At 40.0% G+C, this 72089-nt stretch overlaps 1 protein-coding gene across 1 annotated transcript; it reads left to right on the plus strand.

Annotated features, from left to right (window-relative positions):
- Positions 1-14563: 14563 nt before the first annotated feature.
- Positions 14564-50854, plus strand: tox3 (TOX high mobility group box family member 3). The gene is made up of 7 exons (XM_028402770.1): positions 14564-14665; positions 34467-34529; positions 40643-40894; positions 47256-47519; positions 47626-47856; positions 48012-48092; positions 48252-50854. Exons 1-7 carry the CDS (start codon positions 14564-14566, stop codon positions 49101-49103), a joined length of 1845 nt encoding a protein of 614 aa, XP_028258571.1. The 3' UTR covers positions 49104-50854.
- The last annotated feature ends 21235 nt before the right edge of the window (positions 50855-72089 follow it).

Consider the following 72089-nt stretch of genomic DNA (forward strand, 5'->3'; position numbering starts at 1 on the left):
ATGTGATGACATCCATCATCATTGTCTTTAAAATATTGATCACTGATTATCAAATGTTAAACCTTTACTGGGACAGCATCATTCATTGTTTCTTAAATTAAATAACTCAGATGTTGTTAATTATCAGTAGCTGCAGTCATGTTGCTAATTACAAACAAAATGAATAGATAAATATTGAGTTTTGGCTGGTTGTTATGAGCCCTGTGGCGAGTATCTGAAAACACTAATCAACAGTACTCACTGTAATAGGTGATGCACCTCATATCAGTTCGACCTGGTGTCTAGAGGGTTGCTCAGCACTTGTTGAGTGCAAATGAAAATGATCTTGTTACAAGAATTGAATCTCATAAATTCTTGCATTAAAGGATCAGTTCACACCAACATCAAATATTTCATATTTCCCCATGGCTTGCAGTGCTGTTTATCTATCTAGATTATTTTGTTGTGTTGTTTTAATTTAATGGAACACAATGTCACTTGACAAGTGGAGTACAAGCTGACAAACAGTATAAGTCAATAGCAATGTCCCTGTCTAGAAACTACATTACTAAAGTCACAGTGCGTAGAGTAGAATTCAGCTGCATAATGTAACTCTATCTGTTGAGCCTGAGATTTACATTATAATTAAAATAACATGCAAAGGATACATATGTTAAAGTTAAATATACTTTATGTTATAGACAGTAAAACTGGTGTGATTGTTAATTTTAGGTTTCATTAGTCATTAGTCTAATACATTTCTAAGTATACTCCTTTTTTATTTGCTTGTGAAATAGCTGCTATTACAAAATGTTGTTCATTATTTTGTAACTTATTTATTAGAAAGACAGCAAACAACATTTTGGCAGGCTTCACAATTCTGCTTTTAATTATGTTTCTAGTAAATTACTTTGCTCATTTACACGTCATACATTACATATAAAATTTATACAGTTAATCACCAGGGAAGTGATGTAGGATGGCATGCTTCTACAAGGAAGATGAACAATACACATTTACACCAATCTCAGGTACTTCATTGGATGAGCATCAAGCTTATACTGATTTTGTTCTGTCATCAAGACACAGAGCTTAAAGTCCTCCTCTTAGCTCTGAGCTCTGTGTCATTATATGCCTCTTTTTAGCAGTTTATTGCCATTGTATGTTCTACTTCTGGCTAGTCAACTTAGCTTCTGCATGTTTGGGCATATTTCAAGCAATCAAGCACTATTTATAACCTTATTCATTACAGATGTGCAGTGTGTTTACACAGAGAGAGTGGGAGATAGAATGGAAGGAGAGATGGAGAGAAATATATGGGGAGGGAGAGGAGGAGGAGAGAACACGCCACTGAATGTCCCAAGCCATTAGAACAAGGGATATTTCTGGTTGACTGAGCAATTCATTCTCGACATGTCACATTGAATTTCTTCCATTATAAAACACTGCTGCCTTCTCCACTCCAAAGGCAGATTGCCTGCACCTATTTCACCCAGTGAAATATTGCTTCTCCCCTCAAACAATCTTTTTCATCCCAAAGTTGTGAAAAAAATTCAAACAGTGATTAGTCTATGTTCACAGTGCACAGGCTTTATTTTTTCTGCAGAGTGCACAAACTCATACTTCAACATGTTTTTTTTTTCAAATATGATTCCAGGCTGCACTTATGTATCCAAAGTGTTTATATCATTATCAATTCTGATGTGCCCCCATATGCACCGCTGCATGGCCCTGTCTTTTTCCATTCCATTTTAGACATTACTGATGTGATATCAGACATTGCAGAGACAACAAGGATCAATTTGTTTCTGTCAGTCTATATATGGAGCTTTGGTGCTGAAGTCAGAGTTTTACACTAAATCTATGTGGTGACACATGATGTAAAGAGGAGGATGGAGTCTTTTGGCTGAGCCAGTTGTATGATCTCTCATCCTCAGCTGCATCTGGTGCTTATATAGCTCCAGCACTTCACAAAGCACTGATACGGGAAGCCTGACTTTGCTCTGTGCCTCAGACAGTTCTGACAGACCAGCAACAGAGATTGATGTTGCCCAGATAGAAAATAGAGGAAGAATGGCAATTATGTCAAGCTAGGAGAAACATGTGTCTGTGTGCTGCAATACAAAAGGCTCTTGCCGCATTGTTATCGTTCTCAATAACCCAAGGTGTGTTTGGAAGTAAATGGATTGTCTGTAGAGAGTATTTCATCCTCTACCTCTACCTCTCTTCTCTTCTCTCTTGCAGGCATTTCTTCTCATTCCATTGCTATTTTCATCTTTATTCTTTTCTTTCAGATGTACATGGAATTACATATTTTGATCAAGCATCATGCACTGGAGATGACAAAAACACTAGACTATAAGTTACATAAAATATATTTATATATCTAATGTTTCCAGTGCAGCTCTTGTCAGAATGCATACACTTACTTTTTGAATTGAACTGAGTGAACTGCATATGACAAATATGATGCCAGGCTTGTGTTACGCAAGCCCATTTAGAGCTCTTTCATAAGTCACTGACCACATATGCAGGCTGTATGGTCCACTTATAGAAAATTATCCTAAAGCTATCATTATTGCTAATCCAAATTCCACCACTCATACTGGACCAGCTCCAGGTTGTAGCTCTCTGTTACTCCTGCTTTACATTCTAATAAATAGCACAGCATTAGAAAAAAAACCCTCATAATGTGCCGTTATATATGCTGTACAGTGATTTCATTTACTGGCCCCATGGAGCTATTCATGCTTCAGAAAACACAACCATTTATGAAGAATTTAACAACACAGTCCAGTGCTTGTCCAATCGAATAGAGTTGGAGGGGATGAGAGAGTTTGTCAGGGCCCTGGTGAGTCTACACTAATGGAAATGACAGTTTTGGAGAGAGACAGTAGAAGGGTCATGGCTCAGATCCAGCCACCCCTCTGTTTCACTCCTGTCCAAACTGGCTGCCCTCCTGAGCCTCGTCTCGCACAACTTAATACGCCGCTCTGCTGAAAACACTGCATTTGTCCTGGCATAATTACACAGTGGAAATCAATTACACTGGAAAAATATCACTGGTGGAAATCATTAAATTGGTTGTCACCAGGCACCATCAGCAATTAGTTTTGACTAGTTAACTGGCTGGCTGCTCATGTTGATTTTAATGGAGGTGTGAAGTTGTAAGGGTGTTTGTTTTAGCTTACATTAGCAAAATGCTTACTTTGAAAGGTTGCATGACATGTCATTTATTTGACGCTGTATTCCTTTTTCCTCAGCACGGCAGTCTGAAGGAAGCAAGATGCTGTGAGAAATTACAGCCTGGTGGATTTGGATTGAAATTAACTGCTTGCAACAAATCAAAGATGTGTCACTCAAGCATGGACAGTCCCTAGTTAATTTATGAGCACAGAGATGAGCCTCTTTCTCCTCCAGACTCATCTATATCAGTAAATGGCACATTTATATTCAGCAGAATATGAGGTTACATTTTGTTTTACACCTGTGTTGACATTTAATTCAAAAGACAACGGCCAAGAGGGCAAGGCTATTCTCAGGCCCATTTTAATGTATTTCAACATTCAGCCATCATAAAAATGAGCCCCGATTTTATTGTGATAATGGAAAAGTAGACTGGAGAAGTGGATTTGGAATTGGTTTGCACATAATATCTTGTGCTATAAAAATGAGATTTGCAGCCATAGGGGAAAACAAATCAAGATCCTTTCTTCAGTTATTGGACCATGGAGGAGAAAATGCAGTTATTTTAATGTAGCTGGAAAATGATGCTGCGTTCATGGTGCCCATGCACTGTGTTCGACCTGAAGCTCATAGCTCAGAGCATGATGTGATTGTCAGAACAGACATATATCTATAAACAGATACAGTATGTATATTTTCTCCCCTAACATGTAGTTTACATACCTAATGTGACTCAAAATATGATAAAGAACATCAAAAATATTTCTGAGGTTTACCTTACACTTATACACTTATCATCAAGCTTCAGCATATAGATTATAGCTTGAAGTATCCTCTAGATTCAAGCCAGCAGCGCTATTATTTGTATGCAATGGCCAATATGTAGATTTGGATTTGTGTCTCAGGGCAAACAACCCTCAAGCAGTATTTCATTTCATGCTGAGCATTCAGTTGCAGTGCAGCATAAATATTCATGAGGATTCCTCCAAACCCATGATATAAACATAAGAATATGGCCAGTGACAGGCATTAGAGAGTGGTCACACTGGATCAAATAGAATAACCTGTCTTTGATGCAGTGGAGGTATCTACATTATTACTGTGATTAGAGGACATGTGTGAGACAGAACAGGACTTGGTAAAACATTTCTCTCCCTCTTCTATCAGGATCACTTTTGCCATAAAGCAAATTAGACTTCAAATGTGCCTGGATGATGAGAGTCTGTGGTAACCAAACCAAACCAATAATGATCTGAGCATAATATCAAATGTCTGAGCTCGTAGTTCATACATTTTGCATTAGTTAGCATGGGCAGATTTCAATGGTTGCAACCGGAGACAGGAGAGTACCTCTGATACAGCAGCTATTAATAAGAGTCATTGGCCATGCAGAATTTTGACATTGGTGCTGCTGTGCTTTGATCTAAATGTTAACATGCTAACATTCTTACAATAACAAAAACAGAAATTATGTTTACCAGTAGTTACCATTTATGATATATTAGAATCCTCTTCTTAGTAAAAAGTCAGCCCATCCATCTTTGATTATCCTCGACCTCGAAGCTTCACATCCCATACAATCTATCAGAGCCAGTGCAGCCAGTAATATACCCTGTACTGTAGTAAGGATGAAAAAGTATGTATGGTGGGTAGGGGCTGTTTAGTGGGTGGGCAGCACTTGCACTGACATTTACTCATAAAGCTGCACACTGTCACAGACCTACAATTGTTAGCTCTTCTATTAACAATAAACACAATATTTTCCTAACCCTTAATCGTGCCACATGGGCATTGGCTGTAAAAAAAAAGAAAAAAAAGAAAGTGTGTACACATGTGGTTTGTGTTAACAATATGATGGATTGCAGCTAGTCTCACATAATAACACCGTTGTTATTTTTGATGCCCCAAGTGACAGCTATAATGATCTGTAGCAGAGCTAAGATCGCTGTTTTGAGTAATTCTTATGGTTAAATGCTTAAGGAAGAGAAATATGTGAAGATTTATGAAATAAAGTAATTTCTAATTATGTAAGCAGTTTTCCATTCACAAGGCTTTCTTGTTACTGACTTAATCACATGCATGTTTAAAGAGATGACAGTTTGCAGATAATGTGTGTGTTGTGTCACACATCAGAAGCAAAGATGCAAACACGGCAGTACAATTAAGAAGCTTCATTTGCCAAGGATGTGATCTAACCGTTTATTAGGTAATAATATAATAGAATTGACTTTGTAGCATAGTTTTAAGACTTAAAGGATCAACCTACCCACATCAGGTTTTGATGCCCCCCAGTCAGCTTATTGTCATACCAGCCAAACTCAAGTACAACAACTGTATGACTGGACTGATTTTAAAGTATTTTAGTTCTATTAAAGTGCTTAAGCCAAATTATTCTCACAAATACCCAACTGTGTATTAAGTCACGCTGCATGCATTAACATACCTGTGAGTTTTTCCACTCACTCCCTACACTTACGGTGTTTTGACACTCACACTGCACTGAGAATAGGTTGTAATCTGTGTGGCAGGTGACAGTTTCCCTTTTCACTGTGTGATAAGGTGACAATTACCCCATGAACACTGTAATTTACATGTGATGCAAAACAAAGAGCCGATCCTTCTGTGTTAAGAATATGAGGCAAACAAAAAGCAGTTAGCTTTGACATGTTACAGAATAACAGATTGCATTCTTCAAATAAGAGGCTAGAACTATTCATCATCTCACACTGGACGTTCATTACAAAAAAAAACTCATTACATTGGATCATTTAGAAAATGTGCAACACTGGCGGATGCATTTATAATATTTTTCATGAGCAAACCTTTCTAGGAGTAACAGATGTTCTGTCAAAACATAGGTTAATTAACATTTTTGTGATGAAGGCTTCGCACTGAAGAAAATATTTTAAAAAGGAAAGAACTGCATGACTATATTTTGCAGCATAGCACAAATAAAAACCCACTTAAAGTGCATTCCATGCTGACATAATGATAAACATATAACATTTACCAAGCAAGCAAAACTACACATTTTCTCTCTTTCTATAAACAAAGTAAAGCTGCAGGTGACATCACCCCTACAGCATATTTAAAACGTCTTACGTCTGCATTGCATGAGGAGCCATTTAGCTCACAAATATACAGCTTTGTATTTGTATACAGCTATTTATTTGTATAAAAAGTGTAAATATATCACTGTGTATTTCTGACCGTATTCTTATCAAGTTGTATTTTGTAAGTCAGGTAAAAGCTTTACTCATTCATTGAGTCAGCATGTGTTTGTGTTGTTTTATTCCCCATTTATGCAGTGTTGCTGTGGGTATGTCTCACACAAATTAAATATAAAATAAAACCTGAGGAAATGTGAAATTATTAAAAAAAAACTGAAGCATATAATGTAATTACTTCCTGGGTTTAAGGGAACGTCAATCAAGGGCATATCTTGGAATCGCTTAATAGGATATTGGAATATCCTCTTCCAGCATGTGGCACGGAAGGCAAGTGCTAATTAGTATGAATGACGAGTGCTAAGATGACTAATGCTGCTGAGGACAGGTTTTAATTGAGAATAATATAATGAAGTGTCCTGCAGATTTGTCAGTATGAAGCCCCCCGTTCCTTATTGGTCTACACATTCCTCAGAACTGTAATAAAATGGCCAGTGGTTTGTCCGGTGTTAAAAGGTGTGATTTGTTATGGTTTATTCCAGACAGGGTGCGTATCATTTCATTTTGTGTGCAGCTGATTAAACTGTCTTTTGATTATTTCATGCATGTGTGTTTTAATACAACACACAATACCATATGAATATTAAAGAAAGGGATACTAGCTGTGAGATTACTACACTAAAACCAGAAGGAAATAAGGTATAGATTTATGGTAAGATTATTTTGAATGTCTTTTTCGTATGTGTTGCATCCCTTGGGCTGAAAGGGGGGACAAACTACCACCTAAACAAACCTGATCTGAACTGTTCTGTTATGTCACTTTGTGATATGTACTTGCTACAAAATGTGTTACAGTTCACACCTATGACTAACACTCTCTCTTTCACACAAAGAACACACTATAGTGCTGTTAGAAAGACCTCCATGTTGCTTCTCCTTGTTCCAGAACACACTAAGCCGACATATGCTACATACAATAGGTGTGTGCCAGTATTGTGTAATCAGAGCTCTTATATAAGGTTATAGTTATAGTAGCAGGTTGTGGATCACTAAATCAATATGCTGAAAAGTAGTGTTTACTACAATCACACACAGCGACAGCATAGAAATCAGTCACAAAATCAGTAATGAGCTGCTGGATAATCTCTGTCAGGCCCCATAGACACGTGGTCAGGAAAGGGGGCGGTGGTATGTGAGGACACATGAGTGCTGCAGGGGTCTTTGCTTCGGTCTTGTGAGGCACCATTAAAATCTTCCAGTTTTTTAATTGAATGTCTTTAGATTAAAAAAAGAAAGAAGAAAAGTTCAATAACTTCATTGTCCGTTTTAGTCGATCCTGCTCTTGGAGTAGTCCTTCTCTTGATGATCATGTTGTACTTTTTATCATTACTTACAGACTCTGAGAGGGCAACAGAAGGATGAAGCATATGTGTAATGACTTAAAGCCTAAAAGCCATCATTTATTAAGAGACGTGTTCTCTGACCTACTAAACAGATCATCACCGCTGTAACACCATTGATTAGCTTTTAATGCTTTTTCTCCCCTTTCAGCCTCACAGCCTTTTAAAATGTTTAATAAAATGTAGATAGTAAGTGAGGAGCATAATTATTATCATATTTTATATGGGACATGTATTCAGAGCAGTAATGTAAGTTGTAAGTGAGCTTTATATTGATTTGCTGCAAGGTTTGAAGGGTGTTATCCCCTCATGTTTTCAGTGTCTAGCTGCAGGCCACAGTCTATCTCTGAGAGGGTGTCAGACTTGAATTTGTCTGTGATGACTGTGCGTGTGTGTTTTTTTTAAGTCTTAGTGAAGTGGCTGTTCAGTAACACTCTACAGAAACAACTGAACAGTCTTCCAGCCATTTTACACTTCTAATGGCATGTATGATGTTTGTCTGAGACAAGAGCAGGCTTCATGCTCTGAATTCAATAACATTTTTCTTTTGGCAGTGCCTTGCTTGTTGTGTTGTTCATTCCCTCCCAATAAAAAGAACCATTAATATGGATAAGCATCAAGCATAGATGGTAGCCATACTTTCAATGGACAAAAGCTTTTAAGGCAGAGTTTTTCAAGCTGTCAGTTCTATTCAGATTTTGACAGAAGCAAATATGGAGCATTAAGACCAAGATGCCGAATTAAAGTCATCACAAGATTTTCCTTCATTAGCAACAGCTAGTGTGAAAGCTCCCAGTAGGCACGTAGACATTTTAACTACTTTCACTGCAACATAACTTTACTCTGAAATACTGAAACCGCCGTGCCTGGAACTCTTTTATGTTCTCAACTGCACTTCAGTGACCACTGTAAATATCATCTGGTTCTTCAGCAACTTACAGTATAATTCAGCCAACATTGCAGCTGCTTTCATTGGTCCATGACGGTTCCATTGCTGCGATTACATATTGTATTGTCTGTAAGTGACTGCACTACATAAGTCATTGCACTTCACGGCTCAATTTTTCACACCTGCAAGATTTCAGTACTTCCGAGGGCTTGAAATTTGACTTACTATAAACTATTAGCTCAATTTCTTACACTGTCATACAGGACTGTCATTTCCACCATCAGTTCAGCATTTTTCTATCTTTATTCCAACTGCCGGTTCAACTTCTTTCAGCATTTTCCCCCACTTTAAATGTTATACAGCACATTTTCTGCTAAAAGTAGGTTTATGTGTTTTCTCTAGACTACATCATTCTTTGCTCTGTTCTTACTTTACGTCCTCTTGCTGTGTTGTAAAGGTACAGCAGGATTGGATCTCTCTTGCTGCATGTTCTTTTTTTCTTGTAGTTTCACACTTTCTGATAACTGAACTGTGTTTGCATGTCACTCTCTCAGTAAGCAGCTGCTGGTAAATTAAACACCCTTTTTTAGCTGTAGTGTGCATATTTTCTCGATGAACGATAATGATAATATTCATTATAGCTCTGAGTGTGATGGGTACCTGAGTCTCTTTTTAAACATGATTGAAACTGAGATAACAAATGTGGTTTTTAGAACACCTCAGAGAAACTCCTGTGACAAACATCAGCAGTTATTTGTGAAGGTGTCACACATTATTGGAATCACACACGTAATATGAAGGGGGTTGAGCAATAAATAAAGATTATTAGGTTAATTAATTATTTTGCATTTATTACTCTTTTGTATCTCCATATAATTACTCTGCGCCGCTTTAATTGAATCTGAGCAGAAGCCAGCAGAAGATAATTTGTTTTCACGTTACCAAATGGTTCCAGTGTTGCCAGGCTGAAAGGAAATGACATATAGTAGAAAAGCATAATTCATCTGGCTGAGACACTGATACCCAACCTTCAGAAAGGAAATTAATTCTGCTCCCTGGCTGCTCAGCCAAACAACATTAAAAACAGGAATAAATAACAACAGCAACCAGGCTGAATTGGGGAATGTAGTGGAGCTTGCTTATCTGATATGTGGTGTGTGGGAGACTGCGTGGGGTTTTTGTATGTGTCTGTATGTACTTGAGTGAATGAGATTTGATTGGTGGGCGTATCAGTGTGTGTAGTATATGAAGGCATTGCTTCGTTATGCATGCGGAGCCACTATCAAACGGGGACGTGACGGAAAACGGTTTGCATATGCATCAATGTGTCCATAATTACAAAGTAGATTTCCTGGCGACGATCATGGATTGTTGACCATCTCTAAGCAAGTACTGGAGAGTGTTCAAATGAGGATTATCTCCTCCAGCACAGCACAGCAGAGTGTAGCACTGTATGTCATTGATTAAGCGTACGTATATTACATGCCAACACACATCCCACTTGCACAGTGTTTTCCTGCATCTCAAAACAAGTACTTAAGAGCACCCTATCTGGGAAAGACTAACATGAATTTCTAAGATGTAAAGAAATGGAATATGAAGATACTAGATGTTATTACATATGTATGATACAGCAAGATGCCATAGTTTAAAAAATCAAACATTCAAAACATCTGAGCAATGTATTTTATGGACGTGACCTACATTCTATGTTATGTCTAAAGATTTTGAATAATAATTCTTTTGGTCGAAGAGCAGAGGTAATTTGGCCTTAAAAGCACAGACACCTAAGATTTCGTTAAACAATAAGTTGTCATTTAACCCTTCACTGTGTGACAGTATCATAGAGTATGGAGTAAAACTGAAACACTGAAGATTAGACCAGAGAATGTGTTGAGAAAAAAATACCACTTTGATACTTTAAAAGCACACATTTGATGGTAAATCTGACATTTGCAGACAAGTATAACAGCATAACTTGGCTTATGTGTTCTCACGGCTGGTGGCATTGATTTTCATGTGTATTCTGATCTCTTCTTTTCTCACTCTGGCGAGCTGTGACAGACAAATAACAAGAATTTGTTTATTATTACTCCACAACAAGGGAAGGTGCTGAGCAGTAGATTGCTTATTTGTGTGTTTGTTTGTAAAATGGTTTGCTGCTAACTGACATGTCATTGCAGACAAAATAACAAGTGTAACACCTATGAATTCTATCCATCCTATTCATTTAGTATGTCCTCACCAGAAAAATCACAGTAATGTTACATTTTAATGACCTATGTTCAGGATTTTATGCGAACTTCTTCTGAAAACGTGTAAAATATCTGGACTTATCAGCATGGATCAAATCTTTTGGGATTTTTTTTACTGCACTTTCCAAAGTAGGGGAAAAATCTTGAGTAACCAGTAAGATATTTCCTTCAGCACAACATCAGTATTCCTGCTTCCAGCTTTAGTTAGGTTGCTTTGCTTTCTATTACTTTCTGACTTTATTTTTACACAAACCTTTCAACTACTGCAGTTGTAAACAATAAACAATATTTTACTTGTTTTCACACTTAGATTACAGCTACCTATAAATGAAATCACACAGTAGTTGGGCTTCTCTTCTTTGGTGTACACACATTCTCCCCCAATGCTGTGTGTTTCTTCTACACAAAAATAATGTCTCTGATCTGGTTTTCTGGAAATAACATCTTCCTGCTGAAGCCTGCAAGTAACACGTTTACAATTGTGTTTCTAGTTTAAGAACAGAAACTTCTTGTTGTTGTTGAAATGTACACAGCACATATTAAGCATTTACGGCAAATGTGGACAGGGATGCATTCCTCAGACAACAGTTCATGGCTGGATCCTCAGGAGTAGGGTGGGGATGATCCTGCCTAGTTGAATCATCACTACAATCAGCAGCCTACAAGGAAACATCACTTACATTCATTAAAGTACAGGTCTGTGCAGGAGGGTAATATTATGTTTGTTGTAGTTATAATCTAATATCTATAATAACTGTGATCAGCTGTTGATTGGATATGACATTGATAGGATATTTTTCTTCATGTTGGAAGGTGACATTGAAGGAATGACATCCCCCATTTTAATCCCATGGAAACTGGCTGTGTTGGTAATTGGTAATTATGCTCAGCTGCTGGTCTGTTTATCATTCTCCATTCAGGCCAGTGCTTTTTGTTTTTTTATTCCTAAGAGAATACAGTGGATTTATTTTCTTTTAGGTTGTATGTTCATTGGACCAGTGCTGTGAAACAGTCTCCTTCAGAACTTTAGAGGCAAATGAGAACTTTATTTGGGCACCACGTGTTGGGTCACCTCCCATTGGCAAAAGTTAAGACATTATAAATAATGTAGTTTTCTCTACTCATATAAAAGCTAATTTTAACAGTTAAAACCAATGTGGTTTAAAATGCATGAGGTTTTTAGCTTAGACTAAACAGTAAGCACAACAAGAGCGGAGTGTATTGTTTTCTCAGTAGCCTTTCAGCAGCACCACCTCTGTCCTTTCTAATAATGCCTCTCTTTTTTCCCATAATTACCAGATAGTCTGTTATTATAGCATTTGACCAGTATTTTCATATGGTGTCTGAAGCTCAGTTGTAGCCCGGACAACTGATGGCTGGCCTCTGCAGCTGCAATCTAGAAAAATATTAACTTATAATTAAGAGGGAACTATATTTTGCAAATGAAATGGTGACATAGGTCATGTGAGTGATTACGCAGTGTAGTGCTACTGAAAATGACTGCATGTAAATGAATGACCAAGTAGCTATTCAGGTTAGATGGTAAAACAATTAGCAAATGACCAGTCCTAGCCAAATGATAACAGTACTGTTCCAAAAGGGTCTCAACCACTAGTGTAAGTGAAGTCTCACCCCTTGAATTACATGTGGGATATGATCTTTTAACACAGTCTTAAACCCATGAAATTGTCACATAATATAATCAATTGCTTCATGCACACCAATACAACATTATCCACTTATTTTGATGCACATAAATGTCATGGTATAAAGGTGCAAAAGTCCGCATTAGGAGTTAGAGGGACTGTGGATGGCTCCAACTCACCACAGATATTCACCCAGAAGCTTCTAGTTCACATCCACCCTGTGCTATGAGTGTTGTGTCTCATTACTTGCCAATGGAGTTCAGCATTAAAACACCACTGGTTAAGCATTTAAAAAACAGGGTGAGGTTGTAAGGTCATGAATATGATTTGTGTCAGTCTCCTCAAAACATTACATACAACGCTATTATACATACCTATTAGCATACATTAGTATAGAGTTTATGTGTGCTGTCACAACAAAAGAACAATCCATGCATGAAACAATTGATTCAAAATTGTTTGACTGTGTCACATTATATGATGAGACTGGGGTGGAGGTTCATTAATGTCAAGTTGACTTTAAAGTCAAGGAAGTTGCAAAGTTTATTGCAAAACTGAAGCATTAGACTGTAAAAATGTGTAAGTACAAAAACAGAAAAAACAATCAATCAAGCCAGTGAAAGAAGTGGGAAGTGTGCATCTGCCCATTCATGCAGAACAATCCAAAAAGAAAGCATTACACCAGAGTCTATTATTGATAAATAGAGAGGAAGTGTTCACTCTGACCAACAGTTGGCTGTTTTTAAGTGTCTGCAGTAATAGTCTACAGTGCCATTTTTACTACAACTTACATATGCTATTGATAATGTTATTTGTTTGTGGTTGTACCATGAAATTACTGTTATGTTTGGGACAAGCACAAGCTGTGGGGAAAAAGTGGTTCAGCTACAGTGGTCTGAAACTAAAGATGTAATCACACAAGAGGAAACTGTAGAGAGAATTTGAGTGTCTTTGACAAACACACAGACATACAGTGTGTATGCTAACATGCAGCAAGGCTGCTGTTTGTCGTGAATAAACATTAAATATAGGCTACTAGTGGGAAAACAGTGGATACATTTGCAGAAGAAAAGATAAAAAAACAACCTGTCCACTTAGTGAAGCAGTATATAACATACATGTTTGGCTGAAATGGGGGAAAAGTCTCAGTTACAAAGGACATAAAAAAAGAAACACAGACATGCCAGAGAAAGAGGCATAATTGTGATGGATTATCATATGGCAGCATGTCACACACACTTCCACGCAGTGTTTGCATGGGAGTGGCTTGGTGTGTTTGGGGAGTGGCTGGCGTGTTCGCACATTGCGCCGTGTTGATCGGGAGGACAGGCAGCGCTGCGGGCTGAGCGGGGATCCTCACTGTACTGCATCACACTCACTAATTGCTCCATCTGTGGATTCTGCGTGTTCTACAAACGCGCGCTTCAGCAGATGGGCTCGCGCGGCCCGGCTAGTGACTTCTTCACTACTCACTGCTTCACTAACTAGTTTTCTAAGTTGGAGACATAAAGTTCAGAGGGACGCGGCGGTGGATACGGACCTGTTTCTAAGTCCGCGTACTGTTTTGCCGGCGTGGACTTCACTTTGCGATTCACGTTGCTACTTTGTTGCAGTTTCCATTTTCCCCTGCGCGTGAAAGGAGGAGGAAGAGGAGGAGGAGGAGGAGGACCCACGCTCAGTCGCCGGTCTGGTCTCGTGGCTTCTTTGTATACAGCAGCAGCTGTGTGTAAATGCATGGGCTCACAGCGTCTGCTGCTCTGTGAGGGACAGCTTCTTGGGCACAGGCCAACCTTCCTGTGGGCTTTCTGAGAAATGTTGCGACTGTAGAAGAGGAATATCAAAAGTTTACCTGTTCCGCTGAGCGTCTCGTGTAACCCCCAAACAAAGCTTGGGTCAGTTTCACCGCCTCTCTTTCTCCATCTCTCTCTCTCCCCCCTCTCTCTCTGTGCGCTTGGATTGTAAACGGCAGAAACAAATTGAGCTCCGTGCAGAGCAGGCTATACAGCTACAGCTGCGCGGCTCCCACACACACTCACACACCATGGATGTAAGATTTTATCCGACTGCTGGTGGGAATTCTATTCCGGGAGATCCACCAAACCTGGATTTTGCCCACTGTTTGGGCTACTACAACTTCAACAAGGTGAGAACCCGCTTTCTGTTCTGTAGCTTTGTTTTGTGTGGGGGAGCGCGTCCATCATGAGAGCTGATCGAGCATTAATGGGTCAAACTCTTTTAATCTAGACCCTCTACTTAACTCCTTCTTTCCTTTAACCCCAGCTGCCCCTCTGGAGTCATCAATACTCGCCTTCTTCGCCACTAACTTTGTTGCTGTGTATTAGTAATGGAAATGAGAGCAGAGAACAAGTGTAGTGACAGTGTTACTTTTTGTCCAGCTGCACTGCTAAACTCTCGCCAGAGTGATGTGATCACAGTCATGGGCGCTGTTGCCTTTACGGGTTTCATGTTCCTCAACATCACTGCATCAACACCCTACATTACAGCAACGGTGTGATGAAAATATGATACAAGTATCAAGTGTCAGATGAACTCCTCAGCACTTAAATAACACCCTTATAGAAATAGACGTTTTAATTACAGACTGTTTAACTTATCCTTAACATGAGCAGCAATCTTTTATAATCAGTGTTCATCTGAACTGCTTTAATTAGAAAAGCATGCAGAAAGAGAAATAGACACTCAGTGGGAATGTATTCATTGTCAGCGTTGCACTGTGCACTTATCTTACACATGGTATCATGCTGCAGTTTTATCTGCCCAGTGCCTGGTTAAACAGCATATGACTGCATTGTTTACAAGTTGTTTTTTTGTCACTCCTCTATATCTTGACACAAGCAGCTCTGTCTGATTCACGTTTAAAAGCACTGCTGTGAGGTATGACAAGTTTATTAACTCTTAAACCTGAGGCGCAGGTTGGTGGTTTGTGATACTGTGTCACTTGAACTGTTAGACCTGTGATCCATCTGTAGCCCATGTTTCACAGCTAGAGGGAACATCATTGTGACAGACAATAATCACACAACTCCTGCATGCGGTGTTTATGAAGACTAAACAATGGTACCTCCTACATCCCCCACTTTTCCTCAAACACACACACACACTACCCCCTCTCCAATTATTCACCCTCTGTAGTGCAGCTCTGTTTGCAATCTGATGCTGCTCAAAACAGTTACCAGGTTTGTCTCACTGTTTCATCAGCTCTTTGTCATGTGGCCAAGTTGTCATATGTGCCCAATTTCATCATGTCTTCATCAGCCCCAAGAAACTTTAACTTCATCGCTTTGAATCTATGTAAGAGCCAATGATTTAAAAAAAAAAATAAAAAATTTAAATTCCTTCTCATAAATTCCCCAGGTCAAGTGAAATTTTCCATCTGTAACAGTAATTGGCCACAATGCAAAAGGAGGCAGAGGGCGAGAGGGAGGGTGGTGAGAAGGTGCTCATCCAGTGTCTCTACCAGTTACATTGGAGAGAAAGAGAGAGAGAGAGAGAGGGAGAGTACAAAGCATGCATTTCATACTAATTACAATGCTTTTCCACGGTGAACAAATAGGCTCTTTTGCATGCATCTTTCAAATAAGCCTCCAATTTATTTGAATCAGCTCGCTGAAAGGTAGCACAGTGCAGAGCGGTTAGTCATCCAGAAGATGTGGCATGCTTACAAGTCACACACAACTGAAACATTACTTCTTTAATCTATTTATAAGCTGTCACAGCACCTTTTGCAAACAGCAAAACTTTCACTAGATTCACTTTCACCCGATTTGAAAAAACAGGCAATACCCACTCAAAACGCTGGCACAGGAAATGTTCAATTTTAATGACAACAGAGACAGAAGGACCCACAGGCACTTTGAAACATCAGAGATTCTTTTACATTTACAGAAAAATCCAAACGAGTGGCACAAACTTAATTAGGTGCTGCAGTCATGACTAATGAAGCTGCCTGTTTTTTGGCACTGAGATGAAGGAGGAACAGAGGTGCTGAGGAGAAACATGCCACAACTACACACAGATGAATAATACAAAATCTGTTTAGAATGAAAACATCTCTCGCTGCAAATGTGGTAGATTTAAACACATTTCTTTGTCAAAAGTTGAAATGTAACAGTTTACATGTGTGACTTTTAAACATTAATCGCAGAGCGTTTGGGGTGGTGACAGGGCTGTCACAGCAGGATCCATTTCTCTTAAACTACCTTGACTTTAGGTTGAACACGGATCAGCAACGCTTAAGGACATACTCACCAGGACTCCTGCATATACTGATTGGTTGTTACTTGAGTTTGCGTTGTTTTCAATTATCTGATAATGGCTTGGTTTTCCTTGCTCTTTGGCTTTTGCTCAGAACACCTGGTTGTAGTCAGTTAGATTTATAAATTCTGCCTTTTAAAGTCTGGCAAACTTAGAATGAACATAGTCTTTAATGTATATGTTTATGCTTCTAGTCCTCATTTGTCTCATTTCTTATACTTTAAGATGCCACTGATGCGAGACAGTTGTGTGGTTTTTCTGGGAACACTCTTCAGTCATACACCAGAGACAAGGAGCTGTTTGGGTTTGACTAGTTTTGGTATTTGTTAAAGTCAAATGTGATTGGCTTTAATGGTTTCATGAAAGAAACTCAGTGTTATTCTCGTATTTATGACCATCTGGTCTTTTTTTGTCAAGGTTTAATAATGTTTCAGATACAGTGTCTATTTACTGCAGGCTTTCATTACCTCCAGGCGCCAAGAAATCACCAACAGATGTTAATAGAAACTCTTCACTTGTACTAGAGGTGTATTTGAGTCATCATAATTCTTTGTAGTTTGGAATTGACCATGCATTGGAATAGCCTGTTTGCAGAAGGATAGAGATTAACACATTGACTAATTATGATTCAGCTGAACATAATGTTGATCTAAATCTGTTACACTAAAACCAGCCTACTGCTGTGTCGATGTGCTAAGGAGACATACAACACAAAAAGAAAATTCAAGGGAAGTTTCTTTGGACTAGGAGAAAGTTTAAATCAAAGTTCACTATGTAAGCTTTTTGCCAAGTTCATTTCCTTTTAAAAGTAATGGTTTTCATTCACAGTGTCAGCCCCATTCAGTGTTGGATTCAGAAAACAGACACCAACAATGTGTTTACAACAACAAACAATGGGTTGATTCTCTGTAGACTGACTTCTCCATTAAAACTTGTTGAATAGTTTGGTTGGCTGCATTGTAAACAGATACAGCCTTCTGACAGAGTAGCTGCTCAAGCTGTTTGCAGTAGTATTACAGCCCAGTGTCACAGAAACATGTGTAATAGAATATTACAATATGTTGGCTCCCAGCGACAGACATTATAATTTCACAATAAAGGCTCAGAAAATGTGACATGCTTGCTTTTTCGAGGTGACAACTTAGAAAATTGAGCTGTTGAAGACTAAGATAGTGTCACAACACAAAAGTAAACACTTCTTGAAAACATGATGATGATGCACCACATGGTCACTGAACTCGGGTCTCCTGTGTGATCCTCCACGGTCCACTTTGACCCCTAACCCTTACACTTTTGCCATCCTTTGTCCTGCAAAGAGGCAAGTTAAGAGAAAAGGCCAAGAATCATCTTACAATTGTAGCTGCAATTACAACTTTTATGTACTGCATCATAAATGTTTAAGGACCTGGGAAAAGGGTTTAATGATTTACTGTACATTCACAACTGGAAACTTATACTCTTACTGTGTCCAAACCACAACGTACCAGGCTTCTTCTGTCTCTGCTGTCCCTTGTGCTTCATCTGGTTGGGAAGGGGTTAACACTGCTCAACCAGGGGGCCTTGTGCATCTCTCCAGTGTACACAGCTGGTGCCATTTCATCACACACATTCTAAACATATCCAAACACAACTTTAAATGTGTGTGTGGGTAATGCTGTGTGTGTGTGTGTGTGTTATGGGGAGGGGGATGTAACCTTAGAGCCTGTCTGCTTTGTCAAACCCAGCAGTTGATGGATATGACTCCAAGGTGCATGTTCGATGTTTAAATGTACAAGAAGTGAATAGCTGATGTGTTTTGCTGAGTCTTTTAATTGTGGCTTGTCAAGAGGTGTTGTTCAGCAGATTTATTAAACACCTAATTTTCCCACTGAGACTAGAGAGAGTTATTTTTAGTCTGCCTGCACGAAGACACACACACTGTACTCTGAGTTCCTGCCTCTGAGAATGACTGTGTGTGGTGTGACAGGCCACACTAAATGTGTATCTACAGCAGATGTTCCCATTTTGTTAATGCACAGCTCTTCACTTCCTGTATGGTGTTTCTTCTGGATTGATTGATGATTGCTGCTGTGATCCTACAGGGATGTAGACTAAGACTAAGACAGGATGGCTAAAACAAAGATCTAACTTACTCTTATAAAACCATAAGGTTGATAGTTTCTTATATCTGTGGCACACAGCTGTCGCACTCTTTACTTTGTTGATCATGTTGAGTTGTTGACATATTGCCTAAATACATGCACACACCCTCCGTGAAGCCTCCCTGAATTTGTTTCACTGCATTTCTATTTGCTATACTGGTATAATCTGACAATCAGAACCCCCAGTCTGAACCTGTAGGAAACACTAAACCAGGTTGTCTACTTTGTTTATGAGGTGGATGTGACAAAGGCTCGGAAATCTTAGACAGACATAGACCATTACCCAGATCAGCACTCGTAAAGACCCTCTGTAATCCTGCCATCACTGCTCATAAATCCACTTCATTACAACTTGTCATGCATTACTCAGCGTGGTTCATTTATCCAGACCTCACATTCTAAAGTTGTTTCTCAACTGGTGGGTGGAGGAACCACAGAACACCACGTACCATGATACAGAGGTAGGCAAAGACCATCTTCATGCACTGCAATTATTTAAGCATGTGATGTTATGACTATTAACAAATAAGCACTGTGCTTTGAAACAAGTAAAATAAGCCACCCTTACATGTTGAAAGTAATTATACACTAGGTGTGCCATGTGGACGTTTTGTTACTCTTCTCCTGGAGGATTAACCCAGGCAGTGTTCGTCCCAATAGAACAAAAACAACATTCTCTTTTTGGACTATTTGTAGCTACATGGCTGTTTCAAAAACATCTCTTTCAGTGGTACAAAGAGGACAAAACACACAGGGGAGTCACATTTGTTATCATGTAGACAACATCACTACACCATCCATCAAACTGTGTAAGTACCTGAGGAAAAATAGTTTATGTTGACATCCAAAGTCATGGAAGAGAAGAGGTTTTTTCAGCTGTGCTCTTTTATAACATCAGCTGTAATTCTGATTGTTTTAATAACTTCAGCTGCTAATTCCTTATCATTAGACTTTGATGAAAATTACCTTTTTTCCCTCCTTGGCAAATGCATCATTCAATTGCAAATGGAAAAGCAACACAGTGATAACAATTTCATTTATTAAACACAGAATTATGTTTAGGATAAACATACCATCCACTCTAACATTGTGCAGCAAAACACAGTCATTTAATAGTTTGTATTTTTCTGATCACTTAACCTGAAGTGGTTTTTCTCAGGAGATACACCCAGACATTGAACTCATCTATGTGACAGTTGTTAGTGTTACTGTTGACCTTATCTACAGACTCCCATAAAGGAAGAATCGGTGTCATGGTTCAGGTCGGCGTCGGGGCCGAGTTTGAATTTAGAGTTTTAAGATACTTACACTTGGACTTCTACTTGACTCAAGTACCAAATGTACTTTAACTACAAGAGTGGTGCTAAGCTGTATATAAGTCACCGACACATTAAAAAATAGAGAATATGCTGTTTCTTGTAAAGTCAAAAGTAAATGTTGACCTCCAGAGGTCGTTTTGAAGGAGTACCTATTGAAATCAGAGCAGAGCTCCTGCAAGAGATTTTTTTCCCACTATGATGAACTGTTTTAATCTGTTTTTTTGCTCACTACACCTTTGACAGCCTCAACCTATTTGACTTATTAAAGGTGCCCAGAAAACTGCTTTTACAGTGAATTAAGCAGTTTTCAAAAGGACCAGTCAATAGATTCTGGTTGGCTGATTCAATAAGTGTTGTGTCCCTTTAGTGGTTAGCCTCGCTGTTAAGACACATTCATTTTTAAAGCTTTCCAGAGAGGCAGCCATTCCATGTTTCATAGATCTAATGTCCAATTCTCTTAATGGGCTCACAGACTGTATCAAAACATTCTGCTGTTTCCCTTTTAACTTGACTTGCTTGACTTAAGCCCTTGGCTGTTTTCAAGGAGCGCAAACCATTGAAGAAAGTTCATCTCGCACAGTTATGGGTAATATTTTTTAGCCATGACCAGTTATATTTATTGCTTCTAGCTTTTATGTCAGATATATTTCCTCCAGCTATTCCTGTTAAGTCAGCTTCCATTGAAATGAACACAGAATACTACATTTTTAAAATTGAGATATTGATCTTAAAACATATAAATGAGCTATGTCAACCAAAAAGAAATACTGCATGGGTGGAGGATTTGTTTCAGGTTACAGATTTGCTCTGACCATTCAAAATACAGCAGCTTGGTCTGACTGTACCAACACCTGTGTATCATGTTCTCTGTGAATTTCTTTCTCATTAGATGCTGCAGGTGTGTAGTATTACATGTAACACTGTGTGATTAATCCTCCCCTTTTTCTCCTGCCCCCCTCTCCTGCATCACACATTCCCATAATGCAGTGTGTTACCAGGTTGCACTAAAAGGACTGACAATAGTAGCAGGTGTGCAAATATCCCTCAGACCCGTTGGACAAAGAGCTTAAATAATGCGGGTAAATAAAAGTTTTATTTGAATTGTGAAATAGCTGGCATGTTGGAACAAAGGAACACAGACAAGGAGAGTTTAAACAGAACCTGTTCATCATGCAGCAAAACATGCAAGCAGCATTTTAAAACATATTTTAAACATTAAACTGGTTTTGTCCTCTGTTTGCATGAGTCGCTGTCAGTGATTGACCTCTTCTTAATCAGCTGGATAATGTCTGTGTCTATCTGAACAGCAAAGCTGCAGCCTATAAACCTATGTCCCCGCCCCTAACACAGGTTTTTATAGTCTCCCACAACTGGAAGCCTGCCATCTCACCCTGCAACAGATAGATAGGATCTTTTCTGTATGTGCACTAGTCTGATAAGAATTTTCTATCATGAATACTATATTTTTTGCCATAATAATTCTGATGGAGGATTGTCTTATTGTAACATTAAGCCCCAGAGGGGAATGAAACAGCTCAGTGGCGTCTCTTCTCTCTTGTCACAAATGTCTTTGTATCCATCTTGTATAACAGAATGTAGGTTGACAATAACAATTACTTACATTTTTGGTGTCTAATTTCATTATTGTTATTGATCTTTTTGTTTTTACAACTCTTTGTACCCTTTTGTCGCCATTAAGGACATTTGTGTTTGTGCAGACTGTGCAAACCTGTGCATGGAACTATATTGATCTAAGATCGTAATCTTTGCCTAGCCCCTCCCAGAAGCCTCTTTTATGGTTGCTAAAGCACAGCCATAAAGATTTTGATGTTGCTTTAGTTGTCAGGATTGAATCCTGTAGGGAAGCAAAATAAAAGTGTTTTAAAGAAACACTGTTGACTCATAACTTACATCATTCTATAATTTTCCATCTGTTTTGTCATTTGATTGAGCACATCTCTCAATATATTGCTGAAATAACATTGGTTTAAAAAATCTTCTGAGAGGTTTTCCTTTTGATGAAATCGCAGTATTTATGAATCTGTCTAGTTTTTATTTGGTTACATGATCAAAAAGAACAATGCACATGGCCTCATTAAAAGCCTAGGACACATAATAAAGGTCCATTCCCTAAAACCTCGGCTGGGATTATAAATGGGGTCCGTGAAATTCTTGAGTCGAGTTCTGATATTTTCAGTAGTTGAAGTCGAGGCTCATTCACAGCATGTCCTTGTTTACTGTGGTGTGTGTGTGTGTGTCTGCTGGCTCGTGAACTCTCGCATGTGGTCATAGTGTGGGATGGCAGCAGCAGAAACAAGATCAAGGTCTGTGAGGCCTAGGCATTGGCAGGGTTTCCTTCCCCGGACAGGCACTGACGATTCTTTCAAATGACATTCCTTCCAAGGAAGCTGATCTAGTTTCTCATCTTTGGAGGTTCTGGCTCACGGTGTAACTTTTCAAATACCCACATAACCTTCGAAAGGTATCTGTTTTTAAAAAAGCTACGCTGTTTTTTTTCATCTCCTGTTGATAAACAAGAAGAGAAACTGAATGATTGCACTGTTTCAAAGACATTACAGGCTGCTGATTAAAGTGTTGGGTTGAGTTAGCCAAGGTTAACCGTCCATAATGAAACACTTTGAAAATAATGATACGCTGCATGGTTTTATGAAGGCTTGTGGCTGCTCAGCTCAGCAGTGGTGACCTTCAGCAGTTCTACAAGCTAATCGTAGCGATCCCCCAGCACCCCTGTAGTTTCGAGACTCCATTAGCTTCTGATATGCTTACAGGAGAGCAGAGCTCGCACAAGGTCTCTCTCTAACATTCTTGTGTCACAGGGGCGGCTGACCATCTTTTCTTTCAAATCTCACCGTGAGATATATCTTCAGCTACTGCTTTGATTTGTGGATGTGGCATAGCATGCCATGATGAGGAAAGCGAATGTACATCACAGCAGCTGAAAACTTAAATGCGATAGAGAAAGGAAATATAGCTCTAGGAGCAAGCAATGGCAGGTGCTATTGTATGAATTAAAAACAATAGTTTCAAGGCATGTTACATCACTTGTGAGTTATTGCAGGGAATGGGGCCAGTTACGAAAACAGCTGTACTGAAGTTATACACCTGAGTAGTCTGGATTATACTCTTGCCAGTATGTAGTGAAAACTGGCAGCTCTCCACTCTATACTGTTACTGAAAACCTGTCTACAAAGAGAAACAGCAATATTAGCTTTGGCTAACAAGTCAAATACCTTTGGGATGTTGTAGAACACGGGGAGGCAGCATGGAATATATATGGTTCATCTATCAAATGTGCTGTTCTTCTTATGTCTGCAGGTCAATATTCAGTTTTTTTCAAATTCATGAATGGCAACACTTCAATGCATTTTGAGTGGTGTATTGTTTTGGAATATGCATAATAAATATAACCAGCTGCTGCAATGTTTGCTGTTAATTACTGATTCAACACTCAGTTTGAATACGGCTGCTGTTGAAATAGCATACTGTTCTGCAGATAAGTATTTTTGGTGGTTTGTGCTATTTCTGTGCTGTGTGGGCAGGGTGGGTAGAGGGGGATGCATGTAAATTGCTGTATTATGCGGCTTGACATACAGAGACAAATTCCTATCAGCTTTAGTTGATTTAACATTGAATTTCCACCAAATTTGGCTTAACACACATGGACATGCACTCAGCATACAGTCCCAACACAGGGGTGACACAACTCTGGGTTCATCTTCACCATTGTAGAGGGCTGAATACAACCTTAACAGGAACTAATTAACAAATAAGAGTGATTGCCCAGTTCTTTCATTCGTCACCTCAGTCTCTTATAACAGGCAAGCTTCAAGCAGGAACAACAAAGTAGTACATAAATCAAAGTAGTTTCCTTTGCCAAGCCAGAACCCCCTGGGAGGTACCTTGGTGCTTAATTAAAATCCAGAAGGATCATGTTTTAAGTGTAGGTGAGCGAGCACTGAATAACAATGACAAATCATGCCCCAGAGCATTAGTGGTGTGTTTTTGAAAAGAATAACAGCATCTTTTTTTCTTTCTTGTTGCTGTTCAAAATAACACAGACTTCATCTAAAGTGGGAAAAAAGCTCTTTCAGTGCACTATGGCACCAGGGTTGTTGTAAATATAGCCTTTCCTGGCTCCAAAACCTGCCAAAACCAAGATTGACATATTAATCTCATAATTACCCATACAGGATTAGAATGAAACAGTTCATTATTAGACATTATTTGATGGCTTACCCTCTCAGTGCACTGTTTATCATTCCTTTGTAAGCGTTGCAGTTCCTCACATGTATAAGCCTGCTGTATTCTATAAAGTTACATTTATCAAAATGTCACAGGTCATCACCTATCAATGCATATGTATGGGTTGTGAACAAAAGGCAGCAATTATTATAATTCCAGAGGGATGTGGCAGCAAAAGAGTCAGCAAAAGTAATGGGGTTCAACAATATTGTCTTACTAAAACTTGCTTATATTACCTAACATTTGCCACCACAAGCCAGACAAAGCATGGCTGTTTCAGCAAAACCCCTGAGCGTATTAAATTGTGCAATGATGCATTTAATTGCTTGTGCGTTTAACTTTCATTGGCAAGGGGGCGAAATATGTTATTTCTTATTTCACATATTACACAGTTTCTGCATAAGGTCAAATTAAAGGAGGTTTTAGGCTAATAAACTTAAAGACAGAATTCTCTCCACCAAAGCTACATTCCAAAAGTCTTTATTTATATCAAATGGCACATAGACAATTATACCAACACTGTCTGTAGAGGTTGTATTGAAAGATGGCCACTGTGGCAGTCCTTAGGGCTGTTGTTGTCCCTGATCTTTGAGTTCCCAGATCTGACGTTTGTGCACTGACTGATCTCTGGGCTACAGCCAGTCGTACAGTGGTAAATGATCAGATGAAATATGATGTGGAATCACATTTTCTAGGGATGAAAATCGTAATATAAACTGGCCTACCCACTGCTGTTTCTGCAAGCGTCATAATTCTGATGTGCACTGGCTCTTAGGAAATGCTAAAAAAGGAAAAGTACATTAAAAAGGGAATGTGTGTAGTTATCAACAGGAAAAAAAAACTCTCCCAAGTCAAATCCGCTCAATTACGGAGCTCTGGAGAGCTATCCCCAAGCAACCCTTCCGCTGGCTAATCAGTCACAGCAAATTGCAGTGGTGAATATTTCAGACTCGACAGATTTGAATAAAGACATCATGATTATTTCACTGTTGTACAGTACCCCCCGAATAATTTTATAGTCCTTCAGCCAGAGCCTGCATAAACTGCATAACTCCTGAGTTAAGAGGAGAGGGAGGAAAAAAAGTCGAGGAAGAAAAGCAAACACCAGGGCTGTCAGTCAATGTGGCGAGCTAATTGGGTCGATCTCTTTAGCGAAGATGAATGAAGAGATTAACTCTCCCTATGTGTCCAGTGAATCTCCCCCTCTGGCTCCAGGTAAATTAGCCGATGACAAGTTGACAGTGGGAATTCTGTTCCTTACTCCGACTTAAAGCTGCAGTCACTGTTTTATAGCATGGTGCCCCCTGTTGAAATCATAGGTTTTCTTACCATGGGTTGTGTGCATATATTAATACATTGGACTAATGATGTTTTACTTTTAGGGTTGGTTGACAGGTTTAAGAAACTCTTTAACATGTATTGTGACTTAATTGGTTTAGTTGCAGTGCAAGATGTAAAGAGCAAGAAATGTCTCGTACATACTGACGCCCTGCAGACTGTATAGACAGAGAATAGGGGGCAGGTCACCGAGCATAATGAAGACAAATGAAGAGTGATGGGAGAAGATGTGCACAGGAAGGTGTAAGTGCAGAGCAGGCTTTGCCTTGCTTTCATTTATATTAGTAGAGAAACTCACAGCATGGTCCTAAAATAGAGGTCAAGGCTCAAATACAGAAGATGTCAGTGACCCCCTTTTTTAGCTGCTTGTACTGCAGAAATGAGTTTAAAGTGCTCAGAGGGAGCTGCAGTCAAAGGAGCAAATCAATAAAGCTAAAGGGGAATGTACAGACACAATGCATGTAATTATTTGTCTTTACACTCTTTAGTGTGTAGATGGGCATGCCGGGGTAAAATGTGTGTGGGAAATGGATGGTTACTTAAAAAAAGGCATGTTTGATTGGCCACATACTGACATCAAACAGCAATTATTTTGCACACAGGTTTCTACTTTTTCCCTCATTTGTGAACACTTTGCTAACTTACTTTGTTCTGTTAACACAGAGCTGCTTCCTCCAGGTTGTGGAGCACCTTTGATCTTGAACCTGTCGGAATAAGGAATAATTTTTGCATTATGACTAAAAGATGTGTAACTTTGTCTTTGTTCTGAATCCCTTTAAATGTCAGTGCAATGATATGGAATCAAAGTTGAAGCTTAGTGTTTGTAATTGTTCAAAGCTGGTATCTTAATCTCAGGCTGCTTTTGAAGTAGGAAATGTTAAAGTGACATTTTGAGTTTAAATACTGTTAAAAACACTAAGTGAAGCACTTAGCCTGATGGTGGCTGTCACAAGAAAAACAATGTCTGCGACTCAACAGCTGTCAGGTTTGCTAATGATGTCCTGGTGTGCTGTCAATCTCGCAGATGAATGGACAATAGTATGCCAAGGAGAAAATGCTTGAAACAGCTAATTGCTTCTAAGAGCTCACTCAACCATTCTGTAACTACTATATGTTCACAGATGTCTTTTCCAGCTGCTATTTCATTATGGAACTCGAAGACATTACAGGAGCAATGCAGTAGCTTTGTTTATGAGCGTGTGTTGTTGTCTTAATGATACTTAGATACTTTATTGCAATGAAAAGGAAACACACGTGTGGAAGCGGCATAAAGACAGGATTTCTGTATCAGAGCTTTTTCATTATTTCACCTAATTTGCCCCTGTCATTCCACTAATCTCTGCCAACTTGTTGATTGTCAGTTTGGAGACACATTTCTGGAGAGGAGCCGGAGAGTATTTGCAGCCGGACCTCTGTCAGTAGCGCCAAGCAACACAGCCACAAATTGGAATGTGGTACAGTTCTGGGAAAGCAGCCAAGATTTAAATTAGACAATAACCTCTGCTCTCTCTATATTGCCTCTCTTTTCCAGCTGCAGGCCTAGCCATTTGTTTAATACAGTCAACCCTGTAGTATATAATAGACTGATATATGAGTCACCGCTCAGCAGTTTGTGCTTTTTCAGATTTATAGAGATTGAACAACTGGCTGGTTTGTGCTTACTGTGGTCTTCTGGTAAGAATAACAGAAAAGACACAGGTTGCACACCAACTTGGAAAGTATTGTCACAGCACAAATCTATAAATCTACAACTCTATTAGTAAGTCAATGGAAGAAATTTGGACCAAACACAACACACAGCTATCAGTGAGACTCAGTTATTCTACACTAAACTCGACTATGCCATACTTTAAGGTATTTCTGTAAATATTTATTTATTATATTTTTAAGGAAGACAGTTTATTGGCACAGACACAAATGGGCCAAGACTTTTACGATGTTTAAAAGACATATTTTAAAGTGCACACTGGACTGTATATGTTGATGAGTTCACATACAGTCCCATTTGTGGCTTGTGTACCTGCTTAATGTGAAACATAACTTGTGGCGGCTGTTTTTTTGACATTTTTGACATTACTTGATAAGAAATAGAGGATTGCTTTGAGTCCATCACTAAAAACTCTTGACTGTGCACATTCCCAAAGCCATTTATAATGACGGCACACAGGTAATAGAAAAATGTATCTGTGCCGCAATAAGAGAGGACACCACTCCCAGCATCTTCCAATAGAGCTTTATGTGAATCCAAGTCCCAGGTCCATGTGACAAAACCAAGAGAAGCAGTACAACCATCCCCATTAGTGGTACCAGAGACAAACCTGTTTCCAGGGGCAGAAAGCTTCTTTTCCTGTCTGTTATTTAGCTGTGTGATTTTTAATTAGCAGTGCCCTTAACCTCACAGCAGCCTCCTGATCTGTAGCAGAAGAATGGCAAGTGGAGTAATCTTTGGTTAAAATCCACACCCCTGATACCATCTTGAGTTGGAGGTGCATCAAAGACGCTGAAAGTAAACAGCCTTGAGACATGGCTTAGCAGCAAAAGCAAGACAACACCAGCAAGGCAATCCTTTCTCATGTTGCTTCCTCAAGAGCTGTGTGTCCATGCAACAGCAGCCATTGTGAGAAAGCTACACCATGTTTCTGAGGCCCTCTCCAGTGCCTAAGCTCCTTTGTGGCTGTGGGCCAATGGCTTTGCACCCCGCCAGATCAAAGATGGAACCCCATTTAGCTTGCGCTTTCTTTTAGGATTTGCTCTTGAGAGTACAGAGCAGACTCAACAGCCAAGGAAAAAAAATTGGATGTTGGATGTTGACCCGCATAGTATTGAGTCTGCTGGGCTCAAGCTATTGGTCCATTATGACAAATGCAGAGACCGTCTTTGTTTTGGCAGCGGTTGCAAGTCTTAGGCCCCAGAGAAAAACAGTAGCTCTGGTGAACCTCAGTGTATTTTAGTTCCATTCTGTTAAGTGTGACTGTTTGCTCATCATTTCAATCAACATTTAAATAACCATCTGGATAAGACATTTGATATTATTTTAGGAAGATGTTGCATTAGTGATGTGTGTGAAATCTGTCTGTTGGTGGATCAGCCTGCGCTATTGGTCCAGACTTAAATAGCTCAATAACTGCTACTCTCTATGAGTGAACATAACTTCATAGACATTAGTGTGGTGGTACATTTTGGGAAAAATCACTTCAGGGTGCTGTTTTTCACTCAAGGCAAAACCCACAGAAAAATAACACTGCTGTGGTTAAATTTGTTCTTCAACAAACTATCTAAAATGTTGTGTTGCAGAAGTTTATTCTTCAGTGATTGACAGCTTTCCTGCCTGAACTAATGTATGAACTGATGAAGTAACCTCCACTAATCTCACTCGCAAGTTGTTTAAAAGAAATGGAAAGATCTTTCAAATGCTTTTTCACCCTGGTCTGTTTGTGTCTCCATGTTATCACTCTTGTACACCGTGTCTGTGCTGAATATGAATTTAGCCCCAAGGAATATGCTGAACATACAAACTATAGTTTGCCTTTTACTGTCTTTCAACACTGCCATAATGACTGGGGAGCTTAAAAAAACATAATACAGATTTGCCGAGCTGTGAAATCGCTTGTAAGTTTTTCCTTTATTTTGATAGTTAAGCTTGTCATTTTGGTTGGATATGCAAACTTACTTTCATGCTCCGTGACGGAATCATAATGTTCCCTGTACCATGTGGAGTAATTTGAAGAACAGAGGCTCTGCTTTTGGGCTTGCTCATGACAACCTCATCTGTAATGCCTCATATTTTACGAGATTTTGATGATGTCACCCTCCAGAAGTTAAAGGTTTAGGTTTCAACCTGAGTCTCTGGCATGTTTAACACAATCTCTGATCAAACAATAAATAAAAGTAGCTCAAATTCCCTGCTATTTTGTTAGCAGGACAAGGGGTATTTTTTTAGAAGGTTTGATGACACTAGTGGAGGTCACAGTGGTCTGTGTGGTGTGAGAGGGGAGATAATCACCACACAGCCTGAACAACACTGTCATCAGCTTGAGTCAGATCCCACGCTGCTGTGGTTGTGCTACCACTGAGAGGCGAAGGAAGAGTGAGACTCTTGCAATGAACTTTCCCTCAATGCTACCTTATGTAGTTGAGGACTTGCAGTCTTAATAGTGGAAGACAGTGCTGGGCTGTGCGAGTAATGATTTTAGCTTTAAACTGAATTACCAATCGATTGGGCCTGCAGATCTGAACTCAGCTTGCAAGCTGACTGTGTGGACATGCTGTGTTGTAGAGTCGCTTTACAAATTGACTGCTGCTCACATAGGAGGAAATATATCTATATATGTCAGCCAGGCGCTGCATGCGCGGCAGCCTGCTGAGTGTGAATAGGCCTTGTGATAACCAGAGAGGCAGCTGCAGAGTGTTAATGCTGAATTGGGTTGTAAATGAGTATGTATTTGGTTAAAAGGTCCTCAGGAATCAGAAGATAACTTTCCCAGAGGCTGCAACAAGGCCTAACCAGGATGGCAAGCAGGGCCGCAGTGTTTCTGTTTCGAGTCTTTCTGACTAAGTGAGGGGCTCAAACCTGGCGGTAGGCCAAGCTTTAAAGGAAATTGCATAAAATAATACACAGCAAATTGCAGCGGCTTTCTCTGCATAGGAGGTTGAGTTTTAACTGTGGTGTTTTCACTGTCTTTTATGGAGACCACTGGAGAACATATTAGCACAAGTGTCATGTTCCAGAGAACACATGGTAGGCTGTGATTACTGAGCTCAGGCTGAACTGTAAAATCACTTGTCAGCAGTTGATTTGTGTCTGGAAAAGCCTGGGCACTTGATTGAATTAGTTTTGTGGTTTTCAGTGGGGAGCAAGAATGTGTCCAATTTGGTTACCTGCTGACAGACAGCATTGATATTGTGACTTTATGATCATACTGTAAAGCTGAGGATCAGTCTGCAGAGCTGACTTTCAGATGCAGATTGAGAGAAAGCACATTTCCAGGTTTCCAGGAAAACCATCATGTGGAAAGTCATTTTAATAAGCACCAGTGACAAACCAGTATTTCATGTTAAGATGTAACTGTATGGACCAGTATATGTTTGTCCATTTGTATTCACGCAGAGATGGCAGCTGTGCTATCAGAGGCTCTTCAGGCGCATATTCTGTGGATCCCGGGTGTTCAGTTCATGTTTACAGATAGGATCTGTGTGGTTACTCCATCATACTGGGGGTGAGATGGGGTCGTGTTGGTGCAATATTGTGTTCACCCTGAGGTTGAAATAATTTTGTTTGCTGTAATAGCTGTAAAACACCTTATTTCCCACTGGACATTCTTTCATACAAATATTCCTGGTCTGGGATTTAAAAGGTGGTGGAAAAACATCAAGAATCAAAATGACGGTGGCTTTAGTCAGGGGGAAAAAAGTGAGTTGTTTAAACTGTGATTGTACCGGTTCTGTCTGATAATAAATGAAGTGGTCACAGTATTTTAAAGAATATCTCTTGACAGTATATTTACATTTCACTCACTCTGTCTACATGAAATCATGCAAACAGTGGATCCTGTTCATGTCAGTACAGCGTCTGTGTAAGCTTTTAATTCTCTGCTGTTAAACAGTTATTAAAGAAATGTGCTGGTGGTGCAAAAGGAGGTATAAAAACACATAGTACCCAGCACTTGCTCTGCAATGTAGCCATGCCTGGTTCTTACTGTGGCTCATATGACAGAGCACCTTTAACTGTGAATTCACTCTGTTAATAAAAGCCTCTAACCTCACAGCTATTTTAAAGCATGCCTTTCTATGGTCTCCTATGGTTCCCTTCTGGACCAAAGAGGAGTATTACATGGCAGACTTTTCTTCTAAAATGTGTACAAGATAGATTCTGTACTGGCCAGTTAAGGTTGGTTTTCCAGAAATCATTTTCAAATGCTTCTGCATACGGGCACACACACTTTTTTTGGCTCCTCACATGGCAGCCTCAGCTCTCGTCACATCATTTTAATTACAGAGCCTTCATTGTCTGTGCTGACCCATTTTAGCGTGGCCCCTTACTGTCAGCTGTTTGGTCCCTCCAATCACACTTAATTTCATCTGTCATTTGACTCAATCGGCACTGCCGCAAACATGGACACTGCTTGCCCCCCCTCAGCCCCCCAACTCTACAAATGAATTGGGGAATAACAATAACAATCTCGCTCCCTGCTCTGGTCATCCGTCAGGGCCCACGGCCCAACATGCTACAGCTTTTAATGGTGAAGACTGATACCAGTAGCTGGGGACATTTCCTGGGGTGTTAGTCAGAGTTCTCTGAGGATATTTTGAACTGCTCTTAAAGGGCCCCTGAAACACAACAGAGCATGACTCACAGAGACGGAGCCCAGGGAGATCCACACCACTAATTGGCACATGGACATGATCGTGTTTTCTCTAATGAAGCTAATGTGATTCGGGTTGATGGCCATTCCTACAGTATGTAATACAGCCATATCTGTCGGAGTACGATGTTTGTTTTAATGACACATCACTTCCTCATTTATAAACATGCAAATGCTTGTGAAGTTGTCATCTGCAATACCCAGTGATGTGTAACATGGCAAGTAATTGAGTTGAAAATGTGTGACTATTAATGCAAGTAAGGAGTTTGCGTGGAATCTGAGAAAAAAAGCTTCTCGTCTTACAGAAAGCTTTTGGTGTGTGTTCTTTTGTGGCAACTAGCAGGAGAGAATACAAGCTTTTTAGAGATTTTAGATTTAGCTCATTTGTGTGTGGACATTTTCCAAATTCTCAAGGAAGGCACAAGTGTCAGCTTGCTCTTCCATTCACATCCAGGGAGACACAGGGACAGAAGAAACAGAGACAGTCCTGCATAAAGCCCTATCTCCCCCACAAATCAGAACAATGTTCCTGGTGCTTGAATAGAGAGGGATATCTCTGAAACTTCAATTTATTATCTAAAAGAAGAAGGGGGACAGAGTAACACTTCCAAGATAAGCCCAGCGTAAGGTTAATTACTAGCTGAGTGGCTGACGTAACCCAGCCATGTCATGCCTCAAACTTACACACATCTGGGACGTGAAGGAGTGCTTACAATGGAGAGCTGGTTCACACTGGAGGCCCAGGAGTCTGTGTTTGTGTGTGTCTTTTGTACATTTGTCTGACAATTTGAACAAACATGTAAACCCTTAGTGCTCAAGTCAGATATAGTTTAGTGGGGCAGCTCCAGGTAAGATGGCACCGGAGGCCTAGACAGCTCAAACCACCTGCTTCAGCAACTGCTAGCAGAGCTTGTGGCTCCCTTTCTCATTGGTGCGTAACACTGTTAACATTGCTGCTGACTCCCCACTCTCTCTCCAGGGCATAGACTAATTAATGGATACCATTCGCACTTGATTAGCAGCAGTTCTTTCGGTAATTACATTCGCATACTAACCGCTCAGAAGAAAAAGAGAATAGGAAAAAACACAAAGGGCTAGAAAATATATTAATGCACTTCTCAGTTCATTCTGATCTTAATTTGTTTCCACTATTGTTTGGCTTCTGCTCTGATAAGAAGCCTTTCTCTATTTCTCTGCTTTCTCCCTGTCTATTGGAGTTTTTTTTTACTCATGGTGTTTTAAGAGAGTGACTTTGTAATAAACACACAAAAGAGATTACTGCAAAGCTTTGTTGAAAATAGGTAGAGTGTTCTCAGTGGTACCTCATGAAGACGCAAAAACATGCTGCATTTCTTTCTCTTTTGAGCTGTGTAGGCTGGGTTTTGCTCTGCTCACTCACACAGAGGTGCATTGTACTCCTGGGCCCAGCTGCTAGCCCATAATTCTTCATTCTATGTCCCATTGTTCCTACCTGTCAGTGTGGTTGTGTCTCCAAAGAAAGGAAGTGGCTGCCATTTTGCCAGCAGGCTATGTGTGGGTTGGGAGGGGTGGGAGGGGGCATGTTGTGAAAACATGTTATTTCTAACCAAAGTACACGCTTTTAATAGCTTATCAGTTATCTTAAACATTAATGTGACTTAACAATGTGGCATTCACAAATCTGCCTTTGTTTACTTTGTTTTATGGTTAGATATTAGCATGCCACAGTGGAATGCAATTTTATCTGCTGTCAAACCTCAAATGTGGTTTTCATAAGCATGGATTCATGTTAAAAAAAACATCTTAGTCTAATGTATTGTTGAAGCCAGTTCCTGCTTAACCAAAATGTACTCCACCCATATTTAAAAACAGCCTCCACCTCCTTATTTCCCCTCAGTATCACTTTCTCCCATAGGTTATTTGAAGTTAATAACCTGCCACCGCATCTTGATACTTGGCTTTGTGATGCAAACATATCCTTAATTGCCATCCCATAAGAGCTGAATAGCCAGACCAGATTCTCATTACCCTGGTTTGAATTGGCCAGGGCCTCTCACGTGCCTCTCGTCATGTCACAATAATGGCAGAGTGGCAGAATGCGTGTGTAGAGAAAGGGGTTAAAGCCAGTGTGCAAACATTCACAGCCAAGTGTGACAATCTGTTTGAGTGACAGGTGTCTGTTCTGAAAGGGAAGCAGCTCCAGAAACATTCGATGTTATGTGGACACTATAGTGGGCTGATTGTGTGCGTGTTTTCTTTATTCACAGTTCCAGAATAACAACAACTACATGAACATGGCTGAGGCGAATGGTGCCCTGCTCGCTGGGGATGTAAGTACACTTACACATTCAAATGTCTCTGTAAACACAGGGATTCAGAAATACACATGCAGCAAATTACAGTGCAGTAAATCCTGGAGTGATGATTCCATCACATATGAGCAGTATGTAAATACTATTATTTAGTCATTATTTAAAATAAGCAACAACCAGTGTTGGCAAGAGAATTTTTATAGTCCATCTCAACCACAGACAACATATGTTTATTGTCCAACTGTTCCTTTTTGTACTGAAAGCTACACATGACTTTACAGTTATGGAAACATAAGCTAGATTCATGCTTTATTGTCTCTAGTACCATCTGAGAGCTGATGCTAATGTGTTCCGGCTGTCTCAACTGCACTCTGTAAAGATAAAGTGCTATCTTCGAAAGCTGCGGAAGCAAACATCTGTTTTCTTCCTCTTTTTCAAAGACATAATGAAGAAGCATAAAGAGATTCCACAGTGGTGTCACTCTCCGAACTGTTCAATCTCCCGACACTTAGAAGAAGTGAAATGTCACCAACAATCTCCGGCTGTGGAGTTCCTGGAGTAACTGCGCACTGTACCGTTGCATTAAACGAAGGGAGTAGTTGTTTCTCTGGAGGTATATAACTGCCTCTGTGAGCCATAGTAATCCTAACAGTGCGCTAAATTTACCCATTTTATTCCCCCCTCCACCCACTCTGCTGCCCTGTCATTAGAGACAAGTGCACCAAAAATACCCGTCATCCTCTGTGGTTCAAACGTCCCAATCTCATCCAGAGATTGATCTGGCTTCAAAACCCACAGCAAAGCATCATTACACAGCTCCAAAGTACTGAGATAGATGTCATTGTTAACCTTATTGTTTTCATTCATGTCAGCTGGGCAGCAGGGATGCAACTGTGACATTCAAGCTCGGGCAGCTACACAGAAGTGTCTGGAGCCTGTGACCTCATGTTCATAAAGTGGCTGCTTCACAAAGCCACAGAGTATTATAGAAGAAGTCTAATTTTCCCCCACATTTGCGCTGAGTGGGCGCATCCTCTGCATCGACGGGCTGCTGAAGCCCACTGCAGCAGGGACCACGCCGACACAGACTGCTTGGAGAGCGTTCAGCCCCCAGCTGTGAGGGCCCACTGTGGCAGTAAGAAAAGGGGGGGGAACTCCTCGATAAAAACAGCCCAGCTCATTTACATTTTATCAAAAGGAACAACTGTTTCCAGTGTCAGGGCACAGATGGTATTGTGCTTAGAAGGAAAGAAAGAAAGAGAGTGAAATCTTAGGCATGGATTTTTCTTTTCAAGCGTAGGAGTGTCCGAAGTATTGTTTGCTGAAACCTGAGCTAAAGTGAGATTAGAGTGACTTCCACTCTGAGTTGTGAGGTTTCACAGTATCTGTAATGCTATATTAATCTACTTAATGTGTCTGACTTGTGTTGTGGGTACAGTAGGAAAGAAAGTCTCCTTTATGACGGGCACTGTGATGAGCATCGAACTTTGACAGCATGGCTAAATTTATGCCACTGCACTGGTGAGCTATTGTTTTCAAATCAAATCGTAGGGGTATTTTATAAAAAGACACACTCCCTTTATTTTTAGAGGCAACAAGAGAAAGCACATGTTGAGATCTTTCCTTTCTTCAAAAGCTACCATATAAACAGATGGTTTGCTTTACCACAAAACTAAAGCTAAATATAAACTTGTTTACACCCAGCTGCTATTTGTCTGTACACAAGTGCTGTGTATGTAAAATCGCCAACAGTATCCTTCAAAAGGCAGAATGCTTCTACTTCTGAACAGCAGACCTGTATTGCTGTTTGGATGGCTGGTGTATCATTTACCTTATGCACTTAGAGGATGAGATAAGATGACCTTGGTGTGCCTGGTAAAGCATACATCCTAGCAGGGAAAGCTTGACTGCATCCCTCAGGAAAAAAGATACTGTACACTGAGATTGTGTTCCACCCAGATGTATCACTTTACCCTCCCAATCAAATTAGAGTCATGTAATGAACTATAAATATGTAGAAATGGACTACAAATGATCCAAATTTGAAATGATGCTGATTAGGGGTGCCATGGTTGATGTTGTCATTTGAGTAGCTGCACTCTGCCTGTCTAGATATTTGAAACTGGATCCTCAATCCAGCCTCTATTGATTCTGAGGCCTATTATATGCAGTAATTGCATGCTGCTGCCTTTAACAACTCTTGGTTATTGCATCTGTGAATTGCATTACTACGTTTATTGAAGGACTGGGACTACAGCCTGAAAAGCTTTTTCGTGCTCTTTGTTCTGATATTGAAAGAACGCGATGGCATCTCAGGGATAAAACACTGGAAGTGGACATTCACTGAGTTATATCTCCCAGTTACCTTCTGTGTTTCTGTTGTCAATTATCATATACAGAGTTAGTAAGGTTTATATATTGCTCATAAACCAACATTATACTGTGTACCACAAAAGTTGGAACTAGTTTGTGGAAAAAAAGTCCAACTGTCGTCCATCCGACCCTTTAGGTTTTTATGGGGTATTTATGGTGCCCAGAGGATGAACAGACTTTTTATCCAGTGCCACACAGATATTTAAAAAGTTTTTACTTGTCCTTTGAATTATTAATACAATGAATTCTCAATATATCCGCTAAATGGAGTATTGGGGTTCCCAGATGTGTATGACTGTGGCGTTCTGTTCACTCTTTTATACTATAAGGTTTACAGCTGTGAAATTAAGTGAAAAGTGCAAGAGGTAAATGATGAAGAAAAAAGGATTGCTGAAAAAACAACAAACCAGTAATCATTTAGTCAATTCAGAATTAGCAAGCTATATAAGCTATATAATTTAAATTTGACTTGAACTCAACCACTGACAATGTGAAGTTAGCATACTGATGTTAGTTCACAGTGGAGGTGGGCAACCTCACAGTGTGTGAGGAAATAATTATAGTGTATATATAGTGTAAAGCTGCTGAGGATCATTTTTCAAAAAGCATACACTTTATTAACATTGACCACCTTCATTAAGGTCTCTGTATCCTTACACACCTGCTCAGGATGCTCACACTGGGTGCTTTAGGTCTATCTGTTACAAGCCCTGCTCTGCTCTCATACCACACTATGAACACTGTGGCTGCCAGTAGAACACACACATTACTCCCCTACATTCCTCTCTGTTGTATTCCTCCTTGCCCACCCTAAACATGTACATGCCGGCACATCCCAAACCAGCATCTGGCCTGGCACTTGGCTCAGCTGAGCCTTTCAGAACAATTTAAATGGATAATCAGGCTGGTGATGCGAAGAAAGTGGATTGTGCATCTCCTAATCTCCAACCAGAGCCCCCTAAGCTGCTCCTGGTGCAGAATTAGACTGGCTTTATGTGAAATGACACCAGACAGTGTGCAGTACTGTAACCCTCTGTGGGTTCCAGTAAAATCTGGCATCACTTCCCCAGAGAGAAGGCCTTTTCTACAACAGACAGCTGACACACACCCCCATATGAGACCCAAACTCATGTCTCCATTATGAGTGTCCCTGATGTAGATGTTAATTTGTATCATCATTAACAAAGAGAGGCAATGCACAGAAGCACAGTCCTTGATGCTGATCTTGCTTCCAACCCACACAGTATTTTTTTTCTGTCTCTATCTTCACTGTTTAGCAGATACTAAACACCAGCAGTCCTCTCCTCCAAGTACATGTCTCTGTTTCACTTAAAGGTCAAAGTCATGCTTGTGCTGTTCTCCTACAAAGGTGGAGCTGACCTTAGCCAACCTTTTTCTTTGACATTTGTCTCAAAGCTGTTGGTTGGTTCTGTAATTTAGGCCACTATATCCAAAAATATAGGATCCAGTGCCCTATATAGTTGTGCCCTGGTTTACCTCTTTTACAGTGTAACATTACTGGAAACCTACTTAGATCAGCAAAAAGTATCCATAGTCAGAAGCAAAAAAAGTTTTTTGTGTTTGTGTTTTTTTCCTAAAAATCATCCGTACATGGCCTGCTGAACTTGGATGAATGTGACAGCAGTGGACAAGCCAAGATGAAAATAGGGTGATGCTTTTTCTGTTGGAGAGATTATAGCAGTGTGCCATTGTCTTCAGATTGCTACATGATATGATCCAGATGAGATGAGACCATAGATCTGAAGGCCGGCATGGAGATTGACCCTGCTCCACAGGGGGAAGAAGAAAAAGATGAATGAGGACTGTGATGATAGATGATCTCTGATCCTTCCCATGTGCTACTGGAAGTTTTTGTCCATGACTCATGACAGTTTTGTTTTATTAATCTTATAGACGCACACTGTTTTTTGATTCACATGCTGCTGAACAGGCATTATTGTGATCTAACTTCTCCAGTTTTTCTTTTTTTGAGTGGACTTGAGCATAATGTGACAGCAGAGGACTGATAGTAAATGGTTCCTTGTGAAGGTGCTTATGATTTATTTTGCACTCTGTGAGCCAGAAACCTCTGCTGTGATGAATATGACCTTAGCTTGTTCTGAAAGGAGAACGGATTCTCTAGCTGTGAAACAAGCATAGAGAAGTAAAACTGTGGTAGGGAGCAGGAAGAGAGAAAGAAAAGGGAAGAATAAAAACTCTATTAGCTTCCCCTGCCACTGGAATTCATCAGCGCTTGTCAAGACAGCTGCCCTGAGTAGGCAATGAATTAGTTTCAAGTGTCTGTGTGCTAAAGCAAGCAAGTGGAACATTAATACTCCCTAACCAAGACCTGTGTTGGCACATTCTCTCCATTGTCTTTCCTTCTGTTATTTCATCCTCTCCTGTGTCGTTAACACTGCTGTTGACTGTTTGTTATCTGTCCTGACACATCAGAGGCTATTAACATCAGGTTTGTTAGGTGTGTTAGTTAACTTCAACTCCGCTAGGCTTTATTCCTATTTACACACCTCGCTGGGCACATGAAGTGTTACATTTGAGTAAATGGTATAATGCTGTCATATTATGGTGAGGGCGAGTTAAAAAAGAGTGAGAAAAACCTGTGTCCTTTTGATTGAAGTTGATTTTTAAAAGCAATGCATGATCATGTCCAAGAATCACAATCGCTCAGAGGAAGAAATGCAGGTGTGTGAAAAGGTGTGTCTGCATCATTCAGACTGGCATAAATGCCTGTTTACTTTTTTGGCCAATTATTTCCATGCCAGGATTGTCTGAGATATTTCAAATAGCTGATGAAGATCCCGGAGGCAGCTTAACCGCACTGTAAAAGTGACCCAGGGCCAAGAAAATGGTAGTATCTGAAATCCACCTGAAGCAGCCTCTCACTGCATAGCTGGCTTCTTTTTGTTACATTCCACATGCTGTTAAACATTTCCAGCAAGGTTGGCAGTTCAACATGATTTCAGCTGTACGTGTTCACAGTTAAAACCATGTCACTGTTAGTACGAGAGCCATGCTTTGACGAGATTTTCAGTAACTTAGCAGCAGCCAAGCCCAGCACCTCAGACAGCATGCTGTTTGGCCCTGAATTTCTGTGGACCTGCAGAGTGGTCATTGTGAGGGTATGAATATTTTGGCTTTTCAGAGAGTAGCTTAATGCTCTCTGCAGATGAAAACAAGACCCAAGTAGGTGAACAGACCCATCTCCAAGAAGGCACATAAGCAAATTAAGTGTGACCAAAAGCTTTAATTCGAAAGGCAGAAGGATTAGACTGTTTGATGAGCAGATTTAAGGGTGCAGGCAAGGGGAACAAAAAGAAACACTTCTGGCCAAGCGTAATAATCTTTGAAAATGTTCTTTAAACCCATCTCTCTGTGACGTGTATTTTCACTGCACTTCAACCCAACATCTTCCGTCCCTAAGATTAAGGGCTTTTATCATGTATCCTCTCTCTCTTCCATGATTGCTGCTTGATATTTTTCGCTTTTGACGTCTTCCCCTGCACTCGCCTTCTTGGTTCTTTTTTCCTCAAAGTGGACTTTAATAGGTTTAGGAAATGTTACATCTTAGTGCAATTACACACAAGTGTATTACCACTCATCTAAAACACTCCCTCTCTTAAACAAAGTGATCTGATTTAATCCATGAAGGTCTCTGTCCGATAAGGTCCACCGCAGCAAATGCTTCCTGAAGGTTTGTGTTGCTCACGTATTTGCTCTTTATTCCTTTTTTCTCACAGACTTTTCATACACCCAGCTTGGGCGACGAGGAGTTTGAGATTCCTCCCATCACACCTCCACCTGAGACCGAGTCTGGTCTAGGTCTGTCAGAAGTGGACTCACCCTTCCCAGCGATGCCAGAGCCCCCAGCTCCACACAGGGGTCCTTTAATCCCTCAGTTCCCCCCACAAAGCCTGGACCTACCCTCCATTACCATCTCACGCAACATAATGGACCAGGAAGGGATATCAGTCAACAATGGGCAGCCTGTGGTAAGTGCCCTTATGTATATGCTGTATATCACATGTAAATCAAGAGTGAGATTTTGAAGCGTTTACTGTTGGAGACCACTGATTTCAATGAGCCCTTTTACTGAACCATAATGTCACCTTCACAGTTTTTGTACACCTCCTGTTGTCAGCACATCTGGCACAGCATCTGGTCTTGTTTACAACACAGGAGGTATATGATCACATTGACTAAATGTCATGATATTATGTTACTTACTGTGAGGATTTTTCAAAAAAAAAGAAAGAAAAAAAAGTCAGTGCATGATGATCCTCCATCTGTAAGGTGAACAGATGTGAATAGATCACAGGTGTTAGAGTACAAAGCGCATTCATCCCCAGAAGGACAGTGAAAATGGGACCCAAAAGTGCCACAGTTTCACATGCTCATATTTAATTCATGTTACCTCCAGAAGCCTTCTTTTTCTGCTGTAAACGCTGATCCATGCTTCAGCCCGATGTCACTCAGGGTCTTCAAAACTAAAACAGGGCATGTTTGAAGTTAAGCGTCTTACACTGCTGTTCCCATGTTACACTCAAAATGATGCCAATATTGCACATTTTTAATTGCTGATAATCTGCTGAAAAGACAGTTGAAGGGGAGAAAATAAGATGATCCACCATCTTTACATGACTCCCAATCAGAGCTGAAAACGGTCTTAAAATAAAACCCAGCTGGTAGGGGGTGTTAGTGTGTTTGTCCAGTGTGAAAGAGGCTCAAGTAATTGTTAATGAGCATATTTGTAACATCTTCATTTGGTCAAACGTGAAACTGTAGGTTGAAATAATCACTTTCTTTGTGTTATGCGCTATAGATTGTGAGATTGTTGTCTCAGGCGGGAAAGGCATTTTCAAATGCCACAATCATAGAAGCACTGAGGAGGAAAAATGGAAATGTCACTGCCTGACTACTTGTCTTACAGACCTATTACAAAAATGGAAGATTCATTTAGGAGTGAAGAAATGAAAGGACAAAGACATGAGTGGAGCCATGATGATACTGATGCTGAATTTGCTTTGTGAGTCACAAATCACATTGCATTGAGAAGAGGTGCCATTATCATTATAACTGTGTGAATAAATGTGTTTTAGACTTGTCCAAACCCTCCCTCTAACACATTTGTTGAATCACGGTGATATTACAGATATTTATTTACATTCCATATGGGAAGGGGCTATAAAATTTTACAGCTCTTTTTCCTGCTCCCATGCTTCTGGCATGTAAAATAATTGCAGCTTTTAAAATATCTCTGCCGCATACAGTAAGTGAGCCCCAGAAGGCTTTTTGCCTAAAGAATTTTCATTTCATGGTCAGTTAAGCTTTCTGCATCTGGAAGAAACGGAACCTTGACACAATTACATTCCTGACTGTTCTCACGACTTGCTGGAGGATTAGATTTGATTCTCAAACATTATTCCTCTTTAACACCATTTGCATGGCTCATGTCTCTGATTGTGCAGAGACTCTATTAAAAACTGAGGGGAGAATGTGGGTTTCTGCTCCTTGCCTCGTGGCATTGTCATCGGCACACTACTCACTCGTTATCAGTCATCACACATTGTAGCGGCAGGAAAGCTTGTGGTGGCCCTTCATTTTTCCTGTAAATGGGATTGATCCCCAAAAGTCTTGTGACAATGCCTATAGAAATTCTATTCATCTAGGGTTTTATCTTTGCTTTGAAAAGGGAACGCAACTTTTAAATGAGATAACTACCAGCGCTGTTTGCGGTGCATTCTATACACACAGACAATGATTTACGAAGGCCCTAAGAGGGGTGTTTTGTCATTTTGTCAGCACACTGATAAAGGAATGACAACCTTATATACATGATTACATTCTGTGTTATTTGTTATGGCTGCAGGGGCAAACAAATAAACCGTGCACTATTGCAATTACATTTTTCATCAAGCCACCATGCTCATATTTCCCAAACACTTGTCTTGCTTTTCTTTCTGTGTGCAAGCTCACTGGTGGAGAATACTTAGTGAGTGTGAAAGCCTGTCTCTTATCAGAACTTAATGAGAAAACCCAACCAGCGAATATACCTGGGCTATTTTCAAAAGCTTCTTCCATGTCATTGCATTGCCAAGTGTTCTGCTAATTCCTCTCTCCTTAATGTTCAGCGTATGTCTTGCAAATTGGCCACAGATGCTGGTCTTCTACAAAGAGAAATACATTTTCTCAGCTGCAATGTGCCTGGCAAGCCCTGAATCTGAAGTCATTATTTATTTAATCTGCTCTCCTAACAAGCTTCTGACTCTCATTTTTGTCTCCCAGCATGTGTCCTCCTGATTTGTGATTGAGTCTCAATAGTGCCAAATAGTACTGGAGTTAGAGCTGCCAGTATTGCTTTATTCACAATTTCTTCTCGATTTTTCTCCCTGCTGCACAGCAAGGGTCTCTGGGTTCCATTTCAAAAAACACCTGGTGCCTTCACCACATTTTCGGTTTTTCTTGACACATGTAAGCATGTACTGAAATGGGCTCTCTGTTCTCAGTGATTGGATTCGAAACCTACAGTAGTCAACTGGTTGTGTTAGATGTTTAAAATCAATATTTAGCAGATATGAGCCCTGCCGCTTTATTACATTTAACACTATGTGGTGACACATTCTATATTTTCTTTGCCAGCTAGCTCTTTTACATGCCATTAGCTTTACAGCAGTGGAGATATGCTAATAGTAATCGTGTTCAGTCCACATGCATCAAGCAAGATAACAGTGAGGCTGAAAAAAGCCATTTGTAGTTTGTTGTTCAATGATTTGATATGCCTTGATACTGTGTAGATTACTGGTAAATATAATACCCTCAGTTCTGACTGGTCAAAAACCACTATATCCTGAATCAAATGGAAAATGTGAGCACTGTTGCAGAAAGCATGTTTTTCTATACTTCCCTCTTATCTCCCTTCCAAGCCAAGAAGCACTGACATGAGTTGTACATCAATTTAAGAGAGTGGCTTTTTTTTCTTGCTCTGTTTCTTTTTTTCTCTCCCTTTTCTCTCTGGACAGACAGCTATTGTGACATATTGGGTCAGTCAGAAATGAAAGATATTCATGCAGGCATGCAATACTTGTAATGAAGTCTCAGCTTGACCTTCTGCATGATTGATTCTGTAATTTACTTTTCGCAGGCAGCTCTCATACTGAAATGATATGATGTTGGACAAGTTTTAAATACCCATAATGCATCAGGAGAGATGGTGGAAAAGGGGTATGGGTCAGCAGCTGTACCAGACCAGGGGGAGAGAACCTATTGGCCACAGAGTCTAGGAGCGAGGGGGGTTGGGTGGGAGGTAGGAAGAGATTTGTTTTTAAGTGGGGGTCAGAGGTTGGCGAGATAGATAGAGTGAGTTTGCACACCACAGAGAGAGAAAGAGAGCGAAGTGTGTTTGACTGAGACAGGGGCAGAGGAAAGAAAAACAATTTATCTTCATGCTATTATAGCCTTTACCGGCATTCAAAATTCCATTTTTCTCATTTGGCTTAAGCACAGACTGCAGCAGGTTGCTGAAAATGAAGGAAAAAAATAAAATGATGTACCCGTTTAGAAGCCGAGTAAAGGAATATGTGCAGAGCACTGATAAACTATCTTTAATAGGACTGACCTTTCATGCTGGCGAAAGTTACTGGGGGATTCATCCTTATAATTACCATATAGATGATTTTACCCCTCTCCTGCCATGGAACATTTCCAAGAGCTCTGGCATTGATTGAATGGAAATTGAACTTGTTAACATTCTTTTCAGCCTGTTACAGCTTGGTGCCACTGTTCATAAATTCTCCACAAATTCTGATTTCCAGTATCTTTAAGAACAGACTGGAGCCTGTTTTCATTGACATCGGTGTTGAGATTTTTATCGCTTGCTGAATGCATAATGTTGCGTTTCAAGTCCCGCTGCTGTGTTTATTGGCCTGCGTTTATTGTGGAAAGGGTTTCACACATTGTCAATAGTGTTTTTTTTCTCCTCATCTGCTAGTTTTCAGAATGCTTCATGTGGCTCTATGTGGAGTGTTTGCTGTGTTAAGAGTGGCTGAGGCCAACAACAATGTACAAAACAAGCCATTTCTTCTTCTTGTTTTTTTGCAGCGTATTGTTGACAGCATTATGTTGTTGACAGCTATTTCAGCTTTCACATTAAAAGCAACACACAATGGAGAATATAACAAACTGAATTTACATAAAAAAAACCCTTTATTGATTAGAGAGTCCATTTCAGTTTGTTAGTGTTTGACGTGTAAACACATACACACACATGTGACTTAGGAGGGCACATCTGGCCACTGTATGCTCAAGATAAAGGCTTGTATTTGCAGATTTACGATGGCTATCTAAATATCTGGTTAGATGTCTGCTGTGACTGCTGACAATACTGCAATCAAAATGCAAATGAGAGGGGACATAAATAAACATCAGATTCATCATATTCACAATCAAGGCATTAAGATGATTTCTGTGACTAGCTTGTTATTAGCTGTTTAGTTCTCATTCAGATGTGCTAATGCTGCCCTTTCCCTGATGTAACTGTCATTGCTCCTTTGTAGCATGAGGTGTTAACCATTAGATTGCTACTCCTGTAGTTATTTCTCTAATATGTAGTAATGTAAGACATTTTTTCACACTAGTGAATCTGATTAAATCAACAGTCCAGCTGTCATTACTTTTTTAATGCAGCAGATTCAACTTGTGGCCATTTGGAAGACCATATTCCAAACAAATGATAGAATGGACCATTGCTCTAAGTCTGAACTGCACCATAAGGATTGGTTAAAAGTGTTATTATACAGATGGCCACGACTAATGAGCTCAGTGTGTGCAACTTTGATGTTTGCAGCGAGCAAAGAGCAAACGGCGAGCCATCATGTTCTCGGTAATAAAGATGACAGTAGCACTTGGAACATGGCGGGACGGTGATATGTAAATCACAGTCATTTGGTCGCCGGCTTGTTTGTTGCAGCTTTTATTGGTGAGATTTCCATATTTGAAAAAAACACAATTTCTTTTTCGTAACTTTGCCTCACCTTTTTTGGAAATCTGCTCACACATGTAAATATAAATCTGCTCTCACTTCTTAGATTGTATTTATGATAAGCAGTAGACATGGCATATGAGAAAGAAATGGATTGTAGATCCAATATGTTTCTGTCTGAAATGGTGTTACAATATTGTTTTTGAAGACGGGCATTCATAAGGTTCTTTCAATAAAGCCAGGTGCGTGGGTTTATGATGTGTTGATGTTGGGAGAGATTGAGTTTGTGCTGCTGAATACCAGATGGATGTACCCAGGGAGAACAAATCACCTTTTCTGTTGTGTGCACGTTCCCTTTTTTGTTCCCTTTTCTGTTCCATGTCAGCTCCACTGCCTCTCTGATCAGTCTTCCCACTGGAGAGCTGGCAGGACTCGTAATTTCATCCTCACCACAATCAATGCAAACATGTAGCCTGCACCTTATTTAGGACTCTTTCAAGAGCTGACTGTTTCTGCAGGAAAAAGTGAAAGAGACTTTGAAAATGTTATTACAGTACACCCTGGATGGCAGAATAGAGGAGACCTGTCCAGAGCTCTAAAGCTTCACAGCCTCAGCTGGTTGATTTATGGAGCTGATTGCATGGAAAAAAAATTTTTTCACTTTTTTATTGACAGTCAATGAAGAATGAAAGGTGCCTCTTTCACAGAGTTATGACTTTAAATAAAGCACATAGGCTTGTGGCAACCTCCGACTAAACTGACATGTAGGTGCATGCATACGAACCAGAGAGTCTTTATTGTGGCATTTAAGGTTGTGTACCACAGTCCACTGTTCCATACAATACAGATTTCCATTAGTTTTAAAATGAATCAACTGTACTGCGCTGGTCATCTGTTACTGGCTTATAAAGTTAGCTCCTCAAGTGTCAAGATAATCTATCATGGATTGTAATAGAGACATTTATGACCCAGGACATTGTGACATGTGATCTGTCACATAACAATCCACAGAATCCACTGGCCTGGTTTCTACTCTGGTAAAGGGATACAGGTTTGTGACAAATCTCTAAGCTGATGATAAGATAAGATAAGATAAAATAATCCTTTATTAGTCCCCCAAAGGAGAAATTTACAGTGTTACAGCAGCCAGGAAAGATAGAAACATACATTGTAAGAAGAAAAATAGCAAAAATCAAGTAAATCACAACTAAAATTACATAAAATTGTAGTCTTCTCCAGACTGGTGCCCTCTCCATGGTGTACCCCGCCTCTCGCCCCTAGATGGCTGAAATAGGTTCCAGCCCCCTGTGACCCTGAAGAAGATGAATAGATGGATGGAGTCTTCTCCTAACAAGGGCTGTTTTATTTCTTTATAGAATGTTGGACCTGGTCATCCACGTCAGTACCAACCCAACCCTGCCATGGTGATGAAGTCCATCATCAGCATGAACAGCCCCAATGGCATGATACCACGGAATCAGCTGACCACTATCAACCAATCCCAGCTCAACACACAGCTGAGCTTAAACATGGCAGGACCCAACATCACCCACACTTCCCCATCACCACCTGCCAGCAAGTCTGCCACACCCTCTCCCTCCAGCTCCATCAATGAAGATGACCAGGAGGATGGCAACAGGGTGAGTCAGGAGTTCATTCATTTAGATTAATTATATATTAATATGATTGTAAATTGATCTGGTGGTGTTAAAATGTTGTCCATGTCTTTATTTTATGTCTTTTCAGGTCAATGGGGAGAAGCGACCAGCTCCCATAGATCCCACAAAGAAGCCTAAGACTCCTAAGAAGAAGAAGAAGAAGGATCCCAATGAGCCTCAGAAGCCGGTGTCGGCCTATGCTCTTTTCTTCAGAGACACCCAGGCTGCGATCAAGGGCCAGAATCCCAATGCCACCTTTGGAGAAGTGTCTAAGATTGTAGCATCCATGTGGGATGGTCTTGGAGAGGAACAGAAGCAGGTACTAAATATATTTATAGACTGATCATCATTAAGTTCACTCAATTCAATTCATACAAGACATTGTACAGTCTGTTAAATGTACACTATATTCCCCTTAGTGATTATATCTGTAATTAAAAAGATATCCATTCACACATGCTTTTGTCATTTCAGGTTTACAAAAGCAAAACAGAAGCTGCGAAGAAAGAATATTTAAAAGCCCTTGCTGCATATCGTGCTAGCTTGGTTTCCAAGGTAAGAAACAGTTTCTTCTTTTCACCTGAAAAAATGTGTGAACTGGAGTAAAACACTCAGAATGCTTTGTATGTTAGTATTTTTATGCACTGTGAAGTTTAACAGCACTGTGTATTGTAAATATGTTTTTACATGTTTTTTTATGTGCTTTTTATCCAGGCTGCAGCAGAATCGGCTGAGGCTCAGACAATTCGCTCAGTGCAGCAGACGCTGGCCTCCACTAGCCTGTCTCCTGGCCTGGTGCTGCCTTCACCCCTCAACCAGCACCCCTCCATGCCATCAGCTTCCCAGGCCCTCCAACAAGCCATGCCACGGGCCATTGCCCCAAAACCTCTGCAGATGAGACTAGGGGGCAGTCAGATCGTGACCTCTGTTACAGTTTCTCACCAGAACATGTCCTCTGGGATGCCACCACAGATGCTCAACCAGATGGGTGCTGGAGGGGCCATGATAGCGGGTGCCCAGTCCACGGCAGTGTCTCAGATGAGCCCACCCATGCAACAGGTGCAACAGCATGCAATGCAGCAGCTCCAACAGCAGCAGCAGCAGCAGCAGATGCAACAGCACCTCCAGCACCATCAGATGCAGCAGCAGCAGATGCATCACCAGCAGATCCAGCAGCAGATGCAGCATCAGCATTTCCAGCACCACCTCCAGCAGCAGCTGCAGCAACACCACATGCAGCAGCAGCAACAGCAACAACAGCAGCAGCAACAACAACAACAACAGCAGCAGCAGCAGCAGCAACAGCACATGCAGCAACAGCACATGCAGATGCAGCACATGCAGTTGCAGCATCAGCTGCATCAGCAGCAGATTCAACATCTCCAGCAGCAGCAACAGCAACAGCATCAGTCCCAGTGCTCCCCGCCGCAGCACTCTCCTGGAACACCTCATTCAGTGGGAGGCTCTACATCGCTCGGCAGCCCCCAGCCGACCCCACAGCAGCAACCGCACCCCTCCCAAATCCAGGCCCACGCCCAGGTCCTGTCCCAGGTCAGCATTTACTGAGCCAAATGGAAATCCTCTCTCAAAGGACAGAAGTAGAATAAAAGCATCATTCCATGTTGCTTTTCTAAGTTGCACTTAAGAAGTGTGTAAAATTTAGAATGTTATACAAAGAATTTGTCCATTGTAATAGACAGATATGCACATGCGTGTACAGGAGGTAAACATGTAAGCTGGGTTTTTGGAGTGTAAAATAGGCTGAGTTGTGACAGAAGCCTATTAGGGAGAGCACCCAGTGATTGTTTGTTTGTTTGTGAAGTCTTTCAGTTGTCAATTTTAACTGACTGGACACACACAATATGTTGAAAGACATGTGTCTTTCACCGTTTTATTTAACAATAAAGCTTTATTTATGAGGCCAGAGTTGTCAGTTCAGCACAGCGGAAGGACGTTTTGAATGCGATTCAACAAAAGGGATTTTTATCAGCTCTCATCTGGACTGAATGACTCACAGGATCCTTGCTGGAAACCAGTAACCCACACATCGGTCTTTGTTCCCACACTGGCCAGTATATAGAGACTATTTAATCCAACCTTTCTATTTCTCCCATCATCCCCACAGATGTAACTGTTCAAATCATCACTGGGTGGAGGCCCACTGATATTTGAACACATTCAAACTACGTCACAAACGCAGACTGTCTTTGAAGAACGAAGGGGAACTGAAAATAAAAAAAGGTCTTGGGATGCAGATCTGTGGAAGAACTGACTGAGACAGAAACTGCCATAAATCATTTATGTCATCACATCATCAAACTGTAGCTGTAATCTGCTGTACATGTTTCGTGGAGTGTAGAGGGAGAAGAAGAGAGAAGAGAGAGACCTCCTTTATCCAGTAATCTGCCCTCCTGATGATTTGCGTGTAACTGGCAACACCCTCCCTCATCCAAAAAAGAAACAAAAAAAAACAATTCTTCTTTAATCTATTTGTTTTTACGTCAGATGTTTAACAATTAAATTATGTTTTTATTTTGTGTAATAAATGGGATATTTTATGGTAAATACAAATTTCCGGATCAAGGCAGATGGTTTGGGGATCGATGTATTTTTACTCTGCTCCTTGATACTGTCATTGTTTAAAAAAGAAAAAAAAGAAAAAAGAAAACTAGCAGAGCCAGTTTGTTGCACTGCCAAAGCCAACTAAAAAGGCATCGGAGGTATTTTTTGCCAGCTGTACAGAAGTCCCTGAGGAAAAAGAAAAAAAAACAAAAACAGAAAATGTTGTACATTTTTCATATCACCTGTTGTAAAGTTTTAATATGTGAGGCTTTAATTAAAACATTGTTAAACGACCTGTGGATTGCTATATCACATAGTGCATTTCTGCTCTTTTATACTTTTTTATGAGTTACAATAGCAGCGATTCATTTTGTTTGTATTTTGCTTACAAACCAACTGCATTTGAAAACTGTCTGTAGAATAAATGCATATCAAGTTGTTTTCAGCTCACGGAGGGAAAAAGTAATTTAATGTTGAGAGTTCTTTTGCTCAGCCATGAAGATGAACCCAGAGACATTCCATCACTAATATGATAGTAGCCATAATTTTGTATGAAGTATTATATATTTCTTTGTGTCTCTGTTCAAAATTAAACTATCAATCACAAATAGTTATTTGAAGGAATTGGTTTCTTTCAAAAGAGAGGTGATTCTTTACCTTGTTAGACACTGATAAATATTCATAGCCCTTAGTTCAGATATTAAAAAGCAAATTTGTATGTTTTTTATGGAGTAATTCTATCAGAGGAAAAAAATGCTTTGCAGGGATATATGAGCATCCGTGTTGGCATTATTACAGTGTGTGCTGTTTCTCGGTGATTTGAATGGAAGTCCATTGTAACTGTGTGTAAAAACAGTGTTGATACTGGACAAGGTCAGCATGTAACTGGTACTTGTCTCAATAACAGTCCCCTTCTCACACACCAGTGCATTGGATTCTGCCTCTTTCTTACTCCCTTTCAAAATCGCTTCATTTCCAAGACATCCCCAGGGGTTTGCTGAGCTCCCTTGAATAATATGCCGAACGGGGGAGGGAAGGCAGGCAAACAATAATTATCATATCTTCACAATAGGCTGTGAATCCACTGGCCCAGTGAAGGGCTCTTTTTTTCCCCCCCTCTCTGTCCAACGGCAGCTGAGACATTTTACACACAGGTTAATGTTAGCTACAAATTAGGATTGAGAATTTGCTCCTGTGCCTCTGTGATAACAGCTTGATATTGAATTTTAAAATTTTGGTTTGTTTTCAATTAGTTAGGTTTTAGGACAGCATTTGTAATTTGGAGCTGAGGCCCTGCCTTCGCTGCTGCTGCTGCAGCGGTGATTGGCTCTTCAGCTCACCGTGGAAACGATGCCCATTTCTCTGCCATGATTAATTGCAGCATCTGTCCTGTCAGAAGACCGAGTGAAGAGGTCTGCGGGAAAACTGCAAATAAGCACTGGCAACAGTCTTAAAGTGCTTATGATGAAATGAAAATTAAAAACAGCAAGTGCCGCGCATGACCTGAATCTCAATACAGGGGTAGAAGAGGAGAATGTGAGAGCGGGTGTCCATGGATACCAAACACATGCTTTAAAAACACACAGTAATGAGGCTCTGGGAAATCGCTGTTATTATTCTGAACAGATTCACAGCAGAGCCCATTAATAATGCATGGAGCTCCTTGTTATTCCATAACCCCTCAGTACTGCGGTCACTGTGTGTACAAATATCTCACAGCCAGGGTTGGAGTTATGGGACTGTGCAATAAAAAGGTTACAGATATTTTCAAAACACTGTTATACACACACATAATTTACAAAAATAATACACTGCTCCTCCTAGAATGGAGCCTGGTTTAATGTGAATAGGTGAATAAATAAATGTTACCGTCTGTGCAGCCGACTATCTAAAAGATAAATATTTTTTTCCACAATGTAATACGATATGATCATAAAAGCATGAAGCAATCAATACCTTATTGCTCCTCTTTCTTCCTGTCCTCATCATTAACTAATGCTGATGAAACGCATGAAGGGCACTGTGACATTAATATGTCATTTGAGTAATGCAATCATGAGGTGACCTAATTGTCCCCCTCTTCCCCTGCTGAGGTCAGTTGCTCGGCACTGTGCCGAGGATGACTAAGGAGTCAGATGTGGAAGCTAAGGGATTCTGTATTTTAATGATTTATTTGGCTCTTTTGTTGTTTTCCCGTCCAGCGCACAGATACAATGTGAGCATAACAAAAGCCCTGCTGACACTGACCATCTGACCATCAGACCCACGCCGCAGCCACTCTCACAGTCTGGCTGCAGCTCTGATCAGGCAACCTAAACTGAACAAAAACTAAACAAAACAAGCCTGTCTTATCTAATAGTTCTTTATCCAGGAAAGTGCAAAGACAGTCCATTGCCAAGCCTTGTTTACTAGACCTCCAGCAAAACGGCTACATTTGAGGAATTCTTGACCTTGTGTTGATGAGTTTCACGAAGAGAACTATTGACCCCTGAGATGAATAGTAAACTTTGTTTTTTGGGGTGGGGGTGGGGCTTGGAGGCTGCTGTCTGCTCTGTTAGCTGGTTGTTCTGTTGACATCTCTAACCAATGGCAACGTTTGTTTAGAGAACTTTTGACATGGCGTACTAAAGGAGAGCTGCAGACAAGGCCTCAGAGCAGTTAATAGCATATTTAGCGGGGGTAGTACAAATATTTTGATGCCCTTGTACAACCTTTCCAACAATGTCAGAGGCATTAATTCCCTTATTTATTGTTGCTTTGGCTGCACCTTATGAAATAAAATTAGACAAACCTTATTTTCATGTTAATATAATAAACAGAATGAAATAAATAGAAACGCCTTTTGCAGTGAAACATAAATAATCACACCCTCTTTTTTCCCCTCAGCATCTTTTTCACAACCACATGTTTGCACACACAACATGCATGCACACGCACATTTTCCACCGTTGGATTTCTGCACAGTGATGTTGCCTTGGAGACGGAGTGATTCAGCCATTAGGCTTATCCCCCTCTTTTGTTGAATTCTGTTAAGGTAAGTCTGATCTGCCTGTGTTGTGACCTCTGTCAGCCTGCAGTTCTCATACATTCTGCTTAATATACAGCAGAAACACACTGCTTTGCCTACTTGGGTAATTAGTGCTACTTAATTAGCAGTGTAAAATCATATTTAATAAAAGAATGAAGCATGATCTCCTGTTATCCAATGTTAAAACATACATTGCATACATCAAAATCACATTTTTAAATATTTTTTAATACCAGAGCTGTGTAAATATTTTTGAGTATATATTAAGTCAATGACTAAGAGCAGATAAACACCTACTACTATCCTACTGTCAACATGATAAAGGTCATGGAATAAACATCTAAAGCCCAAAGAGAAACAGCTGTCAGTATAACAACAACACCAGTGAACATATGAGTGAGGAGCTGCTTTGTTTCACATTATTATTGTTAGCTCAGTGTGTTATTGTGCATTGTCAGTATTTTGCAGACCAAGCTGCATCTGGAACATTTATTCTCCATTGACTTATACAGTCAAAGAAAAAAAAAACTCAGCAAGCTGTCAGTGATTTGAGAAAGCTCTTTTTATTGTGACAGATCATCATGCCCCAGAGGTTGACAGATGTCCCGGCATTGCATGGAAACGATAGCAGTTTTCTTTTTATTTGGACATTTGTTTGGTTTAAGAATGTAAAATCCAGTTCACTCACACACACCCCCACTGCCACCTCCCCATTTATTTCATCAGTATTTTATAGGCTTTGTGTTCAGCAGAGGATCCCAACTCTGAAATTGCCTTTTATTGCAACTTACTTAGCCTGTTAATATAGGCTATTACAGAGCCAACATGTTTCTATGGCAACAAAACTGATAAAATGTACCAGGAGACTAGAGTGATAGATTACACGTGCACGCTGTGTCACATCCAATTAACTCAAACTGACTGTACACCACATTATGCCACGACTTTGCAGGAAAATCAATAAATATGGACGGTACCCAACAAGGTTCCCCCTCTGTTTCTTTCTTTCATCCCTTACGATGGCAGCAAAGCCAAGACAGATCATGCCACTAGGATGTCCCTGCTGCTACAAGAGGCAGGTGCTGTGTAGACACCATTCAAAACTTGGCCTATTCAGTCCAACTCCTCTAACGCTCCATTCATGCATAGCAAAACACCATCTGCTCCTGTTTTGCCCGGAGCAATCACAGCTGACCAAAAAAAAAAAAAAAAAAATCCATGATAACAGCTGTTGCCAAACAAAAGCCAAACAAAAGGGGGTAGGAAAAGGTTAGAGACAAGTTCGACACCAAAAATTACTCATTGGAGAGGGTGAAGAAAAACATTTACTCTTGGTAATAGTCAGGGAAACCGGGATGCCATCCAACAGAGAGATGTGGAAAGGGTTAAACGTGAGGCATTCTGTCTGCAGGCCTGGCAGACTTGCAACAGTACAGGATCAGGTGGTAATAGATTCAAGCTGAGGATGATTCTTTTACACAGTCAGCTCTCAGGGTGCAGGAGCAGAGGCAAATGAGCCACAGAGTCTCCTCACAGTGCAGCAGAGATACACACAGGAAGCACATACTGTTACTACTCATTACACACGGCATACAGCTGCTGGCATTGAACGATCACTATTATTATTGAGTAATCTGCTGCTACATTTATTAACTGTTCTCAAAACGGAAACATGTGTGAAATCAAATGTTCTAAAATCTTTTGATAGATGGATTAATGATCAATATCTTTACTTGAAAATGTACTTTCATGTAACAACTTTGTCAGTAAAGGTACTCAAATAGTATTTTATTATATATTATATATTATTATTATCATTATTATCATTCAATAACAAATGAACTCTGGGTTATTATAATACATGTTTATTATAATAACTTTGCATCACAACTGGTGCTGCTTTAGTCAAAAAATCTCATATTTTTGTTGTGCACATAAACATATTTTGCATAAGTGAGGCTTTCTGTTTGCTCCTGCATCACATTGTGGTGTGATTGGCACCGGTTCCTTGACCCTGTGAGGCCTAATTTGATCTAATGTATGGCTGCTGACCTGGGGGAGGGGCAGCGAGCGGAGGTGAAAGACCGAACAGCTTGCATGCCTCCAGACCTCAGCTGCCCATGCAGACCGAGAGCTGTAAAACCACCTATTGAGCCGCATAGAAGTGTCACGGCAGCCATATACAAATCTGACAGGAGCTGAAATGCACCTGATGCACAACTGCAGAGTGAGGGGGAACAAAGTTAAAGTGGAGGAAGAAGAAGATGAAGAGAAGGGAGGCTCCAGTAAATGGTGATGATCTTAGCCTTGGTCCCCATGGGGATAATTATGTTTTATCTTATCGTACCTTCTGCTGACTATGAACAGACCTGGATCTAATTGCATTTTCACATAATTCATAGCATTAAAGTCATTCTTTAACCTCAGAGGACCAGATGTTTGAGTGTGTTTTTGTGCCAGTAAAACAACTGAACATCCAGGAAGGCATAGGAATAAATTCTTCATAATTCTGTGATGTGATTTACAGCCTGCCAGATGCTGTGACACTCCAGGAAGAAGGAGTACAATAAATTCTGGAGATGATTTGCAAATGTATTTTTAAACAATTTGACTATGAAACATGCAAATGGACCCCGGTGCTGGGAGAGATGTCATAGGTGGAGCCTTTATTTATAAACAGAAACTCCTGTGGCAGTTGATGAGTTGATTTGCCTAACAAATAACTCCCCGACACATGTGCAGCGGGCTGCAGCAATGGCTTCCCTGTTTGCTCCTAGCACTACTTCAAGCAACCTTGAATGAAAACTTTAATGAAATAAAAATGAGCGATGCCTGGAGAAAGAGCGGACAGCTGTTCTTTAAGGTCACGTCCTGAGCTATGAACTCTGCTGAGCAGCTTAACATGGCTGTGTGGATGCCTGGACAGTGTACAGTAGACTTGTAATGAAGAGGGGAGAGACAGGACAGAAGACAGGCTCCAGCCTCACGCCATTAGAGGTGATTTGTCTGCCAAACTGATTCCAGTCCCAGTAGTTTTATCAGTTTAATGCCCAGGCAGCGTTCATTATTTCTTTGCCGGGAGGGTCAGCCTCTCTTCAGCAGAACAAGTGTGGGTTGTGTTTCTGTCAAAGAGGGAAGGGGGGTTTAGTGCTTGACCCGCAAAGCCATTCAGCTCTCAGAGTGATCCATTGTTTGGGTCCTCTCTTTGTTCAGTGCCTGCAGAGAGAGAAGGGGCCAGCTAAAGGGGAGGGAAGGAGCAGAGCCGGGGTCTCGCTAGGTGCCAGGGGTCCGCACTTACCCTCAACACATTATCACCTATAGTCCTTTCAGTCCTAAAAGGCTGTGCTTCCCAATATTCATTATGTGTACCAGTGTTTTGATACACACACACTAACAGAGAAAGTTACACTTCAGGCTCACACTGCAGGTAATAATTTTAATATGCTGCTGAAATATTAAAAGAACATCAGGATAGGTTAATACGAGCGGGTCAGATATGTTGTTTTTTTTCTCTCATTGTGAAGCTACGTGAAAAACACAAAAGCAAAGCAGACTATTTCAGCTGTGTTAATGTTGTTGAGGTTATTACTATCTAAGCAAGCAAATGACACTTTTACTACCAGAGAAGGTGGATAGAGAGGGAAGAACGTGCAAATCAACAACGAAACAGACAGAGCACAGGAAACACACCGCTGCATCATAGAGGATATATATCATCTGGCAACCATGAAAACCGTACCATATCTGATGGTGAAGCTCATTATCTTATTTAACATTATAGTGATGATAAAAGAAATATCAGGGCATCAACACAATAATCAATAATTATGACTCATTCTCTGGGATGTCTTGAAAATCTGTACAAACTGTCACAGTGATACATAATATATACTGTATATCATTTTACAATGGTGGAGAGTGATGAGGATTTTCTGTCACTGCTGAAAAACAAGGAGTTTGCATGTTAGCCCAGTGCTGTTTACGTGGCTTCCACATAAAAGTTTATCTACTGAACCCAGATTACACCAGATTACAGTTATTCTCTCCTGACATCTGCTATGTAACATGTTAGAATTCAGCCTGTCTGTGAACCTTAAGGGGAATGCAAGAAAGGTACCAAACTGTTTATGAATCACATGTGATATACAGTATGGAACATGTGTGATTGATATAATTAATAGCTATAGTAATATAATAATGTTCAAATAGAAAAGGTCACAAATGGCTCAGCTAGTCTTCCCAGAGTCTTCCTACTATATCTGCAGTGTCTGTGTGTGTGTGTGTGTGTGTGTGTGCGTGTGTGTCACACCCTAAATAAGCTCTTCCTTCTTCTCTTTTCGGTCTTTGCTTTTGAGACACTGTGTCTCAGGTAAGTTACTGCAGCAATATCACCGACAATACAGCCGAATGAAGTATCTTCTAATCTTATCATGTCAGACAAACATCTCTTCATCACTCCAGGCTCCACACTACTACAAGAAGCAAAATACAATATTCTATTATGGCTTTCTTGGATTCCCTTTTCCTTTTTGCCGAGTGGATTATATTTATTAATACAGTAGCAGCACTGTGTTCCTTTCTTGGACGGCACCAACCACAACACATGACGGCTGATATGACCTGCTAAAAGATTATGGTTTGGATGACGAACTTTTTTCATCTACAACAAGCTTCTCCACCATCTTCAGCCCAAGCTGCAGAACTTTACATTCACTCTTTCATGCAACCAAGGACTAAACAGATCTATATCAACACTGGTCATTACAATAAAAAATAAATACATAATAAATAATAGCAATATTATAAAGTTATTTTTATCGCTGTATTTATTGCTTTTCTTGCGGCATCCTCCATTTTGGATTCTCTAGCACTTCATTCCCTGAAAGGTCAGCACTGTCAAGACAGTTTGCTAATGGTCATCAGCACACGGTGGTGAGTTCACCACAGCTGAACAAGATTTTACAACTAGAATTTGTTTTACATCTCTTCCAGGAAACCCACTGTTCACCATGACACGTTTTGAATTGATTGTTTTGTAGATGTTAATGCTGATGTGACTGGTTCTTTGAGAAATATGTGCAGTTCTGTCATCACCTTTAGACTCCATGCTTGGATGGTTGGATAACCTCAGCAAGCTGACTAAGAGCTTCCACAATAGCACATTCTACCCACTGAAATCAGCTTAAGCTGTATTCGGCCTGTTCTTTGACTTGATTTGGGATGTTGGTTGGTCTATTTATCATACAACTCCTAATGTGCTAATTTTGTGTTCATAATCTGCAGCAGCATCATCGATCAACATCGGGATGACAGCCCCCCCGCCTCCCCTCTCAGTGCCTGCTCACATGCGTAAGGGGGTCATTTCTTTACAATGTCCTAAATTCAGAATTGCTCTCTGGAACAATACAAATGAGCTCGCTCTGCCATTGTTGATTAATGGAAAATCACATCCTCTCATTCTTTTTTGGTTATTAAAGGGACGTCTGTGTTTTGGATGAATGGGGCCAGTGTTAGAGATGCACCACTCTGCAGTTCTTTTATGTCTGTTTCACAGGAGGTGCATGCTCACAGCAAAATGACAAATATCTCAGTATTTGTGAGCTTTTATTTTTTTAACACCTTCTTTCAAAAAGACCTAGTGTCATTAAAACCTTAAGACAATCCCTCTTTTAGAGGACAGCTTGATAGAGACAAGGAAAAGCCTTTAACCCTATTAAATTAAGATCGCATTTGTGTATTTCCATATGTCCATGGTTATATGCAACATACAGAATGAACACATCAAATAAGAGAAATGCAGGACAAATTAAAGGTGACACAGCTAATTCAGCAGGCAGACATCAGACATGAGTGCTTGCTTTGACCTTTTCTATGACTATAGAACAGAGTAACTCACATGGGGAACTATATTAGAAAATAAATGAAAGGTCTTGGTGGAAAGGTCAGGACACATGTTTCTGTGATGTGGCGTAAAGTCTGTTTATAAGGTATGGCTGGCTGCACCTCCATACAAAGAACTCTCAACATATCAGGTTGCATTGAAATACCCTCTGCATATACAAGCACAGTGTGATCATGTTTTAGGAATCTGTAAAAACATCATGCGTGGTTCACACTGACTTATATAACCAGAATGCTTAAAGCACCGAGTCGTGATTTTATCTCACGTTACATCAGTTGTGACATCAGTTAATTCATTATAATCCAAGTTGGCAGAATGGCTGCGATTCCCACGTTTATTTATACCCATACAGTGTACATTTCACTTAGCATTTGGCAGACTGGTTGTTAAGGTGGGGCGGAAAAGTCAGACTTTAAATCATCCCCAAAGACGACAATTAGAGCGCACCAGCTGAAACCAGATGTTAGCCTAATGTGAGCAGAGCTTTGCTGCAGTAATGTTCTGTAAACATCACAAGGCAATACAGAGTGTTCAGCATGTTTCTGCACAGAGGGCTTTAAAATACACATTATGAATGTAGTGACATGATGTCATGCACGGTATGTTTGTATGTGCTACTCACCTTATAGTACAATGCAAAATAAATGCCAAAGGTGTCATAATACCAGTACAGAAGGAGTGACTCTTACCAGACTTTGCATTAGGAAACTAAAGAGTGTAGTAGACTCAGAGGAGGGCCGTGCAGGCATGTCACTGTATGGAAAGGACTCCATAACTACTGTGACTCAGAAATAAATCAATGCAGAAATCTGATCCATCTTTGTGTAAATGACAATTTTTCAGACAACCAGCAGTCAGGGTTAAGTATTCACAGAAATAACAGCGTAATCCTTCCTTTTAATATCATTTTATTGCAGTAATAAAGCATTGGTCACAGAATTTTCAGTTTATCTGTGTAAAAAAAGTGCCGTATTGATATTTCCAATGTGTGCTATGAAATAGTAATGAAAGTGTTGAAAAATAGACACACTGCCTCTGCTTAGGTGTATAAGGTCAGGTAAACCTGGTTAAAAATAAAAAAAAAATATACCGCATATAATCAACTCCTATGGGGAGAACACCTGGTTTGATCTTTATTTAATCGTATCAAAATTATTTCACGCTTAAAGGGATTTAGAGGCTTGATATGTCTGGAGGAAACTGTACTAACTGTACACAGAAAGAAATCTGGAAAAGAAGACAACATGTGCCTGTCAAACGTGGGTCCATGTTGTAACAGTTGCAGTAGTTTGCACCACTGCAGCAGACTGTTAGGCACAAATGGAAATTGGAGCTGGTGTCATGCTCACAGATCCAATGGATTAAAATACCAGCCAAGGTTAGAAGGTATGATTCTATGGATATACGGGACTCTAAAATTATTCAACATGGAGACTATTTTTACTCTGTGCTTATATCAAATCAGCCATTTAATTAAAGGAAATAACATTTTGCTAGTCACTGTAGTACATGGTACTTAATAAGGGAACATTGTTGAACAAAAAATCATCTATAAAGGATGCACTGAAATCTACTCCATTATCATTTAAGCTCTAAAAACAATTCATTAACTTGCTTAGATCTACTCTACCTGAGCTAATGTAAAGATTTCACTACCTACTGTACCTTAAGCTAAATTAGAAACATGATGGATGACCACATAGCAAATGTCTGGAGAAGGTCACGCTGCCTATAAATCCACAGCCACAGTAAAATGAGATGACTTCCTTCGATTGTTGTCCAGTCTTTCATATATTTTTTTCTCTCTCCCTCTCTTGTTCTGCCTACATTGTAAACAGTGATTCACAGCTCTGATTTTGACCAAGCTGATGATTTTAATTTTCTGTTTTCAGAGTAATAAACATTGACATGAGAATGAGCCTCGGGCACAGACTTCTAATGAGAAAATGAAATTAGTTTTTCAGCTGACTGATCAGAAACATTTCATACATTATAATCAAGCATTTATTTGACGTGATTTGTTTTATGTGCGCGCACATGCACGAGTGTACTGTCGTATGTGTGTTTGTGTGTGAGCAGTGTGCGTGTAAATACATTATTCATGCTTCTGTTTGTGTTCTGCTACTGCTTGTTATTGCTACACCAAGATGCAGCTTATGACATTTTCCAACCTTTTGTACCAGAACTCGCTGGCTGGCTGTCTCAGTATATGTAATTTTATGCCTCATCCTTCACTGTTGCATCCATCACAGTCCATCTCAGATAAACTGCACTGGTCAAATAACCAATTACACCTAGCTCTCCTGTTACAGGGACTGGGGGTGGGAGGCAGGGATACACAACTCACTATAATAACAGACAAAAACTCTGACACTTTGTATTATATCAGACAAAACAAGGGATCAATAAGAAATTGTCAGTCTGTGTGCTGATGAACAGCCAACACGGTGATGCCACAGTTCTGATAGCTGAAGATAAAAAAACATGTTTGACCATTTGAATCATTTTATATCACTGTGAGAGTGTCATCATGGATAAAGTGCTCCAAGACAGACTGTCAACTCAAACCTTCATGTTCATTCTGTCTGCACTTGCTGAATGACCTCAAAAGGATAATTGCTTGCAGGAGTACTATACCATACCTAATGCAATTGAAATGACGGAAAGAACATAACATTTGCACTGGATCATTGCAATACTGGTTTGATATTACAATGATGCTCAAATGTTCATGAGAACAGTTAATAAGGAAAATCATTTTCTTAGTAATACTAACCAGGCCAAGCATGAATCATCATCAGTACAGTATTTTATGCTCACCCATGCTCATGAGGATATCTTCTCTTCCTTACTTCCATTTAAGTTGTTTTAATCCCATTGCCAGAGGCCTGTACTAGAACATCGTGTTCATTAGCATCTGTTTGCTGTTCCTGCAGAGTTCAAAGTGTTTCCTTTTCCTCTCCTTATATGTGGATAAAAGCTTGAATTACTGTGAAAGTACCTCAAGTCTCCCTCGGTACCATTTGACAAAAGTAGGGCAGCAAGAAAAATAAAAAAAAGGGCAGGCAGCTTCTTTATTGTCATCTTACATCAGCCATTTGATCATTTGCAAGATTTTTCTGTTGTGATCTGGTTATTTTGATGGTGGCTGTGCTCAGCTCTGCAGTCCCTCTGTGGTGCTTCCAATTAACAACGAGAAACAAAATGCTGTTGTGCACAAACAACCTGACACAGACAACCATATTTAGGTCAAAACCCAAACATAAAGCCAGCACTGACTGCTGTCCAGGAACCTCCCATACTCACATCTCTTTTTTTAATTCCATCCAATCTCATCTCATTTTAATATAATTTATTCTGATCAAATGTTATTTGATCTCATTTTATGCCATAGAAACTAATCTCACTGCACCCTGCTCAAATGCAGCTCATCTGAAAGCAAAGCACTGTGAATATTTACATGTACACCCAAGATTTCACCCACTGGTGCAAAAGTTGGCACAAAACCAAAGAAAGGTAAAGCTTACGAAGCTCTGGTGGAGACAGATAGACTGAATGAAATGCATAAATAAAGAGATGGTAAACTTTGTGTGTAAACAGCCATTATGGACGCCTTGTTTTTCTAACACACAGAGGTTGGTAACATGCTGAAGGAGCTGAAGGACTGAACATCTGGAGCACAGAGCAACAGAACACGTGCTGAACCTGAACCCTCTGCTGCATGTTGTACTGTATCATGAGACCTGCCTCCTACACGCTTCACTGCCTCTCTGTGGGCTCACTGTCCATCTGCTGCAGGGACCTGGCAAGATGTAGGACAGATATAGCTTTTAGGAGGATGGTTGCTTGTTCATGTTCATCATTTATATACATGCAGGACTGAGTAGTCACCCATAGTTTAAGTGAAATTTCTTGTCTCCTGTTTTATTTTGTCTTACATTTGATGCTTCTGCTTCCTGCTTTACTTTGGTGGTTCCCTGTGTGTCTTCCTGTGTTTACTGTTCATATCCCTCCTTTACTCCGCCCTCAGTGGTTCCACCTGTGTTTCATTCACTCTAATTTGTTCCTGGTGATCGTTAGTGTCTCTCTGTTTGTGTCAGTCGTCCATGTTCTTCTTGCCCAGGCTTGGACTCTCATGCTTTTCATGTGGATTGTTTGTATCTTTTGATTAAATGTTTTTTTTGTCTGGCAATGCCATTTTGAACATGTCATAACATACTGTTGCCATTAACAACTCAGAAAACAGTGAAAGCTTTTAGTATTAAGTGGTTATTTTTGACAGTTTATAGATAGTTGGAGGTGTTCACAGTGCTCATCCCTCTCTCAGCTTTAAGCTGTATGTTTAAGAGGCTTGGTGTGAATACAGGTACCTTACTGTACCCTTATTCATCCATATACATTTATTTTTGGCACTCAACTAAAAATTAATCAGTTGTTTTACTCGAACAGGATGTTTCTCTTGACTCAGGGTATTTTATTATTACCTTAGCAGCCATTTAAAACTGTTGCTAAATTGTAATTTAATCAGACAACAAGCATCCATAATGTAGCATTATTAGGAAATATTAAGCTGTTTAATCTAAGGTTCCTGTCATATGTGACAGACAACTAAATTGTGGGTCTAAGAGAAAAGTGTCTCATTCATTCATGCAGACTCTCAGCCCTCACTGGTTTCTGTCATGATGTTTAACAGTGCACAGTGTCTACAGTCAGAACAGCAGGTTTTCAGAGCTCTCAGGCAGGATTTTAGTTTAGAAATCTAAGTGAAGGTTTCACTGCACATTGAAGTTGAACTTGTTTTACGCACGGCATGGAGCAGTGTTATTCAGATGTTAAATTGTGTCTGGACTGAGAAATGGCATTACAAATCATTTTCATTAGGTCCTGACCCCGTCTCTGACTTTTTCACGAGTCTCTGTAACAGTCACAGTTGGTCAAATTAGATTTATTGGAACAAGCGAAGAAAGGAACAAAAGCACCTAAATGAAAGCATAGCACATAACGTCAGAGGACACACCAACCTCACTAAATCATTCAAATACACATTGCCAATGGGCTTTAATATCTTATCTCATACATCTATTAAGATGTACTGAATAACTGAATAACATTTGTTTTTTACTAGTCACACACAAAGGCTGTCGCCTGAGGTGTAAACATAAAGATGAGCACACACATGTAACACCATATTTCCATCACATTCTGCTCTGCCTGCTGTGCTTGAGGAGAACTAAGGGTATAGATCTAACTGCAGAGACTGAGCTGAAGCCATGCCAAGCAAGTACGTCTGGGTCTGCTTAAATCCATTGATACATTTGTCTGTTGCCTGGCAACACTGACCATGTTTGTTTGGACTGTTGGGGCCAGAAGAGCTTAAAGCCAGACTGCCCCCCCCTTCATTATATAACATTGTAACAACACAATAACTGCTAAATGATTACCGAAAGGTTCACATCATTACCATATCCTGTTGGAACATGTTAAATATGTAACTGAAAAAGAAAAAAAGGAGAAATGTAATTTGAAATCCTGCAAGGATTATAGCAAAGGAAAGGGTTACATGGATGGGTTCAGAGACTTTTTTTTAACATTTGCCCATTAAATTGTGTTATTCTCTGTGTACTAATGGAACCTTTGACCTGATAGTGATCATTAAATTCTACACATTGAACATCTACAAAAGAAACAGCCTTTTCTTTTGTATTAGCCAGAAGGAAATTTGAACTTGACAGTGGTTCCAAAGGTCAGGGGTCATAGAAAAGATTAATAATTATCCTGCAGAGAAGAATAACATGCACTTTGTCATGATGGATATTCTGGCCAGCAGCTTCGGCTCTGAGCATCAAATCAGAGTATGCATTATGTCCTGTGGGTCATGTACTAATGTATTCCACTACAGACTACAGAATACACTCCAGTGCATTGAATTTGTGATGCAGTCTCTTTAAAAACTTTAGTGAGGGGCTAATGGATTTTGAATAGATATTTGAAATTGTACTTTTAATACTTTAACATTGTCCTAGATTAATACTGCATGTAACATGAAATGAATGTGGTGTAATAGTGTTACCCAATAGCCCAATACCCAAAAGACAAGTGAGTAAAAATATTACTTTATCTCTAACAATGTCTAAGAGGACAGACTATATGAAGCCAACATACTTCGAGCTTGGCTGACACCAAATGTAAGGAAATAAACATGTTTACAGCTTGGATTTGGTCTCGTTTGGTAAATTCATGACACTATTTTCACTTTTTTCCCTTCCTTTTTTTTCTTTTTTTTTACAGTAAATTAAAGCTTAAATGTATTTTTTACAGTGCAGCCACTTCATCCACAACCATCCAATGTTTTGGTCTGTCTTCATTTACAGTCCGACTGTAGAACTTCTAACATTGAATTCAATCACTTCATTACATTACCAAACAGATTCAGAGGGCTCCTTGAGACAGACCAAAGATAATAAGAGAATGTTCTGGTAGATATTAAGCATTAAGCACAAAAGCCGTTTCTTCACATTTAAACCAAAGAACAGAGACGGCACACTCTGTTCAGCAAGAGTCTGAGCTGCAGAGCACCAGATCTGCAGCAGAAAAACAGAGGACACTGAACACTGTGTGTCTCTGAAAATCCCACAGTGCTGTAGTACATGTGTACAGATTTGCTGTATCTGTACTGTACATGTGTGCCACAGTGCTGCAGCCAAGCAGCTTATTTTTTTGCACCTGTTCAAGACCAGAGCTATGAAACTAGATCCCACATGGCGCTATGGGAGTGGGACAAAAGTGAACCTGTGACCCGGGACAAAAGTAGGCTTCAACAGACGTCTTCTGTGTTTTGTTTGGGCTGTTTTCCAACAAGCAGCAGAAGAAGTTCATCCACACAGCAGTCTGGTCTGCAAGAAATAACATTCATATGCAACTACTTTGCATTTGTAATTACGTTACCCCAAGACATTTCCAACACATGATTGCTAATGCAAAATAGTTGCAAATGAATGTAGTGTAATTAGTAGGAGACATGCATGTGGGATGTTACAAGAGTAACAATTAGTGATTGCACGTATTTACAGTAGCAGAGCTGTTGCATGCAGGAGGACCTGTATCATTTTTCCACTATTTATTGTGTGTGAAAGTGCTGTAGGGCAAGTTGATACAAGAAAGCTGTGTGAGTGAGAGAGGATGGTTTGTGTAATTTATTAGCACAGAAATGCGATAGGATCAGGCAAAGCAAGCACGGCTTCACATTTGACATCTTTCAAATACATCCAAAACACAAATTCTCATTACAGATTCTCATTACAGATACCAAAACTGAGAAGTGATGAATCCACCAAATGCTTCAGTGTGGCTACCTATATTCTCCTCATTGTTTCTACTTACTGCAAATTGCTTTTGTACCATGTCTGAGCTCCAGAATTCAGCTTAGCTGCTCCACTTTACCTGCTTTGAAAACACAGTCATGCTGCTTCCAGCCTGTCTCTTTCACCACTGAGAGGAAAGTGATTGAATTTTGTCTTCTTTACAGAGGCAGCTTGGGCTGAATAAAGATTCGAGGTGCTCGAGGTTATACAGTGGTGTGTAGCAGTGGTGAATGACTCCTCATAATGGCACTTAAAAGAAAAACTTGCATCATTAATCATTCCTTCCTTTCATGCCCTTGACACGTGAGACAAGGAAATCCATGTCTATCTGAGCACAGACAATAAATATGAATGCTTCCCAGATTAGTCCCCAAAGAACAGAATGGATACTCTTTAAGGGCACATTTTCCAGTCATCACTCAATCGACTAAAATGAGCCAATTATTTCTTATACAACAGCATGCCAATTAGAGAAATGTCTGCTCGGCTCCATTCATGATATTGCAATGTGGCCTGTTTAAAGAGCTGCCAGACAACATCTTTTCCAGTCCAAAGCCGTTTATACAAAATTTGCAGAGTGGGTGCACAGTCTGTCATTGTTTGACACCAGTGGCCTGAAAGGGACAGCTTAAGACCATTATTTCACAAAAATGGAGAGCCATCATGTAATCATTCAATCTGAATAACAAATAAACATTCAAGCTTTGAATGTTCATTACCTATAAACTGTCTCACCAGTGCTGAAATCCATCAGGGGGAAATACAAATAATGTGACATTTTGAATGTTTTTTATTTTCTTTTTTTCAAATTCTCTCTCAAACAGTAAATGTCAAGTAAGAGTTATATAGAGTGTGTTACAAAGTAAGTAGATGCAGAAATGAGGGTTTAACAGTGTATTTTCAGGCACCACTGCTACAGCACTTTATTCTTAAGGAAGCAGCTGCTGAATTTTCTCTTTCGAAACTGACTCAGCATGAGCATAATTACCTAGGACCATTTTCTTATCTCTGCCTCCTGTGTAACTAAGTCACTACAAGTCGTCTTTTACTTGGTCCTAATTTTATTCTAAATTGAGCAGTGTAGTAAAAAGCAACTCAGCTGGATCAGTACATTTTGTTAAAATGGGCTCAAAATCCATTCAATTATATCAAATAAACAAAAATAAAGGTGTTAATATATTGTCTGTGGACCAGTCACTCATAAAGCTTTTATTTGATTAAGAAGGGGGCAGAGATCACTGTTCAATACCCAATATTGAGAGTGTAAACCACAAAATGTCAGTTTTATTTGAACTGAGTCTACCTTCATTTCCCCAAGGCTGCATGCATGACTTTTCCCCCTCTCCATTTTAGAAACTGCAAGATTTTAAAAATGTTTAATGTCTCATTGGCCAGTCACTTTAACAGCTTTGACCTGGTTGGCTGTACATGACACCACAGGCTCAGGAGGCTGCCCGTCTGCGTCTTGTTTTGTTGGTTTATTCTTTAAAAGGATTGAAAATCTTTTCATTGCTACCGCACTGCTCTTAAAAACCTCTCTATGACTGTCTGATACACACGTCTGAGTAATCGTAATCACTGTGTTGCCAAATATATATATATATATATATCATTGCTTTTATTCCTAGACACACTACAGCCGTTTTTTTACATGTGATACTGGTGTAACCAAGCCATACAGCTGCATCACAGTCACTGCGACATATGCAAATAGACAGGACACAAACAAATTAGGTGAAGATCTAATCCAACCTGACAACACAGGCAGAGCTGCAAACAAAGAGAAAACAAACACAGAAACACAACCAAGTAGTCCAGATTATAGCAGGAATGTTTCCAGGTGGGCAGTGGGAAGTGAAGGACATGCTAGGACATGCTTGTTGTTGCTACTGTGACACATGAATGTACTACATTCTAACTAAGTTGACTATGCAGCAGTGGTCAGGAAAAACATGTGAATGTTTGTTTCAGGGTTAATTTTATTAATCATCTGCTCCTAGTTGATTAACTGTCCTTGTTGTTAATCAAAGATTCAGCTGCTTGATCAGTAACAGGCAGATGTGCAGTATATGGTCACTTTGAGCTTTGAAGCAGTGGAAACATCATTTAATGGCAGTATTGAACTGACATGTGCTTCTCAGCATGCTGACTCTGAACAGAAGCAGCAGATTCATTTTTACCCTGAAGAGCAACAGTCTCAGCTCGAGGCTGCAGCTGCACTCTTTGTGGTGTTTCAGCAGCGTTTAGGCAGCTGCTTGTGAACCAGCAGCTTGGTTCAGTGTGGTAAACAGGTTTTCTGTCTGTTTTGTCTCCCTGCTTTCAAAAACAAATTCTGTCATTTCTACCTATTCATAGACCAAACATAATGGACTCACAATTTGTCATTATGGCTCTCTGCTGTGAAACAGTAATCCACGTCTCTGAGGACATGATTGAGAGCTTGATAAATACACACACACATTTTCAGCCGTATACCTTGTTTAGCAAAATACTAAAACATCTTGATTTTACACACACAGAGAATACTCTTATTCTTACTCTTATACAGAATACTAAAACAGTCTGCTTCAGGAATAGTGTTAACCACCATTAACCAGCAAACATTCAAAACAAATCATCAGAAAAAGAAGTGTATTACGACTTGTTGGACATCGCAGCTGACTAACGTCTGCCTGTGGAAAATGGGATTCTGATAATGGGATCTCGGCAAGCACAAGCAGAGGGCAAACAAAAGGATGAAAGGTTTTCCCTGTAAGACCTGTAACTGATGCCATGTTAGGAACCATCTGCCTCATACTTGTCCAGGCTGTCATGTCTGATTCTATTCCAGCATAACACAACACAACTGAAGCCAACTCTGGGACATACTGCTGCAGGCCGTTCGCTGCTGACCCGACAAACTATTATAAAAACAGAGAGACACCTGCTGAGTTACCAAAGCTGAAAGGTGATACTTGTCATTGTGTTTGTGCCATGGGGATGCTATTTTTTAACCTTTTGTTATTCATACACATTACATTACCACACATATAAGTGTGTGTTCATATTATTTTGTCCATCCCCTGGGCCATCTGAAAAGCTTTTTAACAATGATGTCTAAGTTTTGAATTTAGAAATGTCTTTGCAGTTTTTGGCAACCCAAACAAGCCCAGCATATAATGTTGTTCTAGAGTTCAGTCACAAAATAAATCAAATATTTCCCTCAGGAGATGGTGGACAGAAGAACAGGGGGGGTGAGAACAGGAGCTATCACCAAGCCTATGAGGTGATAGAATGTCAGTGCTTTGTTTACAACTTACTGCTTATTATAAATGTCAGTTAATGTAGGAGGGTTTCCAGTCTGAGACCCAGAAGCTGGCTGCACCAGTAGAACAGATCTTATCAGGTGCTGTGTGGAGTGGACAAACAAGTTTATATAGGCTAGTTGTAGCTGCAGCAGAGCACAGCCCTTATATGTAGCTTTTTATGGAAAACAGCCCTCAGCTGATTTCTGTTAATAAACACTTGCCTTGACTAAAACCCAGCTGAGCATGATCAGCTCACCCACAGCAAAACCCACTGTGCTCTAATTCGGCCAAGGTAAGCTGGGTAATTAGGTTATAATTGGCTTGCTTACAATCAAATTACTCCTTTTGGCACATGCCTGTTGCTTGCAGCTTCTATTTGACAGTAATTAGTCCCAAATTTAAACATAGAAAAACAAAATAGTTTTAGTTAGGCCATGTTTTACATGTCCTGCTAGTGTAAAAGACGTCATGCATTGTGCATGTTTCAAATGATAAGAAATCTGAATTCAATCGACATTTATCTGCTGCAGTCTGTTTTTCTTTGCTGTCGTGTTTTATTGAAGCCAAACATGATGAGGTTGCTTACATGACTGAGCTGCATACCCTGGAGACAAAGAGGCGGTGGTGATTCAGAGTGTGTCAGTGCATGTAAGTGCACAACTACTAAAGAAAATGGAGAACGTGGATCTTGATGTGACACTTGTAAAAAAACAGGACACAGCCGTCTGTAAATGTTCAGTTAAAAACAAGCATATGCCACACAGCTGAGTTATTAGAACATGAGATGGAAGGAGGTTTTATAATCACCATGTTGTTTAATGAAGGCACAATTAGACAAATGAAGCTTGATTTTCTGTTTATTAGTTTTGATATTAATAATTAGTAAAAACTTCATGTTTCAAAATTGCTTAATTCTTGGTATATTTGACCACATGTTTATAAGCAATTCATTCTTTTTTCCCACACCACACCATCTGCACCTCTAATAAAAAACATGAGAGCACTTTCATCTGCTGTTTCTTTTCCTTGACGTTATAAAACAGGTTTGAAGCTCACATAACTTTCATCGACACTCACACTTCTGCTCAACCTGCTTCACTATAGACATATAGAGCTATATCACTGTGCTGCATCTGAGCAGGCTAACAGCAACAATAACCTGTTGTCTCCACGCCAAATGGCTCATTAGCAGTGAATGCACACATGTTTTTCATAGAAAAAACATTTGGTTGTGTATAAAATGTGTGATAATTCTCTCCATACATCACTTATCTCCTGAAAAGTACAGGTCCACAATGACCTCTAGGTAAAGTGAATGCTCAGCCTTTAGTTGCTGTGTTAGTTGTGATTTACTTGAATAGATAGGCAGTATTTTAAACGGGAAATGTTACAACAGCTGAGCTTTCTTTGATTTGGTCAGATGGCCTCTGCTCTGATAACATTAGCTTTGAAAACAGGTGTGACTGTGAGTTGAAGGGAGCAGAGATAAAGACGGAGATATCTTTTTAAGTAAAATGATGTGGAAAATGAAGGGGTCCTCTTTGTAACTCCACCATATTGTACCTATATGTTGATGTGTCTGCATCTGGGAGTCCCACAAGTCCACGTCCTTGTCTCTTATCATGAACTCAAAACAGTTTCCATTCTCCTGACACAACAAACACACACCTGGAGTCCACACAAAAAACACATATCTCTTTCTGTTTGTGCTGCCTGTGTGTGACTGAATCCGTCCAGAAGATAGTGCTCCTGCAAATTATAATGTAAACAATGTCCTCTTGTTCATATGCAATTTCAAAACTGCATTACTCGAATGTGAGAGATAAGTAAATACTAAAATGGGCTATATTTTTTGGTTGCAGTGGTCATGGTCACAGTGAAAGTCTGTGAACCATCTAAGCAGTTTGCCATTCATCACTAATGCTTTCAATCACTGAGTGCAGCTGAAAACAATCCCCTCTGTGAAGAGTCTTGGGTAAGTGGATGCATTGTTGATTACCTGTAACCACTCATAATACAAAGGCACAGCTGTTTACTCTTGCTTTTGCCCATGGAGACATTATTCTCTCCCCAGAATAAAGAGATGGGTGATAAAATGAATAGAGAATGTGCGGGGTTACAAAATGCTCCATTCAGCACATCAAAATTGCATTTTTAAACATTTACTATTTGCAGCGAAATAGCTTATTCAAGTTCAGTGATTTCTGAGTGAAAGCAGAGTGTGGGTTTTTATTGAAAGAACGGGACACTTTCTGTTTTTATTTGCATTGTCATTTCTTTTCATTTTCCCCACAATGCTATGTTTTTCATGTGTGTTGAACAACCAGCTGTGGATGAGCCAAACATAGTTTCTGCGCAGCCCGAAGCAGCAGGTTAAGAATTAACTTTCCCAAAAGAGCCTATGAAAGTGTT

This window comes from Parambassis ranga, chromosome 3, assembly GCF_900634625.1.
Source record: "Parambassis ranga chromosome 3, fParRan2.1, whole genome shotgun sequence".
NCBI lineage: Eukaryota > Metazoa > Chordata > Actinopteri > Ambassidae > Parambassis > Parambassis ranga.

Coding starts and splice junctions, on each gene's coding strand:
- tox3 (XM_028402770.1), top strand. CDS start 14,564: ATGGATGTAAGATTTTATCCGACTGCTGGTGGGAATTCTATTCCGGGA. Junction 14,666..34,466: donor GCTACTACAACTTCAACAAG/GTGAGAACCCGC, acceptor CTTTATTCACAG/TTCCAGAATAACAACAACTA. Junction 47,520..47,625: donor ACCAGGAGGATGGCAACAGG/GTGAGTCAGGAG, acceptor ATGTCTTTTCAG/GTCAATGGGGAGAAGCGACC.